This window comes from Ammospiza caudacuta, chromosome 27 (assembly GCF_027887145.1).
Source record: "Ammospiza caudacuta isolate bAmmCau1 chromosome 27, bAmmCau1.pri, whole genome shotgun sequence".
Lineage (NCBI taxonomy): Eukaryota > Metazoa > Chordata > Aves > Passeriformes > Passerellidae > Ammospiza > Ammospiza caudacuta.
The window spans coordinates 5,091,562-5,152,495 of NC_080619.1; the positions used below are offsets into that span (position 1 = coordinate 5,091,562).

At 55.3% G+C, this 60,934-nt stretch overlaps 4 protein-coding genes across 4 annotated transcripts; 3 read left to right on the forward strand and 1 right to left on the reverse strand.

Annotated features, from left to right (window-relative positions):
- Positions 1-4,539: 4,539 nt before the first annotated feature.
- On the forward strand, positions 4,540-21,754 carry TNS4 (tensin 4). Its single transcript, XM_058820648.1, has 13 exons — positions 4,540-4,602; positions 11,094-11,704; positions 14,971-15,397; positions 15,539-15,948; positions 16,765-16,851; positions 17,261-17,380; positions 17,618-17,710; positions 17,963-18,040; positions 18,390-18,461; positions 19,402-19,570; positions 19,874-19,942; positions 20,163-20,189; positions 20,705-21,754. Exons 2-13 carry the CDS (start codon positions 11,212-11,214, stop codon positions 20,832-20,834), a joined length of 2,175 nt encoding a protein of 724 aa, XP_058676631.1. The 5' UTR covers positions 4,540-4,602; positions 11,094-11,211; the 3' UTR covers positions 20,835-21,754.
- Positions 21,755-23,189: 1,435 nt separating this feature from the next.
- IGFBP4 (insulin like growth factor binding protein 4) lies at positions 23,190-31,681 on the reverse strand. The gene is made up of 4 exons (XM_058820828.1): positions 31,321-31,681; positions 25,639-25,793; positions 25,400-25,534; positions 23,190-25,118 (listed from the first exon to the last, which is right to left on the reverse strand). Exons 1-4 carry the CDS (start codon positions 31,679-31,681, stop codon positions 24,990-24,992), a joined length of 780 nt encoding a protein of 259 aa, XP_058676811.1. The 3' UTR covers positions 23,190-24,989.
- A 2,206-nt stretch (positions 31,682-33,887) lies between these two features.
- Positions 33,888-41,233, forward strand: LOC131568589 (collagen alpha-1(XVIII) chain-like). Its single transcript, XM_058820689.1, has 23 exons — positions 33,888-34,087; positions 34,279-34,418; positions 34,691-34,759; positions 35,990-36,052; positions 36,139-36,204; positions 36,417-36,623; positions 36,781-37,143; positions 37,346-37,465; positions 37,541-37,594; positions 37,738-37,764; positions 37,995-38,096; positions 38,253-38,297; positions 38,447-38,527; positions 38,642-38,683; positions 38,770-38,797; positions 39,004-39,053; positions 39,164-39,298; positions 39,419-39,481; positions 39,608-39,667; positions 39,836-39,907; positions 40,036-40,230; positions 40,770-40,873; positions 40,996-41,233. The coding sequence occupies exons 1-23, from the start codon at positions 33,931-33,933 to the stop codon at positions 41,204-41,206; spliced, it is 2,454 nt and encodes an 817-aa protein (XP_058676672.1). The 5' UTR covers positions 33,888-33,930; the 3' UTR covers positions 41,207-41,233.
- A 1,033-nt stretch (positions 41,234-42,266) lies between these two features.
- On the forward strand, positions 42,267-60,168 carry TOP2A (DNA topoisomerase II alpha). Its single transcript, XM_058820513.1, has 35 exons — positions 42,267-42,352; positions 42,641-42,784; positions 42,951-43,041; positions 43,459-43,522; positions 43,965-44,110; positions 44,668-44,765; positions 45,046-45,258; positions 45,459-45,632; positions 45,818-45,919; positions 46,389-46,526; positions 46,638-46,776; positions 47,057-47,214; positions 47,613-47,738; positions 48,183-48,293; positions 48,385-48,490; positions 48,866-48,975; positions 49,707-49,799; positions 50,271-50,385; positions 50,684-50,805; positions 51,373-51,521; positions 51,801-52,032; positions 52,150-52,284; positions 52,373-52,573; positions 53,136-53,331; positions 54,574-54,665; positions 54,851-54,997; positions 55,108-55,191; positions 55,295-55,492; positions 56,415-56,520; positions 56,807-56,947; positions 57,377-57,521; positions 57,648-57,709; positions 57,834-57,953; positions 58,910-59,109; positions 59,526-60,168. The coding sequence occupies exons 1-35, from the start codon at positions 42,320-42,322 to the stop codon at positions 59,661-59,663; spliced, it is 4,629 nt and encodes a 1,542-aa protein (XP_058676496.1). The 5' UTR covers positions 42,267-42,319; the 3' UTR covers positions 59,664-60,168.
- Positions 60,169-60,934: the final 766 nt, after the last annotated feature.

Below are 60,934 nucleotides of genomic sequence, written 5' to 3' on the forward strand. Positions count from 1 at the left end.
CGGAGCTTTGCGCTTTCAGACCGTGAAAATCATAACTGTGAGGGTTGGAAAACAAAAGGGCCTTTCTCGCTGAGAGCAGGCTGATTAACACCCCCCTCGGGGCACCCGAAGGGCCTCGTCACCCTTCTGAGTAAATATGTTTTGTTATTCCATGAAAAGGGTGACTCACCTGGCGAGGAAGCCCGAGCTCCCCGCAGCCACACGTGGCGCTCACAGGAGCCCCGGGGGTGTTACAGGGTCTGGGGGCGTGGGAGGGGCTGTCCCTGCCCCAGCACAGCCCCTCAGGGGTCCCCAAACACCGAGGAGCTCAATCCCCCCAATGCTGAGTGCTTCGGGCTCCACGGTGCCCAGCAGCTCCCACACCACAGGAAGGGGCTGGTTTGGCTGGGGGAACCTCTGGGGGTGTTTGGATGAGGAAACAGGACCCAGTTAGAGACCCTTGGGGGTGTTTGGGATCTTCTCTGTGCCACTGGTGGAGTCCAAGGCAGGTCAGGAACCTCTCAGAGGGTTCCTTGGGAGCTGCTCTGTGCCAGCTGTGCCACCAATGCCCAGAATGCCACAGCCCTTGGTGGCTTTTTCAGCCAGGTATTGCAGCACTTAATATGTTTTCTTCCTTTTGGAAGGCTCCAGAGGAAAGGGGGAGGCTGGAGGAGGGTGAAGAGGAGGAGGAAGGAGGAAGATAGGAGCAGTGTGCTTTCTGCACAGATTTACTGCTCCATCTGCTTCCCATGACACTTCTGGGGTGCTGGACATGGTGTCACTTCATTTCACTCCATTTCAACCTTCTGGAAGGTTTTCTGTAGCAGGAGGGAGTTGGTGTCAGTGGCAGCTCAGGACACGGGGCAGAGCAGCTGCTTGGGCCAATTCACGCCTTTTATTTGTTCTTTTTTTAGCTGTCAGGCTCATACTTTGTCCTTTATGAGCACGTCCTGGGTAGGGCCATGCCTGCAGAGATCTGCTCTGCACAGACAGGTCGGGTTTAGCCAAGGAAAGAAGAGGAGGCTCCTTCAGAGGGGTCACAGAGAATTCTGCCACAGCCACTGGAGGACAATCCCTTGTTCCAGCCCTTCTCCATGGCCCCAGAATTTCAGATCCAAGGCTTCCCACCTTGCCCAGCCCATCCTGCAGCCCCTGCAGCTCCATGGATCCCCTCCCCTCACACAGGAGAAATCCAGGAGGAGAAACCCAGGAGGAGAAATCCTGGAGGAGAACACAGGAACCTCACACAGCCCACCCCACCCTGCAGGCCCCGGAGCTCCATGGATCCCCTCCCCTCACACAGGAGAAATTCTGGAGGAGAAATCCAGGAGGAGAAATCTTGGAGGAGAAACTCAGGAGGTGAAATCCTGGAGGAGAAATCTTGGAGGAGAATCCAGGATGGGAAATCCTGGAGGTGAAATCCTGGAGGAGAAATCCAGGAGGAGAACACAGGAACCTCACACAGCCCACCCCACCCTGCAGCCCCTGGAGCTCCATGGATCCCCTCCCCTCACACAGGGACCTCACTCAGTCCCGAGAGGAGGTGACAAAGAGAGGGATGTTTCATCCTTTTCCCCTCCTCGTTTGCACAGGTGCATTCCAGGGAAGCACTCCCAAGTCTTATTCATCACCAATATTTGTTCCTCTGAAAATGTTCTTTCATCTTCTTGTCGGTGTCTGGGCATTTTATTTTGCTCAAATCCCAGAAACAAGGAACCATATTAGCAGCCCTGCAGGAGGGACTCTGAGGCTCTCTGCCTCTCTTGTTCTTCCCCAGCCTGTCCTGTGGCCACCCCAGTTTTCCTTGGCCATTTCCACTGTGAGCAGAGTGTGCTGTCCCCCTGCCAGTCTCTCACTCCTCCCCATTTCCCTCTGCTTCCTCCTGGGAACAGAAAAGTGGCTTCAAATTGCTGCTGACCACCCCATCCCACCCATGCCACCATGGTCTTGCCCATTTTCACACCTATATCACCATTAATAAAGTTTAGGGATGTGTTAATAATGTTTAGGGCCTTCAGGGTGGGAAAACCCAGGATGAGGCAGAGGCGTGTTCCTGGTGGGATTTTCACTGCAGGGTTTTCACTGACTGGCATTGCTGCTTCAACCCAAAACCTCCGCAGTAAATTCAGTGTAACCTGGGTTCTAATTGGGGTAATGAGCCCTGATGTAATATTTTTACACCTGTGTGACACAGATTCAGGGTTAGGGCAGAAAACCCCCTCCCTGAACCCCATTAATTTTTCCCTGCTGATTTTCTGTGGATACAGAGAGCACAAAGAAAATGTAACAGCTTGGCCAAAGAGCCACTGAACTCTTTGGCCTCACTGCAGGACCAGCAATGTCAAAGTCAAGAGGTAAATGATGTTTATTTTCTGAGGGGTCTTGTGATATCTCTGCATTTGCTTCAGCGCTGGGCAGGAGTTTGACAGCCCTGCTGCAAACAAACCATTTTCTACAGCAGCTGCTCCCCCAGGCCATCTCCTCATGCCTTGCACAACACAGACAGAAAAGCAGAGAGAAAAGACAGAAAGGCCACGTTAGGGCAGAACAAGAATTGCAGTTTGGCTTCCTAAGTGCCAATGGCAGCAACATCCCAGTGCCTGACAGAGAATTGCATCACTCCAGGACACAGAGGCCTCCTCAGCCTGGGGCCAGCACTGGCTGTGAACACACAGCAAACAGCTTTACACTGATTTCTGGGCTGCTGAGCTTGTTGATGTCAGCAGAAGGTGACAATGGAAGGTGACAATGGAAGGTGACAGTGGAGGTGTCAGTGGAGGTGTCAGGACTCACCACAGGTGAGTCCCATCCAATCCCCACCTCAGAGAGCCAGGTGCTGGCTGGAGCTGGGCACGGGCATGGGGTGGCACAGCTCAGGGTCACTTGGGGGGGATTTTTGGGGTGATTTTTCCAGAAGGTAGCCAGCCCTGAACACATTTTCTCCTTCTGAGCTTCCCAGGGCTGTGAACAGAGTCAAAGCCAGTGTGTGCTCAGAGCTGGCTGCAAATGGAACCAGAGCATGGAGTCACCTCGTTCTACTGCCAAAACCTTCCTCTTTCCCCAACCTTGGTGCTTTACTGTCCTTTAAAACCACCCAAACACCCCAGGACAGAGAAGATGTTCAGCTTGAGGACCCAACCCAGCATTTCTCCCTTTTGGTCCCCTCCAGCTGGAGTCAGGCTGATGTGTGTGAGACGCTGAACGTCCTGAGGTTAGGAATTCCATCTGCCAAGGATGTCATCCAGGTGAATTTACCAGGCAGGAAAAGGAAAGCTGCCAGGAAATCACTCCCTCTGCAATCCCAGAGCAATCACAGATGGGAAGGGGCTGTGCTGGCCATGTCAAAATGTTTGCCCAGGGATGTAAGGACAGGAAAAAACAATGGCTGGTAATAAATGAAAGGTTGGAAAGATTGTAAAGTGAGATGAAGGAATTTAAGGCAGGGAGTTTATATGGCCTATTTCCTGATAAAATCAGACGTTTCAAAGTGTCCCTTCACAGTGTGGCAACACTGCAGCGAGCCCAAGGCATTTATGGGCAGCAGAATGGGCAGTTTCCTTGAAAGAGGATATTTCAGGGACATGGTTTTAAGGGTTGCTCCACGGCTCTGTGCCCACTGACACTGGAAGAAACCCTTGAGCCAAAATGTCCAGCAATCCAGAAGGATGCTGGGGGGTTATTTATCATCCCCTGCTCCTGGGGGGTTATTTATCATTCCCTGTGTGGGAATGCTGAGTGCAGCACTCAGGCCTGTCTGCTCTGGGCTGGACACTGCAAACACATATTTGAGACATGGTCACCTTTCAGTGTTTTTTTCAGTCTTCTCCCTGTAATTTAGCAGTGATGACGGCGTGGCAGACCCTGGGATGGCGACAGACGCCCTTTAACCAGACTGATAATGGCTTTCCCTTTGAACCAATCTCCCTCCTCGAGGCAGCACCTTTGCCACGAGGCAGTAACCCAGGACAGGCTGTGCCCAGGTCTGCTGCTCCTCCCAGAAATGTCTGTGCTGCCTGGTACCGCTGGAAAGAAGCAGGAGGAGCTCAACCCCAATGCTCCAGCTGGAAAGGAACAAAAACTTGTTGTTCCCTCTGCATTTATTGTCACAGCAGAAATGTGTCTGTGCTGCCTGGTACCCCTGGAAAGAAGCAGGAGGAACTCAACTCCGATGCTGGAAAGGAGCACAAACTTTTTTGTTTCTTCTTCATTTATTGTCACAGCTGAAATTCGGGCAGGCTGAAGCACAGTCCCCACCATGGCTGAGGGCTGTGCTGGGGGATGCAGGGCAGGCACAGCAGCTGCAGCACCGACTCCTCACCTGCCCCAGGGTTACCTTGCTGTGCTCCAGCTGTCAGCAGCTGACCGGCATCTCCCTGTTGCTTTTTGAGCCTCTCCAGCCCCGGCTCCCACCCCGAAGCCGCGTCTGGGGCTTCCCTGTCGCACCACACCTGCGGGGCACGGAGGGGAGGCGAAGCTCGGCCCAGGTGGGAGGGACCGGGCTCCCGTTAAATCGCAGCTCCCGCAGGAGCCGGGCCTTGCACGGACCCACCCTTGTGGTTTATGAGCTCCAGGTGCCGGAGGTGCTGCCGAGGAGCCGCGCAGGAGCGGGGATAACGAGCCCAGGTACCTCCGAGTGCTGATTGCCAGCGCCAGCTCTGCCTCTGCCCTGCCTCTTCCAAGTCCTTTTATTTCCCTTTCAGTTCTCACGCTAATGCTGGTGCAGCTCGTATCAATTCTTCCCTTCCATCGCTCCTCTTACTGCTGCTTTGCGTTTTGCTGGGGGTTATTCTCCTGCCTCGGGAGGAATCTGCTCCTCAGGGATCTCAAATAACACAAGATGTGGTTGTTCAGTGCTGCCAGGGGGCAGAAACTGAGCCCTGGTGATGCAGAGTGGGGAAGGCTGCTGGATAGTGCTGTGGAATTACGCATATTGCTCTAGCTGAGGTTCTGAGGTTTTCTCAGTAGTCCATGGGGTTTATGACACGAGCAATTACCTTTCTGACCCTCTGGAAGCCTATTTAAGATTCCCAGTGGTGTTTGTTGTCTGTGCATGTGTCCCAGTGCATGTTCCCTGCTCTGCCTCGAGTGAGCTCAGCTGAGGTGAAGTGGCAGGGCTTGTGAGCTCCAGTGTCTCCTTCCTCCCCATGGGAGGCTGTGCTGTGGGAATTGTGGAGAGTTCAAGGCAATAAAAGTGCCATGTGGGGCCAGAGGTTTGTGTGGTGCCACTGAACCACAGCCAGGCAGGAAGGTCAAAGCACAGGGAATGGGGTCATTAACCCCGTGCTGTGAAACCAAAAATGCTGCGAAACCAAAACCAGGTTCAGGGCCTCCGTGCTTGTGTCAGAGGAGAGGGGATTATCTGCAGGATGGCATAGAAACTGTGCAGGTGGGAGTGCTTGGATCTGCTGCTGGTGTGGGTGGGTGTATTGGGAGGAAAATGGAGTCTGGGGAGGGGAGGAAATTCATCTAATCCCACCTCTACTGCTTGGAGCCAAGGGAAGAGCCTGAAGCGTGTTCTCCATGAGGTTTCCAGGCCTGGCTGCAGCCCTGTGCACTGCAGGGGCTGTGCCCAGGCCAGCACAGGTGTTCAGAGCCCTTCTGGAACCTGCAGTGTGCAGAGCCCCCCGTGCAGCAGCTGCCACCCTCTCCCCCCCTTTGTCACCCCCTAAATGCAGGGAAGGAGCCTCTCTCACTGCAGATTGCTCTGATGCTGCCCCCGAGTCCCACAAGGGCTGCGGGGAGATGTTCCCATGGTCTCAGAGAAGAAACATCCTGGCTTGTGCTCCGAGGAGCTCGTTAGCGTCTGTTGCTGTAACTCATCTCCAACATTCTTAGGATTTGCTAATTTAGCCTATTTTTAGACAGACACCCTGCTCTAAAGGCCCTGCTGTCCCTGAGCCCCCCATGTCAACTGCTCACCCACAAAGAGGGGAGGGGAAACTTCTGCTGCTGTGCTGGGACCTCTCTTGGAAAGGAGGACCGGGCTCTGCGCTGCTCCTGTGCCCGGAGAAGCTCTTGCCAGAGGGGAAGGAGCTGTCCCGGGAGAGGAAAAGGCTGTAAGGCAGTGGGAGGGGGAGCTGCTGGAGCAGCGATTTCAACATTCCTGACAACCCGCCGCCTCCAAAAGCCCGGAGACCCTTCCAGAAGTCTGAAGTGTTGCTAAACAAGCAGCACTTTGGGAGGGGGGGGGTCCCCGGGGGTGGGTGGCTCCTGCTGGGGATGCTCTCGGCTTGCACTGGAGGGTTTCTCACTGCCCCACATCCTGCTCTGGCGCTGCTCGTGTGGATGCTGCCCTATGGTGCAGCTCCAGGAGCTGGGCAGACACCAAGATGCTGTCTGGGATTTCATAAACGCTCCTTTTTCTGGCTGCTGAGGCTCCTAAATGCTTGTATCTGAGAGAGGGAGGAGGCTCTGACAAAATCCCCCTTGGTCAGCCCCTCCTCGGGGCACCAGGTGCTGGAACCCCTCGGAGCTGGGCTATATCAATATCTGCCATGTGATACCGTGGCTCTCCCTGCTCTGCAGGCAAAACACAGCACAACCATGGGAACTTTCTTCCTCGGCCCCCTCAGCACGCCCCTCTAATCCAGGCAAGCCGCCCGCAGCGATTAAACCGCGTGTAATGAGCTCTGGAAATCCTGGGGGTCCCAGCAGTTCCCTCTGCCCTGCCTGGCCGGGGGATGTGTGACAGCCTTGTCATCGGGAGGGCTCCCAGGGCTCACGTTGCGAGGGAAAACCAACCAGCCTTGGCAGCTGCCGGAGCTGTTTTGGGGTCTGCGCAGGCAGGGAGCGAGGCCGTGTCCCGGCTCGGGTGTCTGAGCCCCAAATAACCGCGCTGGGACAGCGGGCCCGCAGCTGCCGGTGATGCTGAGGGGCAGCCCAGAGAGGGGCTGGGGGGTTCCTGCAGAGGAAACAGGAGGGACTTTGCTCTGTGAGCATCCCCGGGCTCGCTCTGCGGCGGGGCTGAGCCGTGCCCGGCGGCTTTGGGAAGGGCGGGCGGGGATCGGGGTGTGCCCGCAGCGCCCTGGCCCCGGGGCACCCGAGCCTGGAGCCGCGCCCTGAGCCCTCCAAACACAGCCCCCTGTGCCCTCCAAACACAGCACCCTGTGCCCTACACCACCCCTCCAAACGCAGCACCCTGTGCCCTGCAGAGCCCTGAGTCCTCCAAATACAGCACCCTGTGCCCTACAGCACCCCTCCAAACGCAGCACCCTGTGCCCAGCAGCCCCCCAAACACAGCACCCTGTGCCCTGCAGCCCCCCCCCAAACACAGCACCCCACCTCTGCACCCCTCCAAACCCAACAGCCCTCCAAACATGGCACCCCACCCTCTGCAGCCCGCCAGACTCAGCACCCTACCTCCTACAGCCCTCCAAATGCAGCACCCCACCTCCTATAGCACCCCAACCCCTGCAGCCCCCCAGACACAGCACCCCACCCCCTGCCCCACCCGGGTGCTCCAGTCCCAGTCTGACACCCCCAGCCCAGCTCATTTCCCTACCTCTGCCATGAACTGGGGTTACTGGGCTGAGCTGCAGCTCCAGGTCCTTCACTGAGGACATTTCTAAGAGTGTCCAACTGCCTGTGAAATCTGTGACTTGTCCCCTTCAGCTTAGACAGAGTTCTGTTCCATGGTCTGCTTCCAGTAGGAGAAACTCTGCCATTTCCAGTCTGGTTGTGTTTGTGCCCATTTCCAGTCTGGCTGTGTTTGTGCCAGTTTATTTCCATCCCTTTCTGTGCTAGCCTTGAGACAACAGAGCTCCTTCCCTGGAATTTCCATGCAGGAATCTCCAGGCCTGGCTGAACCAGCCTGCCTGGGCATGGCTGCAGTGCTGGGGTTCCTCTGATTCTGCCCCAGAATCAGGGCACAGAGCCCAGGGCATGGCTCATGGCACGGTGTGGTACCTGTGCCCATGCCTGGCCTCTCTTCCCTGCCCAGGGGCACAGCCAGACCCTGCCCAGCCCATTCCCTGTGGCTCTGGGGAGTTCCTGATCTCTGTGGGCAGCATTTGCCTGTGCCACACTGGTGGCCAGCAGCCACCCTGTGATTCCTCCTTCACCTCAGCCCTTCCCCTTTGCTCCTCAAGCACGAGAGCCAAGGCTCCAAATTCCTCTGAGGAGCTTGGGAGAGCTCTCACTTCAACCCAGAGAAGGGAAGGGAGGAGAAATGAGGTTTGGAGGCTAATTCTGGCAGCATCACACTTGAGAAAGATCAAAAACTCAGGGCAGGAGTACAAGAAAGGAGGGAAGCTGTTGCATGCATGCTCCTGGAGGCCCCGGCAGCCCCGGTTCATGCATCCTGCACGTTATTTCTGTACCTACTTAAATTAAAACCAGCCTTGTCTTGTGGATGCTGACTGGAGCCAGGCAGTTCTTCTCCCCAGGGGAGAATCCAATTTTCACTCCATCTCGCTTGTGTTTTTGACCTGGAATGACTCTGCTTTTTATATTTAACAAACGCTCCCTCCGCGCCTGGGACCACGCTGCGCTTCTCACGCAGAGCTGGCACCGCTGTGGCACACGGTGCCCCGTGCCAGGAGACCTTGGGTGGTTCCCCAAGGTGGGCATCTGCTTACCTGGGCTCTGACTTGCACCCCCTGGTGCAGTCCTGTCACTCCTGAGGCGGCAAAAACTTTGTGGGCAGAGCCCTGGCATGGAAAGGGGGATTGGTGCCAGGCTGTTCATGCATTCACTGTGCCCTGGGGCTGGCTCTGGGAATGCCAAGGAAGGGCCAGGGCTGGTGCTGGGCTCTGGGAATGCCAAGGAAGGGCCAGGGGTTGGTGATGGGCTCTGGGGATGCCAAGGAAGAGCCAGGGGCTGGTGCTGGGCTCTGGGAATGCCAAGGAAGAGCCAGGGGCTGGTGCTGGGCTCTGGGAATGCCAAGGAAGAGCCAGGGGCTGGTGCTGGGCTCTGGGAATGCCAAGGAAGAGCCAGGGGCTGGTGCTGGCCGTGGCACAGCCAGCAGAGAGGGCACCATGGGCTGTGGCACTGCTGCAGTCAGAGGAGGGACCCCACCACCTGCAGCCCCATACCCATCACCAATTTCTGGCAGATCCCTTCCACAGGGATAACCAGCTCCAGCCTCAATCCATCCCCTCTGGGAACTGTGGCACACCTGGCTGCAACAGCACAGCCCCAAATTCCCAGGGGTTACCACCTCTAGGAATAATTAGCAACAATTCAGAGCTGGCTAATTCAGGCTCCAGAGGCGCTTCCCTTGCTGCAGCACAGCCCCGCTCCCACTCCCGGGACTGAAACCCTTCAGAGGCTCGGGAGACACGGCGGGGGCCGGGCTGGCAGCGAGGTGAATGGGGTTCAGGTATTTATTCACGCCTGCAGCTCTCGGAAGCCCTGGAGAGGCTTTGCCTGCCCTGACTCGCCCGGGGCTGGGTGCTGACAGCAGCAGCGATGTTCTGCTTCGAATTCCCGACATTTGATGAGCCCGGGTGTCTCTCTAGCAAGATCTGGGGCTTCTCCGGGGTTATATAACTGAGGCAGGGCAGAGCTGCCCTGTTCGGAGGCACCCCCCGCTCCTGCTCTGACACCTGGCAGGGTAATTAGTCACTGATTACGGGCGGTGACGCAGGGCACCAGCCCAGCTCCTGCCCGCGCCCACGGGGCTCAGGGACTGCCTGCGAGCAACGTGTCTGCTTCCTAATCCTGTGACTCCATCGTTAATCAGCCCGGGATAAGAGAGTAAATAAGTCTGTCACTGGAGGCTGGTGCAGGGCAGGACAAATATTTTATTAAGTGTACTGTGAGAGTGTTCACAGGGGCCTTAGGATGAGGGAAGGGATGAGGATCTGGCTCCGTGTTTCAGAAGGCTTGATTTATTATTTTATGATATATATTATATTAAAACTATACTGAAAGAATAGAAGAAAGGATTTCATCAGAAGGCTGGCTAAGAATGGAATAAGAATGAATGATAACAAAGGTTTGTGGCTCAGACTCTGTCCAAGCCAGCACACTTTGATTGGCCGTTAATTAAAACAGCTAACATGGGCTAATCAAAGATCTACCTGTTGCATTCCACAGCAGCAGATAATCAATGTTTACATTTTGTTCCTGAGGCCTCTCAGCTTCTCAGGAGGACAAATCCTAAGGAAAGGATTTTTCATAAAAGGTGTCTGTGACAGTGTACCCCTCTGTTTGTGGGTGTCACACGCCAGATCCGCACAGGATGTGGAGAGGGAGCATTAACTCCTGCCAGCAAAGCTTTGGCTCTGGATCTCTGCATCCCCCGTGTCCCCACCAATTCTGCCCTCCCCAGGGACCAGAGAGGATGGTGTGGTGCTGGCACAGGGACTGTGCTGGGCCTGGGTGTCCCCAACACGGAGATCTGGGCTGGCACAGAGGGTACAGAGGGGTGCAGGGTTGTTGTCCTCATCCTAAGGCAAAAGGGTGAAGGTGGCAGCGTGTGGCAGAGGGACAGCTCCTGCCCAGCAGCAGCTGAGGGAACCCCATTTGATTGCTGATGCAGCAGGACAACTTCCCCACCTCCAAACAGCATCCCAAGACCCTTTTCCCAAGACCTCTGAGGCAAGCCAACCTCATTCCATAGGGGTTTATAATGGGGAATAAATAAACACTTTCTGCCTAAAGCAAAGTATTCAAAGCCTATCTGCAGTCAGATTCCTCAAGCAGCACCACCACTGAGGCAGCAGCCACGTCCACAGGCCTGCAGACTTGTGTTGTACCAGGAAAATGAAATCCTGGATTAGCTGTACACCCCCTTGCAGGACGCTGCCCTGGCAGGCAGCTCCAGCTCTCTGCCCCACAGGGCCCCCGGGGGCCAGGGTCCCCTGGGAAGGCTGCTAGAGCCTTCATTTCATTCTTAATCCAGAAAAATAAGCAAATAAAGGCAGGATTCCATTTTAGGCCTCTGTATCCTGAAAAGCTGCTGCCAATCAGCCTCTCATGTGCTGGCCTGGCTGTGCTGTGGCACCGGGAGCAGAGGCTGGAGGGGCTGGAAAAGCAGCACAGGGGGACTTGATTTCATATGAGCTGAATTCCAGCTTTCACTCCAGTGGAAAAGTCCATAAAAACGGGGATTTGGAGCCTGCTCCTGCCCGGGGCATGCCTGTGTAACCACTCCTCTCTGCATTCCTCAGATTCCTGTTCCGCTGGAGACTGGATTGAAGACGGGGTCTGAGGTCCCTGCTGGAGGAAGAGGAGAAGGAGGAGGAGGTTTCCCTTGGCCTCTGAGCTGTGAAAGCAGAAAACCAAAGCATGTCCCAGGTCATAGAATCCCACGTGCTGCGTGTTGGGCAGACTGTGTGCATTTCCTCACCCGAGGAAAGCAAGAGCCTGCACCCAGCCGGGTACCCCAGGCTGCCGGGCAAGTACGTCTACTACTCCACAGAAACCTGGACTGAGCCCCCCTCCATGGTGCACCCCAAGGCTCACCTGCTCCCCAGGTATGGAGCCCAGCCCCTGCCAGAGCATCTGGCTGCTCACACGCAGGGGAAGGACCTGCAGAATTCCTCCTTGGAGAGACCCCCTGTGCTGAGCCAGCCAAAGGAGGAGGAGAACGGCAGCACGGACCCTGAGGACCAGCCAATGTCTCCCTCCCTGGATATAACCATAGAGACTCTCAACAAGATGATCCTGGAGATTGATCCCACCTTCCAGCCACTGCCATGCAGGCCAGTGAGGGCTGCAGGCCAGCCTGCTGCTCAGGGGGACACTGTGGCCACCAAGAAGCAGGAGCAGGAGGCAATAGGTGAGGCAAAGGAAGGGCTTGGGCTGTGGAGCCACCAAAGCTCCCATCTGGTGACAATCAGAGCCTGGTTGGGCACACGTCTGTCCCCCGGAGCCACAGAAGGTCCTGTGCTCCTGAGAAGGCTGGAAATGGGCACCAGGGACATTCCCTGCTGTCCCCAGGGGGATCGGTGTCCTGACGTCAGGGCTCCATAATAAGAATCCAGAATTGGGTATCCAAGCTCTGTCTGACCCCAGTGCTTCCACAGCCCTGCCCTGATCACTGTTGACATTTCTCATGTCCAAGCAGCTCAAAGGGGTCCAGAAAGGAACAGGGAAAACAGCTTTTAGTTCTACCTGCTGTTCATTTCCCTGTGTTTGAAGAAAACAATTCTCATCACAAATGGGACTTGCAGCTGTTGGAAAACTTCTAATCCCAGCTGTCACCACCAGTGACAGGCTCTGGGTGCCCAGTGAGGACCCTGCTCCCCTCAAGGGCAGCAGAGCCTTTGCCAGGGTCACACTTGACCTGAGGGAGCACATGGGTTTGCAGCCAGATTTCCAGAGCCCTGGGCTAAGGTATCGAGTGTTGCACAACCATCCCATTTAAGTGTTCCCAACCCTTGTGCCAGGGAAATTCTTTTTCCAGGGCTTGTGCACTCCCTGGGCAGCATACCTGGCATAGGCAAGGCACCAGCAGCACATACCAGCCCTGCCTCTGCTCACAGTGCCTTGTGTGACCCCTTGTGCAGCTCTTCCCTGCCATCCCTGCAGCCCAAACTCGGATTTGTGGTCCAGCTATTCCTGCCTGGGCTCTCCTGCTCATTTTGGGTGTTCAACACTCTGTATATGGGGAGCTGACACTGCTGACAGGACAGTTCAGGGTGGTTCAGGTGCCTCAAGCTTCCCAAAAGCTTTACTGCACATCCTTGTCTTTACACATGGAAATGCCTCAACAATCAGTCCCCCACAGCAAGGTCAAATGTGGAGGTGTTAAAGACAACAAAAACCAAATTCAATTCTCCCTGAGCCCTCATGCAGACATAGGGAGAAGGATGAGGCGGGCGTGAGGGTGTGCAAGGCAGCAGCCCTGCAGGAGCCAGGCAATTCCAGAGCAGACAGTGTCTGCTTCCTGCTGGGATGGACAGGGTGGCCTTGCAGATAAAACACTGTGCCAAAGTGCAGATCCAGCTCTGGCTGCTCCCTGCCTGACCCATTGCACTGCTCAGGGGCTGGAGCCCCAAGCAGCTCCTCAGGTAACGTGCTGATGGTCTGGAGAACCTGGCTGCAAGCGTGGAACTGAACATCTGGAGAGCTGGCCATGAATTCAGTGGGGAAAGCCTCACTCCAGCTTTCATTTTCTTTTAACAGCTCTTGGTTTTTTACACAAACTTCCTCCCGTAGTGCAGTGTTCACTCACCTGCTCCTGCTCCAGCCCTGCAGCCTGTGCCCTGGTGTGAGGGTGTCAGGGACTGATGGTGCCCAAGAGAGGTGAGAGGGGCCTGTTCTTGTCTTTTTTAGTGGAGAACATGAGGGAGCTTTAAACTCAATCTGGATGGGCCCCTTCCAGCTCAGCACAATCTATGAAATGCTGCAGCAACAGGAGGCACTTTCATGAGAGGCTCTATTCCCTCTGGATCCTTCTAGATCCTAGAGGAGAAAGGAGATCTCAGAGCTTGGCTTGCGTGACATCTGGGCTCCGTGTTTGTGGCACTTTTGCCACTCCTTGATGCTGGAAAACTTGCCAAGGTCTTGAGCAAATATTTGAGGTTTAACCACAGGTGATAAGAGGAGCAAAGGCAGAGAAGTAGGAGGTAAAAGGCCTCAGGAGCCTGGTGCACAGACTCTTGTCAGTTCTTTAAAGAACAATTAAAATCCACATTTCTTTCTCATTTTGGGGAGATGTTGACAAAAGGGTTTGAGCACTGGTGCCAGGGCACATGGACACAGAGATGCCCCCAGGTTGGGCATTGGAGGAGCTGGCTTTGGCTCTGTCCTGCCATGAGCCAGCTGTGTCCCCACTGGGGACCAGCCCTCCTGGCACACCCAGCGCCTCCTTGGCTGTGTTTATCCAATTTTCTGCTGGGATTGGCACAAAGGGGCTCAGGGAATCACTTCAGTACAGCCCTGTGCTTTTCCTGCTCACCCAGCTCCGTGCCCCAGAGCTCAGGTTGCTGCTTGGGCCAGCAGGTCCATCAGGACCTGTCACACCACGGGCAGGGAGCTCAGGGCTGTCAGAGCAGTTTGTCTTTGCCGCAGCAAACAGGATTTTCCCTCTCTGAGAAACACCCTTGAGAAGGGGAACTTTGCTGAACTCCACGGCAGGGCAAGGAGCAGGAGCTGAAAGAAAAGCTGGGCACGTCCAGGCTGGAAGGGAGGTGCACACCTCTGGCTCTGGGGTGATTAAGTGATTAACCACAGCAGCAGCTCCCCTGGGATGTGATGAATCTGCCTGCTCTCAAATCAAGTCTGAGTTGCTAAAAGGGCTCTTCCAGCTCAGCCAGAAATGCTGGCTTTGTCCAAGGAAGCCTGGATTTGATGTGTACCAGGTTCTCCAGGTGCTGGCTGTGAGGCTCCACTGGGGGTGTTGGACAGGAGATGCTGTCAGGTGTGTTCTCATGTCACTAAGGGCAAGTGGAAGGGCTGGCTCTGAGCAGAAAGAAGCCCAGAGCAGGACAGAGGCGCAGAGACTGCTCCAGGGAAATCTGTGCAGGGAGGGAGAAAGGAGGAGAGAGCAGCCACCCCCTGACAGGTGTGTGCTTGCCGGTCCTGTACACCAGGAATGTTGTACCTGCCCCTGTCCCACGTGCATTTGTCACTGCCCCAGCTGTACCTGGGCCCAGGTGACATCCCCTCTGCCCAGGGTGTGCAGGGCCACCCTCCGAAGCTGACGTCACCCCGGGGGGAGCAGCCAGGTGTTTTTCTCTTGAGTCAGGTACAAACAGAGCAGCTGCTGGAGGGAACACCCTGCTCTGGCTGCAGGTCCCGGCAGGTCCTGGCTGGGTAATGCTGGCGAGGGGGGTCTGAGCAGGCAGACGTGGCCGCACGTAACCCCCTGCCTTCCCTGGGAGCCTGCCAGCACTGGGGGGGGGGGTCACCTCACCTTGGGCTCTGTGAGCAATCAGCCCTCACAGGGTCTCAACACGCTGCTGCACCCCCAGCCCTGCAGAGAGGGAGCCAAAATTCCCAGCCGGAACAACAGACACGTGTTCCTCACAGAGCTTTGCTGAGGAGCCCAGCTTGCACACCAGATCATTCATGATCTCCTCTCTCTTTCTCTCTCTGCAGACATCAAGTACATAGAGCTGACACCAGGCAGAGCCACGGGGCCTGAGCTGCCACAGGGCTCCCCCAGCCCTTCAGGCACCCCCTTCTCCAGGTCCCCTCAGACCAGCAGCTTCCTGCCCCAAAAAGGAGCCCTGGGAGGCAAATACAGCTCCGGTGACAGCGTGGTTTTCTCCAGCCCACCCGGACCCCCGAGTCCCCAGCCGGCCGCGCTGAGCAGCAGCAAAGCAGCCGAGAGCAGCAGCGCTCCCTGGCAGTGCCTGGCAGGACACACAGACACAGCCTCCTGCAGCCCCGGGGCCCTCAGCACCTCCCCAGGTGTGGAGAACCTGCTGAAGCCCGTGCAGGTGCTGAGGGCCCAGCAGAGGGGCAGCTGGGTGTCCCAGCTCTCCACCAGCCCTGGCTCGGACACCAGCTACATCCTGGGCAGGTAAATGCCACCTGCGCCCGCTGGAAGGGGCACAGGGCAGTCCCTCACTCCCTGGTGGTGCCCTGCAGGGTCGGTGCAGTGGCTGGCATGGTTTCTGTGTGTGAACACCCCCCCGATATGTGCTCTGTCTCCCTCCTGCAGCAGCACCCACTCGCTCCACAACGACGACTCCGACGCTTCGGCCGCTGCCTCCCTGTCCCCCTCCAGCTCCCTGGGCAGCCCCTGCTCCCCTTCCTCGGGCATCGTGGCTCACCCCAGGGAGGCTTTGGGCCAGAGCTCCCCCCAGCCGCGGGCAGGCAGCTCCCCCAGCGCCTCCCCGGCCCAGAAGGGCCAGGCCAGCAGCTGCCCCCCCTCCATCCTCACCTCTGCTGCCGACATCCCGGTGCTGCTGGTGAACGGGTGCCTGGAACAAGGGGATGGACCCCCCCAGCTGGCCAGAGCCCCCCCAAGCTCTGCCAAACAGCCCCCCCTGGCCGGCTGCAGCCCGGCCTCGAGGCTGGGGGGCCTGAACAACGCTCAGTCAGCGCCCACCCTCAGCTGCCTCTCAGACAGTGAGTCATGGGCAGGGTGGGGGGCAGTGCACAGCCCTAAACTGCTGGGAAATGGGGGGGCAAAGCCCATTTTCCCTCTGCTTTAGCTGGTTCTATTCCCTCTGCTTATAGACACAAAGGATGGGAGGTGCTGGCTGTGTTTCCCCATGGTCCAGGTGGTCTCCAGGTTGAGGGTAGTGACCCAGGGTTGGGCTCAGCTTTCTGCCCACCGGTGTCCTGGGACGTGGGCTCAGCAGCCAGGAATGCTCTGCTCCCTCCAGGAGATGCAGATGCACCTATTTATAGCACCTGAGAATGAGGAACATCATTCTGTGCTGTGCTGGGCTGTTTGCAGACCCAGAGCGGGCTGGGAGGAGGGGTTGGGGCTCCCGTTGGCTCTGAGGACACCAAAAGGCACCAGGGTTCACAAGGTCCCTCATTCAAGGGCAGACACTGGGGCTATTGTTCTCTGGAGGAGATGAGCAGAGGCAGCTCTCAGGGCAGAGGGTTTTAATTGGAATCTTTGTGGGAATAGCAAGAGGGTGTGTGGGTCAGATCCTGGTGTAAATCCCATGGTCCAGTGGGTTGTGCAGGGCTGGGCAGGCTGGCACTGCCAGGGAATTCCATGTGACCCTCTCTGCTCTACATCACAGCCTGCCAAGAGAGATAATTGCATGGAGAATGAGCTGTTCTGAGGAGTGGGGAGGAAAGGACTCAAAAAGATTGAAAGACCTTCAGCCCTGGCCACCCTGAGGGAGAAATGTCTTTGCTGGGCTCTGCCATCTGTGCGGGTCCTTCAGGCTCCTGCTGGCCTTGACACCCCGTGCTCTCTTGCAGGTCCCCTGAAGGCTGGGCAGCCCACCATGAAGTTTGTGATGGACACCTCCAAATTCTGGTTCAAGCCAAGCATCAGCAGGGACCGAGGTGAGGCAGGGTGTGACCCCACTCGGTCTCTGGCCTGTCCCCAGAGCTCCCCAGTGTCCCTGTGGGGACTCAGTGGGGGCAAATCAAATCCTGCTGGGCGCTGATGGGTGTGGAGGGACCTTCTCAAGGGTTGTGTCACGGCCCCTCTGTGTCCTCCACGCCCAGCAAAGCTTCTCCTGCCCATCACACAGCATGGCCTGGGCAGGGGCTGAGTGTCCTGAGGGCTGCAGGGACCATGGGACCAAGGCAGGGCCCTGCAGTTGGTGCCACACCAGGGACGTGTGCATGTCCTTGGCACACACTCCAGAGCTACTGCAGCCAAGGAGGGGCTCCCTGCAGAGCAGCAGGGCACAGGGCAGGCAGCTCCCACCTGTTGTGCTTGGCTGAGCCCCTGCCTATGCCCTGACAGCAATCCAGCTGCTGAAGGACAAGGAGCCGGGCACGTTCCTGGTGAGGGACAGCACCTCCTTCCGGGGCTCCTTCGGGCTGGCCATGAAGGTTCCTGGCTCCCCCTCGGGCAGCCAGACAGGTAAGGGGGTGCACGGGGGGCTGCTTCAAGGGTTTAACTGAAATTACTCAAAATAAAGCCACAGAGAAGCCACAGCACTGTGGTGTGTGGCATAGAGTCTCTGTGTGCCCTCTTCTCACAGGGGCTGGCACCATGGTGGTGGCACAAAGCAGCTCCAGTGATGCCCTGGGACAGGACTCTGGGGTGGCACGGTGGCATTGGGGCCGCTGCTGGTGCTGATCGTGGTTCCTCTTGCAGGTGAGGAGAGCAGTGACCTCGTCAGGCACTTCCTCATCGAGTCCTCCACCAAAGGGGTTCACCTGAAGGGCGCCAGCGAGGAGCTGTACTTTGGTAAGGATGGTGCTGTGCCCACAGCAGCCCTGGCAGCGCCAGGAGCTGCTCCCAAAGCCCTGGAAGCACCAGGTGAACGTGGTGCACACCTGCCAGCACAGGAACCCCCCAGCCCCAGGTCCTGCCTGCATTTCCCTGGCAGCTCCAAAGCAGGAACACGAGCTTCCTGTTGGGACGCTGCTGCAGGTGTGTGAGTGGGGGGTTCCAGGCAGCAGCCCCCCCTCCCCCCTAAACTCACAATTCTGATTGCAGGGAGCCTCTCTGCCTTCGTCTACCAGCACTCCATCACCCCTCTGGCGCTGCCCTGCAAGCTCAGCATCCCCACCCGAGGTAGGAGATGCGGCAGGAGGGAGGCTCCTCCCGCTGCCCCGGGGAGCTGGGCGAGGTCCTGGCCTGGGGAGGGGTCTGAGCCCCCCTCCGGGTGCCTGCGAGGGGCTTCTCCCCTGGCTGCAGGTGGAGCCGACCTGGGGACAGGAGGGTGGTGACTCCTTTCCGCTGCGGGCGAGGGAAGTGGGAGTGGGAGATCAGAGGTGAATGGAGAGGGAAATGAAGCACAATTGAGTTAATTACTGCTCTAAACCCCTGCAATTAGTGTCTTTTGTGAGATAAGGAAAAGCCAAAGAGGTGACCAGCTCAGCCTGGCCTGTGGCATCACTGCTCCTGCTTGTCCTTTGTGCAGATCTCGCTGATGGATTGGACAGCCCTGACTGCGCCCCTGAACCTGCCCCGGCCCTGGCCAGGAAAGCTGCAGGTGAGGACAGGAGCCAGCTGCTGGCCCTGGGGACAGCCTTGGGCACACTGTGACAGCAGCAGGTCACCCCCGTGCAGGGCTGGGCACTGACATCCCCCTCCAGCTTCCCCATGGGGCTGGAGATAGCTGCAGGATTCCTGCAGATTTTTCCGTGAGTTGCAAGGAAACCTGATATTTTTAAGGAAAGGAAACTTTGAGTCCTCAAGCTGCTTGAAAGCACAGCTCTTGAGGTCGTGAGGCTGATGAAAGACCCCCGGGTTCCACAGTTTTAAAGAGTTCCTGATTTTTAAGCCCCTCTCTCCTGATGGGCTTCAATAGGGGTGGAACAGCTGGAGCTTTAGGAGAGGGGTGGGCAGTCAGGGGCTGGTGAAATTCCCTTGTAGGGCACATGTCGGAATGGTCTGTGGATGGGGAAGGGTCTGTGCACCTCAGCCTGGGTGGGCTCCAGGTGAGAGCAAAGAATGAAGGGCAGGAGACCACACGGACGGGTCACAACGCAGGCTGGGGAGTTGGGGACTGCTTTGTTTTGCTGGAAATTCTGAAAAATCAGTTGGCAGGCTGGAAAGTTTAGTTTGACCCAGAGCAGCCCTTTAAACAGCTCAATCAGCCTGAAATGTCATGTTTTAGGTTGGCCGTCAGCCCTTGGTTAGCTTCGGGTATTTCTGCTTTTCATTAAAGGAAATATGTAATAAACAGACAAGAAAAAACCCAGAAATGTGACATTTAGAAACGGGAAATTAAATACTTTGACTTTTACAACAATTAGCGCGAAGAATTAAAGCAAACCAAACTAAATCAGCGAAGAATTTCTGAGTCACCAAATCTTTTTTAATTTTCGTCAAAACAAACCTGACCCGGGTCCATGAGAGGGATCTGCAGGATGACCCCTGGGACCCCTTGGCCCGGGTCACATCCGTGCTGAGCCGTGCTGTCCTTGCAGTGTGCAACGTCCTGTACCTCAACTCGGTGAACGTGGAGACGCTGACAGGAGCCCCAGCCATCCTGAAGGGCATCTGCTGCACCTTGGAGCTGGAGACGCTGCCCACCCCAGCCCTGGTGCACTTCAGGGTGACGGAGCAGGGCGTCACGCTGACCGACGTCCAGAGGAAGTAAGAGCTTGGGCGGGCCAAGGGATGGGGGGGGGGGGTTCATGGAGAGGCAGCTCCCTCCTCACCTCCCAGCCTCAGGAAAACATGTCCTGGTTGGACAAATCCGCGTCACCATGCAGGGATGGATGTGGCGCCTTAGCAAGGGGTGCTGGGTTTGGTGGCGTGGCAGGGAACCAGCTGCACTCAGGGTTGGGGTTTTGGGATGCCTTGAGACCCTCAGTCTCGCACAACAGGGGTAGATTTGCAAATTCATGTCCTTTCCCAGGCCCTTCCCTTCCCTAACGATTCCCTCTCCTCTTCCAGGGTGTTTTTCAGGCGACACTACCCCTTGGCTGCCATCAGGTTCTGTGGGATGGACCCTGAGAACAGAAAGTGAGTTTTGGGCAGCCGTGCCTGTCAGAACCACCCACCACTGCTGTGCTCCCTTCCCTGTGCTTCCCAGTGCCTCTGCACCACTTCAGATCCCAAATCCCATAAAACTGCCCTGGGCACGCCCTGCTGGGGTGGATCTAAACATAACCCTTGGCTTTGCAGCTGATGGAATGAGTTAAACATCAGCCTCTGAGCAACTCCAATTCTGTTCTTCCCCCAGGTGGCAGAAATACTGCAAGTCCTCCAGGTAAGAGCAGGGACCTCCTGCATGGGGTGGGGGGCTGGAATCTGGAGGAATGCTGCTGCTTTGGGAAGTGCCTGCATTGCAGAGCAGCAAAGAATGAGCTCAAAAAATGAGGAGGGGATGTGATAGAAGTTACCATGGTGGCAGGATGAGGCGTGGGACTGATGGGTGAAGCTTTTTGGGGGGGTTTGGATGAGAGGTTTGGCTGAGGCCAGTTTTCCACATCCCCTCATGCAGAACCCCTCGTCCAAATCCCACAACCTTCCCAGGGACTTGTGCTGGGTTCAGGAAGTGAGTTTATATCTGGCTCTACCTTGTGCTCAAGAATCTTTTCACAGCTGGGGAAGCCTTGCCAAAAATGCTCCTCCCGGCTGCTTGGCTTCCAAGGAAACGTGATTGGGGAGCGGGCCAAGGTGGAATTGCTGGAACTGGGATTTGGCTTTGTGGCTGGGCTGGTTTCAGCCTATTCCTTCAGATTCCTGGATGCAAACTGAATAAGCCTCTTTTCTTCCCCAAAGAATCTTTGGGTTCGTGGCCAAAAGCCAGACAGACTCGGAGAACCTCTGTCACCTGTTTGCAGAGTACGACACCGTGCAGCCCGTGTCCCTTGTCATCGACCTGCTCCGCCAGCTCCTGCCCAGCCCATAGGGACACACACAGCCCTGGGACACTCGGGGCCAGCAGCTGCCCACACACTGCTGAGCTTCTCCTGCTCCCCTTCTCCTGCTTCTGGGTTGCATTTTGGCAACAGCACGTAATTCGAATTTTTTTGTTATGCACCGTCACATCAGGAGCCTCAGCTAAGGACTTTCAGCTCTGGTGGGATGAGATGCTCCTCCAAGCCTCTCCATGGGGCACTGGCTGCCCTGGGGAAGGGATGGGAGCTGTGCTCTCTATGGAACCACTGTCCCTCAGCTGGACTCTCTGCTTTGAAGGACCACAATGCTCTGGCTGGGGTTTCCACCAGCCGTGAGGTGACCTGGGCTGGGGGAGCTCATGGAGCTGAACTGAACTGGGGACTCAGCCCTGACCCCCCAGTGCTGCAGGAGGGAAAATCTGGGGGAGGAATCGCCCCCCTGAGCAGCACAAAGAGGCAGCTTTGCAAATCAAAGTGTATAAAATGACTAAGTCCTGCTGGAAACCTGCTTGCCTCGAGGAGCAAGCAGCATCCACAGGCAGGAATTGACAGAGCAGCGCATTTTTCCTGGTGCTGGGAAATTCTCCTGCCCTTTTTACGCAGTGCGGGGTTGCGGGCGGGGCTCGACCTCCGAGCATTGCAGAGAGCTGGGAAATAAATGGTGACATTTCCATGACAGTGAAACATCCTCGGGTTTTTGGAAATGACTTGCCTGAATTTGGGCCGGATTCTCAGATGACGTAAATTGGCAGGGCCTCGAGGAAGACTCATGGTGCTGCCATGATCTGCAGCAGCTGAAGGGTCAGCTCGTGCTGTAGCTCAGAGCAGAAAGCAGCTCTGAGGCCACCACACTCTTCTCTACCTTATTTCTCATTTGGTGCCTCTGTTTTGGTTTAATTTTGACCCCCATGTTAACAAACCCTCGCAGGGGTATTTTCAATAAAGCAGTAGAATATTTTTCAATAACATCATGAGGATGGCAGCAATGGAGACACTTGCTCTGCTCCAGAGCAGCTGAACAGATGCACCCAGGGCACCCAGGGCTCCAGCCAGGCTGTGAAGCAGGTCCAGCTGTGGCCACTCTTGGCAATGACCAGAACAGATATTGGGGTCACTGTGGGGGGAGCACATGGGGCACCAAGAGGAGACAGCAGCAGCTTTGTCCCCCCAATCCCTCTGCCCTGAGCTCTGCTCAGCCACAGCCCAGCACTGCAGGGAGGGCTCAGGAGCTGGTGCCCAAGGGATCCAGGTGCCGATGCTGTCCCCATGGTGCTGCAGGGACCAGGGGGCTGCAGCTCCCCAAGGTCACAGGCAGCTTGGGCTGTGGGTCATGAACCCTGAGACCCTGGGGCAGCCCTGGGACCCCCAGAGCTGGCAACAACTCTGTTGTTATCATTTTCCTGGTCAGGACCAGCAGCTGGGAATGGGGACGGGCACAGGCTTTGGCTCCCCACAGTGCTTTGGGTGGTCCTGCTGCCCCCCGAGCCCAGCCAGCCCTGGTGGCCATCAGCACAGGGCCAGGGCACAGGGCTGGGCTCCAGGAGGCCCATCTGCCATGCCAGCACATTTCTGGGCTGTCTGTATTGGCAGCAGCCCATCCCGGTGCTGTTTGTACAATGCCAGCACCGCCCGCAGCCCCGCTCCAGTAACCGGGGCACCTGGCTGGCACCAGCCCCGGTGGCACTGCCAGCCCCGGGAGCCACCAAACACGGGCTCAGCGACCTCCTGAGCCATGACCCCGGGCAGAACTGGCTGCAGACACTGGGACAGAGCCAAGCCATGACCAGGAAGTGCACAGCTGTCGCAGTTCCTGTGCCTGGGCATCTCCTGCCTGCATCCTGACCCCCTCCCGAAACACCGAGCTGGAGGTGCCCGGTGCGCCCTGGCACCAGCAGGCACCCACACATGTGCCTCGGGCTGCAGCACTGCCTGGCCTGGAGCCCGTGTCCCTGGAGCAGCCGGTGCCTGTCCCGGTGTGCCCCTGAACTTTGAAGCCGGTCCAGGGTCCCCTCCCCGGGCTGGCGCCGCCGCCGCTGCTCGGTGGCGCTGTGCAGGGCGACAGGGACAATCCTCCCGGTGGCACCGTGGAGACACTGAGCCGGGAGTCATGAGGAAGCAAGGAATTAATTGTTTCCCACCCCATCCCTGCCCAGGGAAGTTCTTCCAGAGGCTCCTGGGCTCCTGGGTTTCCAGGGCTACTGAACCCCAAATTCAGAGCAGGTCCTTGACCAGAGCTGTGCCCACACCAGTGGGATACCCTTCATTCCTGCTCTGCCTCCCTCCCTCCCCTCCCGTAATTTAAAGCCATAAAAGATAAAACACACTAGACAGAAACACATCAAATAATGGGAAATTAAATACAGTAATTACCTTTTTTTGAGGATACAAAGGTTCAAGTGTACTGTAAAAGGTCGGTGCTACACGGGAATCTGATGGGACGGGCTTGGCCCGGGAGGGACGGGCAGGGACCCCTTGGGCTCCAGGGGACACGCTGGGGGTGGGGGACACTGGTACATGGTGGTGTGTAAATACAGCCCTAAACTACAGGAGAGACGCTACGAGACGCTGGAGCCCCCTCGGAGAGGGACACAGAATGTGCCCTGGGGCATTGCCAGGAGCCCCCAGCCCAGGAAAGGCTCTGCTGGACCCGCCCTGGTGCAGACCGGGAGTGGCCAAGGCCACCAGGCTGGCGCTGTCACTGCTCTGTGTCCTGCTGTGGTGCTGCCATGGGGGACTGGCACTGGGGCTGGCACTGGGGCTGGCCCCAGGAATCCCTTTCTTGGTGCGGGGGCTCAGAGGGGTGGCAGGGACAGGGACCCCGCTCCCCACCGAGGACCATCCTGGTGAATGGACTCAGTTTAGAAGCTGTGTGTGAGCAGGGCCACGGGCAGGCAGGGGCAGGGATCTGGCAGGGCACGGGGCAGGCAGGGATCAGGAGGGCAGAGGGTGTTTCACTAAAACTGAAACGCTTTGTTCCCATCGGGGGGGCCTCGGACAGGACAAATCCACATGGAAAACCAAAACCAACCACTAGGGCCATGATGGAGCCAGAGGGTGGGTCAGGAGGGGACTGGGGAAGTCCCCACTGTCTTTGGCACATTTCCATGGTGTTTTTATGTGAAAAATTTCCATCCCAGAAGATAAACCAGGTACAAAACCAGTGACAATTTCTCAGCTGAGAACATTGTGCTGGTGAAATCTGCAGATCCCATCATGGAGACATTCCAGAATCCATCCCAGTTTTGTCACATTGGCCAAGAAGAGAGAACAGGAGCCATTACTGCAGTGCCCCGGCCCCTGGGGATGGAGAATTCCAGCCTTGGGGCCACACAGTCACTTATTAGATCCCACCAACAACATGTTTTAAATATTAAATTTTGGGGAAGAAAGAAAAAACTCAAACCAAAAGAAGCTCTTCCCCCTGGGATGTGTTTCCCGGGCATCCCTCATCCCTCCACCTTCCCCTCAATGCTGCTTGCCTGGGGATCCCGACCCCCTTACCCCAGGAGGGAGGAGGGGGACACAGGATGGATGGGAGGCTTTGTCCCTGCACAGGGAGTGGGATGGGGCTGGGCCATGGGGAGGAGGTCCTGGGCTGTGGGGCTGGGGGCTGCAGCAGGGTCGGGGAAGGTCTCTTATGGCTCTGAGTGGCCACACCGCCCTTCACACACACACACCAGGGTGGGATGCAGGCAGGGGGGTCTCTCCAGGCCCCCCAGTCCTTGCCTGGGCAGCCTCTCGCCACCAGGGAGGGCAGAATGAGGCACTTCTGCTGCTGCCCCTGCAGAGGTGTGGCATGGAGGGCACTGAGCCGCAAATGCGGCGCTGCCACTGCGCCCCCCGAGCTGCCAGGTGTCCGAGGGTGCTGGCTGAACACCGGGGGCACCACGGGACAGCAGCAGCAGCATCAGGGGTGCCCCCCACCCACTCCACCCAGGCAGCCCGGGGCAGCATCGTCCAAGGCGTGTCCGGGCGGGGTGGAGGCGCTCGCCGGGCTGGTCCCTGGCGGAGGCTGGTAGTGGTCATGGCGGTGCCGCGGGTGCCATCCCAGGCGCACCCCGGGCTCCCCCGGCGCTGCTCAGCGGTCACGTCCCCTCTCCTCCTCTCCTGGGCAGCCCCGGCTGGGGGTCCTGGCCCTGCACGGCGCGGGGCCGCCGCGGTGACGCTCACATGCTGTCGGCCAGCTGGTGACAGTCCAAGTCCCCCTTCAGCTCCAGGAAGCCCGGCAGCTTCACGCCCGTCTTGCGGTCCACGCACCAGCACTTGCCCCGCTGCCCGTCCAGAGCCGGGTGACACTGTGGGGATGGCTCTGGTCAAGGACACCCAGCCTGGACCCCACGGGCTGCCTGGCAACCCAACCAGGAGCTCTCTTTGGGGCTTTACCACCCCCATCCCACCTGGGGTTTTTGGAAAGGGCCCCCAGCACCCAAAGGGTGATCCCCACCAAAGCCAGGAGCCAGGCCGGCTCTGCCGTGCCTTGTCACTGTTCCCTCCATCCACGTCCCCCTCCCAGTCTCACCTTGGCTCTACAAAGTGCCCCTCCCAGTGCCCTGTGCTAGGTCAGAGCCCATCCTACCTGCTTGGGGTGGAAGTTGCCGTTGCGGTCGCAGTTGGGGATGGGGATGACGTAGAGGTCCTCGTGCGTGCGGGTCTGCGAGGCCGCCAGCCGCTCCAGCGCCCGGTGCAGCTCGCTCTGGCACGAGCCCTGTGCCTGGCGAAAGGCAGGGCTGAGCTGGCACATCCTCCTGGCCCTGAGCCACAGGAGCCTGACCCTGGAGCACCCTCCCTGCCCTCCCCAGCCCTCCTGGGGCTCACCATGACCCGCGTGTCCTCGCGGTGGTGAGGGCTCCCGCTGCTGCGCATCTTGTTGCCGTTGTTGACCCTCTTGGCCTGCTGCTTCTGCAGGCACTTGCGGTCGTGGATGCTGCAGGGGCTGAAGCTGTTGTTGGGGTGGTCAATCTCCTCTTTCTCTGCAGAGACACAGACCAAGGGGGCTCAGTGCCACAGTGTCCACAGTGACATTTCCACTCCGAGGCAAGTGGTTTCTGGCAGGTGCCACATCACCATCTCTGGTCCCCACAGGTGTCACTCACAGCCCTGGGTCCATCCTGCCACCGCCACTGCATTGGGCTGAGCTCCTTGCAGCACTGGGAAAGACTCCTGGGAGTTTTTCCTACTCATTAGCCACAACAAACAACTTGTTCTGCCATGTGTCTGTTATTGTAGGGTCACAAATGCCACCTGCGAGTGCTGGGCAGTGGCTCCAGTGTGCTGGGTCTGGCTGTGCCCTTGCCAGCCACGTCACCAGGTGCTCACCCACAGCACTGGAGCTACAGGCCTGGAAGCTGACACACTGACAACGAGCTCCAGGACGCCTCAGTGCCTCCCAAAATCCGCCTGTAGGAGCTGCAGTGGCAGTGGAGGCACCGGGGCGGAGCTGAGCCCCCGCCAGGCCCGGGGCGGCACCGGGCGCCACGGCCGGGAGTGGAGCCGTGCTCTGCTGCAGGGAACGGCCCTCGCCAAGACATGAAAAAAGAAATTCCTGGAATAAGAAAGTTAATCTCCCGCGGGGCCGATCCCAAAAGGCGGCACTTGGCACCCCCGCCTGCGCCAGGAGCGCAGCCAAGCTGCCGGCCCAGATGTTGGCAGCTGGACAGAGCGTCATGAGATGAGTGCTCGGCGTGACTTTAGCTTTTTAAAAAGCTGCCGGTTCCTCCGGTTTGGGGCCCGTGAAGACTCCGTGGAAGGAGGACAACCCAGGATCCAGGGCTCCTCCTGTGCTCAGAGCTGTGTCAGGCACAGCCTGAGCAGTGTTTTGCCCCCCAGCCCACCTGGGCTGTGCAGGGAAGTGGCTGAGGTTATCATGGGGTTGGGCTTAAACAAATCAATATTGCAGCTGGCAGCAGGGAAAACCTTCCCAAACCAGGCAGGAGTGGTCACTGTCGAGGGTCACACCCATGGGCTCACAGCGCCAACACAGGGGCCGTTGGGTGACACCTGGCACTGGCCCTTCCCACAGGCAGGCAGAGGGGTCAGAGCCACAGCTTCCTGCCCACAGCATCCCGGTCCTGATCTCCCACCGGCATCTCTTGCCTCGGTCCCTGCAGTGGAGGGCTCCTGGCCCAGCTCCTGGGGGCCCGGGTAAAGTCCAGAGCGAAGCCCCAATCAAAGCCCCCTCCCTCGTGGGTGTTATTTGCTTTTTGCTTAATCTGTCCATTTTTTTTTTTTTTTCCAGGAAATAGCTCATGCCCTTGAAATTTGAAACACGAGCCCAAAGCCTCCAGGACCCTGCACAGAGCGGTGCCAGAGCCAGCCCCCGGCGGCACCAACCACGAGGCTGTGGCGCAATGGGGGCGCTGGTGGCAGAGCCCCGCCGGGAGCTCGGGGGCTCGGGCAAGGATGCTCCTCCCCTGTATCCCTGTGGGGAGACACACAGGAGGAGCTGGGCAGATTTGGGGACCACCGTGCCGAAGTTCCCGCACCTCCATGCGCTGCTCCCACGCCGTGGAAAGGCAGCACCCGGAGGCAGCGCAGGGAAAGCCCTCACCGGTGGCCGCCACAGCCAAACCTCCCTCCTCCCCCCGCCAGCCGCCTCCAGAGCATCAAATCTCCCGGCTTAAATAAAACCAGATGCCAATAACATTTTCATAAGGTCACATGAAACGCCGGTGCCTCCGGGCAGCGAGGCGGCTCCTGCTCCTGACAGCGCTCGGGACCCGCGGTCCCCGGCTCTCACGGCAGCTCCAGCATCCCTCCCTCCCTGCCCTCGGGGTCACTGTCCCCCTGCTGAGTGACACACAGCAGCTCAGGGAGCCTCTCGCCTCCCTGGAAATCCGACTGGACCAAAAAACTCGGGATCTTCAGCACAAAGATTTGGGAAAAGAAACGCGTGTGGAGCCCAGAGCTGCCACTCCCTACACTGTCCTGATGCCACCCAGTGTGCCACTTCTGCATGGGCACCACCACCCCGGAGGGATGGAGGGTAGGGGGGTCCCGATTTGGCCGAGGAAAGCCTCTCTGGTCACTTCGGTGCCAAGGGGATGGGAGCAAGGGACACATGAACCAGCCGCCTGTCCCGGGACGAGGAGGAGGAGGATTCCTGCCGGCCTGTGGACAGGGCACACAAACGAGCCATTCAGCATCGCCTTCAATTAACGGGAGCTGCAAATGAGGTTGGTCACGTGCCGAGGCTGTGATTCACAGCGCTGAGCCCGAGGGAGCGGGAAGGGCTCCGGCTCCACCGCGCGGATCCCGTGGGAGCGGAGCCTGGGGCAGCCGGCAAAGCCCTGCGACCTCGTGCTTGCGTCCTTGGGGACAGACAAGTGTCACTGACCCCCGCAGCTCCAGCCCCGCTCCCCCCTGTGCCACCAGCCCCAGCACCAAGGACCTCACATGCCTCAAAGGGCACAAGGGACATCCACGTGTGTGTGGCCAGCATGGCACAAGCCACAGTGAGCCCCAGCACCCTCCATGTCCCTTTCCAGCGCCCCCAGTGTCACCTGTGGGTGGTCCTGGCAGGACCGTGGCAGTGCTGGCTCTTGGTTTCCTGGGCTCTGGACTTGGCAAGCACCAGCACTGGGAGGGCCGTGCTCTTTGTGCCAAGTGCTGGCTCTGGCAGGACGTGGGGAGCCAGGGATGGGGGTGGCAGGGGTGCAGACCCAGGCACCTACTGCCCCTTGGCCTGGGATGCCAGCTGGGAGCTTGGCCCGTCCCCATGGCGTGCTCTGAGCACCTCCCACCTCAGTGCCCAATGTGGGACCGAGGGAGGGGAGGTCAGGATGCAGCACAGGGAGTGAGGAATGCAGGTGCAGGTGATTGCCCAGAGGGACCAGAACCTTGCCAGGAGCAGCACCCAGCCTGGAGAAACCCAGGTGCTGGTGAGTCCCCACCCCAGGGGACAGATGGGACATGGCTGAGCCTTGCCTGGCAGAGCCCAGCCTGTCCTCCCTGCCTGGCACTGCCCAGCCATGGCTCAGCCACCACCATTCCTCCCAGTGACTGCACACAGAAAGGAAACAGGATCTGTCCCAGCTTACAGAGACCACACGGGATGAAGGCAGCTCCCATGGGTCAGGTTTTCCCAGACATAATCATTTACCCAACACTAAATCACTCATCATGTGTGCTGGGGAATGTGTCCTCACCTCCTCCTGGCTGCCACACTTGGGCTCAGCCACCACCACCCGCTGGCTGTGACAGAAAAATGGGGCTGGGACCTTCTGGAGCTGGCCCCGCACAGGGTTCTGGCCGAGGAGTGGGATCCCAAAGCCAGCCGTGAGCTGGCAGGGCCAGGGTCCAGCACAGGGTGCCCAGACCCGCTCGAGTAAGGTGAGCAGGCACTGCTCCTCACCTCCTGAGGGTCACATCCCGTGGGTGCCACCGGTCCCGGGTGAGCAGAGAGGCTCCTCCTGGCTGTGGAGCCGGGGCCGTGTCTGACTGCTCACAAAGCCCGGCCCCCTGATCCCAGCCTCTTCCCTGGAATGCGGAGCCCCCCGGCCAGAGCCCCCAGACAAAATGTTTACTGTACGAGGCGCGTTAACCGCTTCCCAGCCGCCGGCACCGCTCGGGGCCGCGGGCACAGCCGGGGGCACCTGCTCTGAACACCCCTGCCCCTGCACGGGCACCTAATTCCCTTCTGCTGGTCCCCAGGGGACATCAGGGGTGCTACCCGTGCCAGGGTGCCCTGGCTGTGCCAGGCAAGGCTGTGTGGGAGCCCCCAGCCCCACACTGCCACCGTCCCTGGGATGGTACCACTGGGATGGCATTGATTGTTGTGGGTGTCCTGCCCACATCCTGTCCAGGGCACAAGGCTCCTGCTGCCCTCTGGCCCATCCTGCTGCCTGTGAGGTGCCCGGCGGGCGACCCGGCTGCCATAGCCACCCACCCATCCTCAGCCAAGCCAAAACACCGCGGGAAGGAAGGGAAAAAATGCAAGTCTGTTTCCTAAAGGCTCTGGGAAAAAATGTTGCATTACACGGGGCACGGCCAAAACCAACAGGGCTTGGCAGCGCGGCGCAGCCCCGGGCCAGGGAGCCCAGACAGCTCCTGCAGGATGTGGGATGAGGACAGACAGGCAGGACAGGGGGGCTCTGAGCACTCCCAGCCAGCTCCTGTCCCAGCAGAGGTGGCCAGAGGGGCCTATCCACGAGTGGCACTCATCACAGCAGGGACACCAGAGGAGCTGCCATGGATCAGACATGCAAGGAGGGAGTGGAAGTGGGATCCAGCCCTCCAGATGGGCAGGGACAAACATTGCTCCTGTCCCTTCTGCCCCTCAGGGAGCTCCAAGTGACCCCCCCAGGATCAGGCCAGACGTAGATTGTTCAGGGGACACGGTCCTGGTCACAGCCTGCAGGATGGGAAAGGGGGACCACCAATGGACCAGGTCCCCACACTCATTCCCTGGGAGCAGCTTCACTGCCATGGTGTGACCTGCACAGCTCTGGGGCGGCTTCCCACTGCTGGCTCCTCTCTCAGACCCCAAATCCTGCCCGAGCACCAGGGATGTGGCAGAGGGGCACCACCACCACCTGCAAGGCAGACAGAGCACAGGGGCAGCAGCTCCTCCAGCCTGGCAGGGCACACACAGCTCCCACACAGCTCCCAGCTGGCCCTGCCTGGAGGGAAGCAGGTGCCTCGTGCCCTCTTTCCTGTTTCCCCCTGGAAAACAGGGGGGAAACAGATCTGGTGCAGCCAGACCTGCCAGCAGCATCCCAGGGGTCACCATGCACCAGGAGCTCCCCTGGCAGCTGGGATGTGTCCCCAAGGGCTGCAGGTGCTCGCAGGACACTGTCCCACTGTCCCATGGTCCAGGGTCACGCTGCAGCCAGGGCACAGCAGGTGAAGGTTCACCCCTCCAGCACATGCGGTGCCAGTGGCTGTGACACCGCTGTGCCTGTGGTGGGTAAGGATGGCACAAATGTGAGCCCCTTGTGCCAGCTCTCCTGCAGCCTGCCTCTGCTCCCTCCCTGGAACATGTTCCCTGCCTTCCCATCCTGTGCTGTCCCATCCCATCCTGCCTCTCAGAGTCAAGGAATTGTTTGGGCTGGAAGGGACCTTAAAGACCACCCAGTTCTGCCCTCCTGCCATGGGACACCTTCCACCAGATGAGGTTGATCCAAACCTCATCCCACCTGGCCTTGAATTCTTCCAGGGATGGGGCATCCAGAAATATTCTGGGCAACCTGTGCCAGAGCCTCACCACCCTCACAGGGACAAATCTCCTCCTAACATCTAATCTAAATCTTCCCTTTTGAGTTTAAAATCCTTCCCCTTGCCCTGTCACAATCTATCCGTGTAGAAGTCACTCCTCATCATTTTTATCAGCTCACTCCAAGTATGGGAAGAGTCCACAGCTCTTGCCGAGTGAGCAGGGAGCGGGTTGGTGCCAACAGGAGTCATGCCACTGCCCCTGCGAGGGACAAGGACCCCCAGGCACCCACCCAGGGCACCCACCCTGGGGGGCACCCACCCTCTGCCGCCCCTCCGCCGCCTCACCTGGGGGCTGGAGGCTCTCCTGGATGGCCTCGACGTCGGCCAGGTCTGTGCAGATGCCCTGGCCGTGCATGAGGGTGCGGAGGGGCCGGGGCTCGCCGCGGGGCGGGTAGCAGCGCAGCCCCGCTCCGCAGCGCGCGGTGTAGACGCCGCAGGCGGTGCCGCGGGGCAGCGCGCAGGTCGCGCAGCAGCCGCAGCCCGGCTCCCGCACCAGCTCCGCGCAGCCCTGCGGAGCCTTGCACCGCGCCAGCCGCTCCTCCGAGCACGGCGGGCACTGGATCGCCTCCTCGCCGCTGCCGGGCCGCGCCGCCGCCGCCAGCAGCGCCAGCACCACCGGCAGCCCCAGCGGCAGCCGCGGGCGCATGGCGGCCCCGCTCCGGCCCCGCTCCGCGGCGCTCGGCTGGCGGCGGGCGCGGGGCGGCGGCGGCGGCTTTATGCGGCTTTATGCGGCCCCTGGCCACACCTCCCGCCGCCGCCACCGGGGCCACCGGTGGGGCCGCCCCCGTCGCCACCGGGAACCCACCGGGCAGCGACGCGCCCCCCCCCCCCCCCCCTCACGGCGGCGGCCACACCGGCACCGGCACCGCCGGTGGTTTCAACGGCGGGGCCACCGGCGGGGCAGCCCCGGCGCTGGGCAGCGCGGAGAGCCGGCCCGGAGCCCCCGGCCCCGCGGCGCCCACCCGAACCCCCGCCTCCTCCAGCCCTGCTCAGTCCCGGGAGCAACCGGGATGAACGGGGGTCACACCGAGCGGGGCTGCAGCGCGGGGAACGCGGCCAAGACCCCCGGGTGGGCTCCGGGCTCCGGGCGTGGGGGGTCCCGGCGGGAGGAGAAGCGCTGCTGATAACGGAGCATCCCGCACGGCTCGGCCCCGGTGTGTCCGGGACGGCCCAGGGCGGCCCCGCCGGCCCCCCGAGCCCCCCTGGCCCCGGTCCCGCAGCCCCCCGCGCCCCCCGCCCCGCACAGCCCGGGATAGGTTGAGGGCTGCCGGCACCTAGCGGCTACTCGGGAAAAGCGGGAGCGGGCGGGAGCCCCGGCTGCCTCCTGGGACCCCGGCCCCGCCAGTCTCCGCTGCACCGGGAGAGGACGGGAGCCTGGAGAGGGCGGGGAGCAGCCCCTGTGCCCGCGGGACAGTCCCCGAGCATCACCCGGGGCTAGGGACCCCCGAGCTGCGCCCTGGGGCATCGCAGTCAACACCGGGTTTGGGACAACTGGAGGGGCCTGTCTGGATGTGGGGAGGGGGGCGTGGGCACAGCACGGGGGTCTTGGATGTGGCAGGGGGGCCCTGGTGTCGGGGTCAGTGCGGTGGGTGGGACAAGAGGAGCAGAGCTGCCTATCATGCAGGCTGAGAAGCCCAAACTCATCTCATGGGTGAGTACATCCAGGGCTCACAGTGGCATTTTGAGGCTTGAGTGACAGCACTGGTGGCATTGCCACCAGGGCTCTCCAGACCATCTTCCCTCTCCCGTGCAGGTGAACTGGGCATCAACAAGGGCAGGCAAGGACAGGGGCAAGCAGGGTCTGTGTCCCCCACATCCCCAGCCCCCACAAGCTCTCCTCACACAGCTCTGAGCCCCTGCCCTGCCTGGCACTGCTGCACAGTGGCCCTGACTCGTGGCAGAGGCACCAGCCTTGACTCAGTGTCCCAGCAGAGACCAAACCCAAACAGGTGCCCAGTGCTGCACAGGCTGTGGCACCTTATCAGGCGCTGGCAGCACTGAGTGCCCGCCAGGGAGATTGTTGTGTCTGCAGGCAGTGGGGGCGCACAGGGGAGGACAGTTCCCTCACCTCTGCCCAGACACTGCTCCTGCAGCTCCCTGTCCCAGCACCATCCCAGCACCATCCTGTAACACTGACTGGGGCTGGGCTGGTGCCCCCCACAGTTGTGCTGCCCCCACCCCAACACAGCTCTGAGGCCATGTAGGGGCTCAGTGTTGCTGTTTGGTGCTCAGGCCCTTGCCTGGCACAGCCCCCTGCCCCCAGTCCTTGGTGGGGGCTCTTTGGGATTCCTGAGGCTGTGGGGGCCCAAACTGGCTGCAGCTCCTCAGCCACACACCCAGCAGGGTCTGGAGCTGCCACAGCCCTGGGGAGAGGTTGCAGGATGGCAAAAGGCAGGAGCAGGAGGGGGCTGGGGGTCAGAGAGGGCTGTAACCCCCACCTGAGGGTGGCTCTGATGAAACCAGTGAGACCCCAGGCTCTTTGAATGTACTCTGGGACATGATGCCTGCACAGCTGCTGCAGGACTCCAATACCAGCAGCAGGACAGACCTCAGGGAGGACCCACAGCCAGTGCCCTCTGTCCTCAGCCAGTGCCCCCTCCTCCACTGCATTTACTCCCCATTTCCAGGCAGCCTCTCCTCCCCAGCCCTCCCTCGCATCCATCCTGGCATCTCCTCCCTTCCTGCGGCTCCCAGTGCCCCCTGTCCCCGGGCTGGCAGCACAGACGGTGTCCGGGCCCCGTGGGCGCTCAGCACCCTCCGGATACGGTCCGTGGGTGCGGGGCGGGCCGGGGGCGTGGCGGGGCCGCCGATAACAGCGGGCGCCGAGCGGGGCCGCGGGACCAGATGGCACAAGGAGTGGGACGAGCCAAGGACCCCCCCATCCTGGGCAGCGGAATGGGGTCCAGCAGCCTCCTGAGACTCCTCTGCATGGTCTCAGTGCTGGCCAGCTGCCTGCACCCCGCCACGGCCCAGTGGTTTTCCCTGGGCTCGGAGGACACCACCCCGGACCCGGGCACCAGCCCCGTGCCCCCCAGCCTGGATGGGGAGGAAGGTAGGCATGGTGGGATGGGGACATGGCTCTCCCAGCACCCCAAATTCCTGCTCCTCAGCACGGAGGGGGCATGTGGAGGGTGATGTGTGGGGTGCCAGGGTCTAGAGGTGCTGGTGGCATGGGAGTGCTGTGGCACCCTGGTCCCCGTCCAGCCCTTCCACCTCCATCCCAGCGCTCCTTTGCTCCTGCAGACACAGACGCCAGCGTGGAGCCCGCGGGGAAGGTGCTGCTGAGCAAACCTCCTCTGGCAACAGCCCCTAAACGCCGGGACCAACTCTCAAAGGGGGCAGCAAAGGGGTCAGGCCGTGCTCCACCACGCACACGAGGCCAGGTGGGTGCTTTTTCCTGGGCAGCAGCGCCCCTCCGGCTCCTCCTGCCCTCCCGAAATTCCCCAGCTGCTGCCAGGCTATGTCCTACCCCTTATCCATGCCCTGCTTGCACCACGTCCTGCTCCAACCCCAACTCAGCTCTCTGTCCCCCCTTGGAAAGCAGTGACGGCAGCTCCCAGTGTCCCCTCACTGCAGCTCTGGGGTTGCAGAGGGCAGCCCCGGCTGGGGGAGGGTCCCAGAGCCCTGCCCTGATAGTCCCTGTCTGTCCCAGCAGCACCGACCCACGGCCGCCCCGGAGATCCTGGAGGGGAGCGCGGTGGAGGAGGAGTTCCTGCAGATCCAGGTGGTGGAGGGGTCCTGAACACCAGAGAGGTCCCCTGGGATGGACAGCGGGACAAAGGGCTCTGGAAAACACGGGCGGGACGGGATGGGGACGGTGGGAGTGGGGAATGGGGGTGGTGGGAATGGGGACAGTGGGAATGGAGAACGGGGACGGTGGGAGTGGGGAGTGGGGAATGGGGATGGTGGGAGTGGGGAATGGGGACGGTGGGAGTGGGGAATGGGGATGGTGGGAGTTGGGAATGGGGAATGGGGATGGTAGGAGTGGGGAATGGGGATGGTGGGAGTTGGGAATGGGGAATGGGGATGGTGGGAGTGGGGAATGGGGACGGTGGAGTGGGGAATGGGGATGGTGGGAGTTGGGAATGGGGAATGGGGACGGTGGGAGTGGGGAATGGGGATGGTGGAGTGGGGAATGGGGACGGTGGGAGTGGGGAATGGGGATGGTGGAGTGGGGAATGGGGACGGTGGGAGTGGGGAATGGGGATGGTGGAGTGGGGAATGGGGACGGTGGGAGTGGGGAATGGGGATGGTGGAGTGGGGAATGGGGATGGTGGAGTGGGGAATGGGTACGGTGGGAGTGGGGATGGTGGGAGTGGGGAGTGGGGATGGTGGGAGTGGGGAGTGGGGATGGTGGGAGTGGGGAATGGGGATGGTGGGAGTGGGGAATGGGGATGGTGGGAGTTGGGAATGGGGAATGGGGATGGTGGGAGTGGGGAATGGGGACGGTGGAGTGGGGAATGGGGACGGTGGGAGCGGGGAATGGGGATGGTGGGAGTGGGGAATGGGGATGGTGGAGTGGGGAATGGGGATGGTGGGAGTGGGGAATGGGGATGGTGGAGTGGGGAATGGGTACGGTGGGAGTGGGGATGGTGGGAGTGGGGAGTGGGGATGGTGGGAGTGGGGAGTGGGGATGGTGGGAGTGGGGAATGGGGATGGTGGGAGTGGGGAATGGGGATGGTGGGAGTGGGGAATGGGGATGGTGGAGTGGGGAATGGGTACGGTGGGAGTGGGGATGGTGGGAGTGGGGAGTGGGGATGGTGGGAGTGGGGAATGGGGATGGTGGGAGTGGGGAATGGGGATGGTGGGAGTTGGGAATGGGGAATGGGGATGGTGGGAGTGGGGAATGGGGACGGTGGAGTGGGGAATGGGGACGGTGGGAGTGGGGATGGTGGGAGTGGGGAATGGGGATGGTGCTCAGGGGTGTCGCTCTCAGCCCCTCTCTCCCGCACAGACCACGGCCAAGGGGCTGCCCCGGCGGCTCCCGTCGGTCCCGGACACGGACCCTGCCCTCCAGGTGAGAGGTGGGCGCGGGGCACCAGTGTCGGACCTGTCCATTGGGGCTCCGGCCCCGCTGCTCACGGCTGTTCCCTCCCTCTCCAGGTGCACAACACCTCCGGCTGTGTCTGCCCCGTGCGCCCCGGCCCTCCCGGCCCTCCCGGCCCAAAGGTGCGCTGCTCCTCCCGCAGGGACCCAGAGACACCCACCGTGATGGTCTTTGTCTGAGCTAAACCCTTTTTGCTCAGGATTTGGACTCTAATTTGGGGTTTGGGTGGAGAACTGACTCGGTGGCCCTGGGGGGGAGTCAGCAGGTGCCCGTGGGGGGCTCCAGTGGAGAAAAGTGCCAGAAGGTGGAGCCAGGCTCTGAATTTCCCCTGCAGGGAGAGAAGGGTGACCGAGGGTTCCCCGGAGAGAGAGGCCAGCCCGGATTCTTAGGGGAGAGGGGGAAGCCCGGCAGCCCAGGACAGCCGGGTCACCAGGGTCCCCGGGGCCCTCCGGGACCACCGGGACCCCCGGGACCCCCAGGTGCTGGGGGAGCCCGGGGCTCACCCGCGCCTGCTGCGCTCCCTGAGAGATCAGAGAACGAGGTGAGCACAGAACAGGGGCCGGTGATGCCGGTGCTGGCCGCAGGGTGGGGAGGGCTTCGACCTGTGGCTGTGCGGGTGGCCAGGGGGACCAGGGGATGCGACACGGCAGCTCATTGACTCTGCTCCCTCTCCTCTCTCCCTCCAACCTGAAAAGCAGCTGGGAGTCTCCAGCCCTGCAGGAAACCCGGGACCCCCAGGTCCCCCCGGGCTGCCCGGCATGCCCGGACCCCCCGGCTACCCAGGGCACGATGGCCCCCAGGGGGCCCCGGGGCGGGAGGGAAAGCCAGGACCCCCAGGCCCCCCAGGAGCCGCGGGGCCACCCGGTTTCCCTGGGGCTGAAGGACTCCCAGGGTCTCCAGGCTCCGCTGGGCCAGATGGACCCCCAGGGGCACCCGGACTCCCAGGGCCTCAGGGTCCCCCCGGGGTGCCTGGGCACGAAGGACCCCCTGGTCCCCCAGGATCTGCATCACACCCTGGCAAACCAGGGCTCCGAGGGGAGCCAGGATTCCCAGGACCAAAGGTAAGGGGGTCCCAGCCCTGTCCATGGCCCTGGGGTGGGATGGGGTACCTGGGCTCACCAGCCCCCCACCCTGCCCTGGGGGAGCAGCCCCATTACCAAGCCTTCAGAGCACTGCAGGGCTGCCCCAATCCTGCCACAGCAGGGCCTGGGGGAGCCCAGAGGCTCAGCTCCACACTCACCAGCCTGTGCAATCTGCCCTCAGGGTGAGAAGGGCGAGTATGGGCTGCCAGGCATGCCAGGGAGCCCTGGCCGAACTGGAGAACCAGGGTCCCCAGGCATGCCCGGTCCCATGGGGCCACCAGGACCACCAGGGGACTACAGGGTGAGTAGGGGGTCCCAAGCTGTGGGTCCTGGTGGGGGGAACCCCAGTGTCACCTCACACATTCTCTCTTTGCAGTGTGACTCACGCCACGCTGGACACCACGGGCTGGCCGGGCTGCCGGGCACCAAGGTGAGCTGGGCACCATGGGCAGGGCTCCTGGCACCCTGACCAACCATCTACCCTGGCTGTGAGGCACAGCACTGCCTGGGGGATTGGGAGGCCTGGGGACCCCCAGAGCTGGGCACTGACAGCATCTCTCACTTCCCTTCCAGGGAGAAAAGGGCGACCCTGGAGAGCCGGTTTGTAGTGTGGGGGGAGAGCAGCGGGCTGGGGGGGTGCCATCCCCACCCCTGAGCCCTCTGTGCTGCCTTTGCTCCCCAAAACCCTTCACCTCCCATCAGGGCACATGGTGGGGGAGGAGGGACACCATGGCACACGCGTGCTCACCTGTGCCACCCCTAAACATGCCCAGAGCCACCCCCAGCCTCAGCACAGGCTCTAACCCTGCCTCTCTCTGTGGCTCACCCAGGGGTGCTGCTATGGGGAGCACGGGTGCAAACCAGGGCACCTCCCCTTCCCCAGCACCGGCAGCCAGCCCGGCTCGTGGGGCTCCATCAGCGGGTACCAGACGGTGAGTGGCATGGGGAAGGGGTGCCCAGGGACCCCAGCCCAGCCTTGGGGACATGCTTCACCCCACAGGACCCAGATGGGGTGGAGGATGGAGAGGGGGAGATGAAAAATGGAGAGAGGGAGGATGGACATCAGTCTCAGTCTTCTTCTTTTGCAGGATGGCAAAGAGGAACCGGAGATTTATGGAGCCATCATCCCCCATGTGAGAGTCCCTGCCTGGCCTGTGTCTGTGCTGCCCCAGCCAGGGACACTCAGCCCTGGGAGGGGACAGGAATGGGAACATGGGGGGCATCAATTGGGTGTCACAGCCCCAAACCAGCCCAGTCCAACCTCCTCACTGCTTCTCTGCAGGCTCTTCGAGGTCCCCCCGGGAACCCCGGCCCCCCTGGGCCCCCCGGCCCCCCTGGCCCTCCAGGCCTCCTCTACCTCAATGTAAGGCCCAGCCCTGGTGTGCACACACCTGTGCCAGAGCACACACACACCTGTGTGAGCGTGCACAGCACCAGGGCCCCCCCAAACCCCAAACCTGCCTGTCTTTGGTTGCAGAGGGTGCACCCCGTGCATGCCCAGCCGCCCTGCAAGCAGCCGGTAAGCCACAGCCTCGCTGTCCCCAAGAGTGTCCCTGTCCCCTCCCTGTGCCCAGCAGCAGCTACAGGCTCTGTTTGCCCTCACAGGCATCCACAGACCGCAGCTGGCCATCAGGTGAGGGCATTTCCCAGGTGGAGACACCTTTCCTGAAGTCTTCTTCCCTTCCTTGGGTGCTGGGGCTGTGCCAGCCCGGCTCCCTGGCACCACTGCTGCCTCTGCCACCCACTCCCACCACATCCCTGCGGGGCCAGCTCCCATGGGAGCATCCAGGCCCTATTCTGGGACGCCTTGTGACCCCTCACCATCTCTGGGCTCTCCAGATGCTGGTGTCCCTCAGGCAGAGCCGTCGGACTCCCGTGCTGATCTCCGGGTGCGTCCAGGCTGCAGCCCCTGGCAAACCCCCCCAGCTGCCCCAGCAAACCCCCCCAGCTGCCCCAGCAAACCCCCGCAGCAGGACCCTCACCCTCTGCCTCCCCCCAGCGCCACACGTGGGTGTTCAAGTCCAAGGAGCTGATGGTGAAGGCGAGCAGTGCTGTGCCCGAGGGGAGCCTGGTCTATGTGAGGGAAGGGAGCAGCGCCTTCCTGCGGACCCCTGCCGGCTGGAGCCGCCTCCTGGTACCGTGTGGGGTCCCTGGCAGGGCTGGGGGGCAGGATCCAGGGCTGGGTTTGGGCAGCAGATCCTTAGGAAGGTGAGGATTCCTCCTAACCTGTCCCTTTGTTTGTGTCATTGAGCAGCTGGAGGATCCCAAGTCGTTCCTGGCTGGTGACGACCCCTCTGCCTCCACCCCACAGTACCAGGTGAGGGGTGCAGGAGCTGCAGGGCCCACTCAAGTCCCTGTATGGAGACAGAACCCTCCTCTGCATGATGGAGTGGACAGACCTCACATGACTATTCTCTCCTTCTTCTTCCACCTCTCCATCCAGGAGGTGAAGAGGGTGCAGCCAAAAGGTCCCAACACCATGCAATCTCCAACAGACTCACTGGTGAGCCCTGCTGAGGGTCTGGCCATGCTGGGAGGGATGTGCCCTAGCAATGGGCTGGATGTCAGCCGGGCAGTGCCAGCTTGGCACGAGTAGAGCCTGGGGTTGTGTTGGTCTGGTGAGGGCACACAGATGGGTGTCCCCAGATTGACCTGAGCTGTGTTTTTGCAGATCCAGAAGAAGGAGGAGGAACAAGGGCTGCTCCAGACTCTGCCCACCACCACAGCCCCACGGATCCCATCTGTAAGGAATGCCTGGCCCCAGGGTGGGGATGGGATAGGGGGACCCCCAATCCTGACCAGCGCTGCCAGGGGCTCACACCCTCTGGGATAGGGGTAGCAGAGACCTCAACTCCTCCCTGCCACCCCCAGCTCCGCCTGGCTGCCCTCAATGTGCCCCTGTGGGGCGACATGAGCGGGATCCGGGGCGCTGACCTGCAGTGCTACCGGCAGTCCCAGGAGGCCGGGCTCTACGGAACCTTCCGGGCCTTCCTGTCAGCCCCCAGCCAGCAGCTGCTGTCCATCGTCAAGAGGACAGACAGGACCCTCCCCATCATCAACCTCAAGGCAGGTACCCCGTCCCCAGGGCCTGGGGGAGGCAAAACCTCACAGCCCCCATGAGATGCAGTGGGTGAGGGATCCTCACCCAGCCCTGGGGCTGTGCTCAGGGATTTGGGGAGCACCCAGAACCCACAGAATGGGGATTGGGGCTGGGGATGACAAACCTCACAGCCCCCATGAGCTGCAGTAGGTGGGGGATCCCCACTCAGCCCTGGGGCTGTGCTCAGGGATTTGGGGAGCACCCAGAACCCAGAGGATTGGGGCTGGGGGTGGCAAAACCTCACAGCCCCCATGAGCTGCAGTGGGTGAGGGACCCCCACTCAGCCCTGGGGCTGTGCTCAGGGATTTGGGGAGCACCCAGAACCCACAGAATGGGGATTGGGGCTGGGGATGACAAACCTCACAGCCCCCATGAGCTGCAGTAGGTGGGGGATCCCCACTCAGCCCCGGGGCTGTGCTCAGGGATTTGGGGACCACCCAGAACCCAGATTAGGGCTGGGGATTAGGGCATTGCCCTGGCTTAGCAGAGTGGCTCGTGCCCACAGGGGCAGCTGCTGGCCAAGTCCTGGAACTCCCTCTTTGGGGGTGCTGTCCTGCGGGGTCCCATCTACTCCTTCAACGGGCGCAACGTCCTGGCAGATCCCCTCTGGTGAGTGTGGACAAGGTCCTGGAAGGGTGGCCCTGTGTTGGGGGGTCTGCGCTGGCTCTCTCCCTGCAGAAATGCAGGAGCAAAGAGCAGGGGTGCCCCTCTCACCCCATCCCCACCCACAGGCCCCACCGGCTAGCCTGGCACGGCTCCACGCCACGGGGTGGCCATGCCCGCCGCTGGGACTGCCAGGGCTGGCGCAGCTCTGGCACAGCCCAGGGCATGGCCAGCGCCCTGGGGGAGGGCAGGCTGCTGGCTGGGCAGAGGCACAACTGCTCCACGCCGCTGGCCGTGCTCTGCATCGAGGTGGCTTTCCCTTACCGGCACATGTGGTGACAAGGGTGACACCCGAGCAGGAGCTCCAGGTGCTCCTCTAGACCTGGGGAATGTCCCTGGGAGCACTGAGGGGACACCAGGTCCACGGCCAGGCTGTGCCAACCCACAGATCCCTGTGCCATGGGGCAATGCTGGGCTGTGTCTGCAGCCTCCTACCTCCACTGGAGCCATCACCACTCAGAAATAAAGATATAAAAGTGTTGTTTTTTATGACGCTATGCTTTGTGCTTGGGGGACATGGTCAGCTGCAGCAAGGGGCTGAGGGGACACACCCGGGAATGGGAACAGGGACTGGAAATGGGTTCCAGTCCCCTTGGGGTTGGTGGTAACTGGGAGGGGACACCCTGGCACAGGTCTCCGTGTCAGTGAGGTCTGTGTTTTCGTCCCAGGACACAGTGGGGCCAGTATATCCCAGTGCCAGGTCTTGCTCAGTGTATTCCTGTGGGTTCCTGACATATATTCCCAGTGTATCCCAGTGCATGTCCAGGCTCTGTCCAGTATATCCCAGTGATCCCCAGTGCATCCCAGTGGGTGTCCAAGATCTGTCCAGTGTATCCCAGTGAGTCCCAGTGGATCCCAGCGGGTCCAATGTCGGCCCAGTGTATCCCACTGATTCCCAATGTATCCCAGTGTGTGTCCAAGCTCCAGTGTCCCAGTCCAGCGGGTCCCAGTGAATCCCTGTGGCTCGCACAGTGTATAGCAGTACTTCAGTGGGTTCACAGGGTCTGTCCAGTGTATTTCAGTGTGTGTCGGGGTTTCCCAGTATATCCCAGTATATCCCAGTGCGTCCCACTGTGTCCCATCGCCAACGGCAAACGGGCAGCCTCCGCGCCCTCCCTCTGGCTTCTCTATTGGTCAATCCCGCTGCCAATCTCACCGCTCCCCCTCCCGACTGGCCGGTTTGAACGCGCGGTGCGGCCTCTGATTGGTCAGAAGGCGGGCAGAGCGCTAGCCGTGTGCCCGCCCCCTGCGCTGCGATTGGCAGAGCGCAGGGAGCCGCGGGCGCGGATTGGCCGCGCGTTTCGGCGGGACGAGCGGAGGTTTGAAGGGGACGTTGGCGCCGCCATCACCGCCTCAGCCGCTCTCGCCTCTGCCACCACCGCCACCACCGCCATGGAGCTCTCGCAGCCCCAGTCGCCCCTCCGGGTACGTCCTGCGACCGCTGCGGGAATTCGTGATCCCCCGCCACACCGTCCCCTCAGGGTCTCGGGCACCCGCAAGTTCTCCCCGGTCCCCCTCAGCATCTCCCCGGGTCCTTCACAGCCCCCCTTGGGTCTCCTCAGGGTCTCCCCGGGCTCCTCTCTCTGCCTTTCCCCAGCCCTCACTCCCCTCAGATTCTCCGCTCCTCTGCGATTGTTTTTCTCTTCCATTCCCCGGCCTGGCCCCCTCGTGTTCCCCCTGTGCTCCCCTCACCGCCGCCTGTTCCCCTCACAGCCCGCCAACGAGAACATCGTGGTGGGCAAGCCCGATGGCCCCAAGAAGCTCTCGGTGGAGCACATCTACCAGAAGAAGACGCAGCTGGAGCACATCCTGCTCCGGCCAGACACCTACATCGGCTCCGTGGAGCTCGTCACCCAGGTAGGAGCAGGGCTGAACCCCCCGAGCACCTCGGTGCAGGCGGGGATTCTTTAGCAACTGTTTACAAAGCACAAAACATCTGCTGATCTATCACAAATGGCACAAAAGAGGGGCTGGACCTGGGCACTTACAAATTCCTTCTTCTTTTTTACTTTTTTTTTTTCAGCAAATGTGGGTTTATGATGAAGGCATTGGCCTCAACTGCAGAGATGTGACCTTTGTGCCTGGCTTGTACAAAATCTTTGATGAGATTCTGGGTAAGCTGACAGATGCATTGAGACAGTGAGTGACGGGTTATTAACGGGGGTTGAATGGAAGAAACTGGAGCTAAACATAAATTATCAAGAGCTTATTAGCACTGCTTAATAGCAAGCTATTAATGGGAAACAAACTAAAAGAAAAATTTTAAAACTCCAATTACAAACCTGATTTCGTTCTGCCCAAAATTCTCCCTTTTATGTTGATGGTTGCACTGGAGGAATTCAGAGGTCATTTCCAACCTTCCATGATAACTTGTACTCCTCTTTGTAAATTGCAAAATATTTTCATGCTGAGGTGATTATTAGTAACATTGTAGTGAGTTTTCGTGTTCATTCCACTGGAACACTTCATAGTTCATAGTTTTCCCTTGACTGAGAATGCAATAAAAAACCAATATTCTCTTTCCTTTCTAGTCAATGCTGCAGACAACAAGCAGAGGGATAAAAACATGTCATGCATTAAAGTCACAATTGATGTGTAAGTTTGGTTTCATTGTTTTTGGTTGCCTCCAGCTGTTCTGCAAAGCTGAGGTGGCACTGCAGGGCTGTGGGGCTGATCTGAGATAGCCCAAATTTAATTCACCAGTTGTGAAAGCCTTTCTCACTGCTTAGTGCCCTGGTGTCTCACAGAGGGCTGATTGGGGAAACAGCTCTTTTGTTGCTGTGGTTTTCCTCTTCCTCTCCCTGTTTATCTTGATTGAGCACAGACGGGGTTTGGTGTGTGGGTCCATTTCAGAGGCAGCATGTGCAGATCTGGGCATTTCTGTGTTGCCTGTCCCCCCTCTGCTGGCAGCTGCTGCACTTGCTCTGCACAGATTTGTTCCTGGTGAAATGGTGCCTTTCCCCAGAGCCTTTAGGTGACTTCTTTCTTATCTCAGCCATTTGCAGCCTTAAAAACAGATTTTTCTTTCCCTCCCCAGAGAGAATAACACAATCAGTGTGTGGAACAATGGGAAGGGTATCCCAGTTGTTGAACACAAAGTGGAGAAGGTCTATGTGCCTGCTCTGATCTTTGGACAGCTGCTGACATCCAGCAACTACGACGACAATGAGAAGAAAGTCACAGGTGAGGAAGGCTCAGATGTGCACTAATATCTCTGAGCAGCTCCAAGTCTGTGACCTGAACTAGAAAGGGCAGGAAGGGGGTCCTTGATGCAGTGTGAAAACTGAAAAAGGGGAAATTTAGGTGAGATATATGGAAGAAATTCCTCTCTGTGAGTGTGGTGAGGCACAGGTTGCCCAGAGAAGCTGTGGCTGCCCCATCCCTGGAAGTGTCCAAAGCCAGGGTGGACAGGGCTTGAAGCAATCTGGGCTTTAAGGTCCCTTCCAACCCAAACCATTCTGTGATTCTATGAAAATCACATTCTGAATCCATCAGAGAAGTCTCTGTGCTCTGTTTAATCATAACAACAGTGCAAACATGGGAAACTTATCTTTGAATATTCTCTTAAACCCTCATTAAATCAAAGTTTGTAGTTGCATACTGAGCTTGTTGAATATTGTTGCTTGTTGACAGTTGTCTTTGGATTGGGTGGACATTGACAAACTCCAGTTAGCCTTGGATTCTTTTAGATGGTTTTGGACAAAGAGAATAACACAAGTCTGTGTTCCTTCTAATTCCAGGGGGGAGAAATGGTTATGGAGCCAAACTGTGCAACATATTCAGCACAAAATTTACTGTGGAAACTGGGTGTCGTGAATACAAGAAGTTATTCAAGCAGGTAGGAGCAGTTTTCTTTCCAAGGAGTTTATACCTGAGGTTTTCAAATGAGACCCTCAGGTTTTGTTTCAAAACTAGTTCAGTGTGATTAGAGGAAATTTGACCCACAAAATGTAATTCAAAGGAATAATGAAATTAGCAGACAACATGAGAATCTGATTTTTAACCAGATTTTTTGTTTAATTAAAGATATCTAAAACACATAAACCATCTCACTGCTTTTAAAAACTAAGGTAGTTATGTGTGTGTGACTTGCAACTCACCAAAGCTCCTCTCCTCAGACCTGGACAGACAACATGGGAAAGGCTGGAGAAATGAAGCTGAAACACTTTGATGGAGAGGATTACACCTGTGTCACTTTCCAACCTGATCTGTCCAAATTCAAAATGACTGTTCTGGATAAGGACATTGTAGCACTGATGTCTCGAAGAGCTTATGATATTGCTGGATCCACAAAGGATGTCAAAGTTTTCCTGAATGGACAGAGGCTTCCTGTAAGTGAGCATTGAAAAGAAACACAAATATTTGGGGTTTTTTCCATGCCATTTAACCAGTGAGATTCTTTTGAGGCCATTCCTGTCATCACACAGAGCAAAGGAACACATGCAGGAGGGATTTTTTGCAGGAGGAGGATGTGAATTAAGTATTTATAGGAGCTATTATCAACCAGTTGTCTGCTCTCATCTGCGTGCAGGTGAAAGGATTCCGCAGCTATGTGGATCTTTATCTGAAGGATAAGGTTGATGAAACTGGGAATGCACTTAAAGTTATCCATGAGGAAGTCAATTCCAGATGGGAAGTGTGCTTGACTTTGAGTGAAAAAGGCTTCCAGCAAGTCAGCTTTGTTAACAGCATTGCCACCACAAAGGTAACCCATTAGTGTGTTTAATCAAACTTGTGCCATGTTCTTCAACATGAATATTCTTGGTTATTTGTAAGTGTGCATATGTTAGTGAAAAGTAATGTTGCAAAGAATGTGCTTCAAGTTTTAAATATTTATAGTTTAGTGGGTTTAGTGGCCTCAGTCTCAGGTCCTTGTCCCATTCTCCTCAGGGTGGCAGGCACGTTGATTATGTGGCTGACCAGCTCGTGACAAAGATCATTGATGTTGTGAAAAAGAAGAACAAAAATGGAGTTGGAGTGAAGCCTTTCCAGGTACAGTGTCAGAATTTTCCAGGTGGGAAGCACAACTTGAGCATTACTGCAAATTGTAACTTTGGCTTAATGCATAGCTGCATTAATTAATAACACATTTTAATTGTGCAGACATTTCATTGTGCACATTGTAACTTCAGCTTAATGCATAGGTGTATTAATTAATAACACATTTTCATTGTGCAGACAATATATAGAAGATTGCTAATTATAGAAGTCTCATATTGTCCAGTTTAAGCCAATTAACTTCCCTTTGCAAGTCAGTGTAGATGCACTAAACCTCACTATCTGTTAGATAACACCTCTTGAGGTGGCAGTGCCAATTCCTTGACATCCCAAATCATCTAACACTTCATGAATGTTCATTAGCTGTTCAAAATTAACAAAATATCTATGAAAATTCCAAACCCTACAGTGCTGAGTGTTCCCTCACTGTACGGTGCATGATCCTTGTTGTATTTAACTACAGGTGAAGAACCACATGTGGATTTTTGTGAATGCCTTAATTGAAAATCCAACCTTTGACTCTCAGACTAAGGAGAACATGACTCTGCAAGCAAAGAACTTCGGCTCTACCTGTAAACTGAGTGAAAAATTCATTAAGGGTGTAAGTCCTGATGTGCATGAGCAGTCAAGATGTCTGTAAAAAATACATAACAAAAGTTTCTGTCACTGCTGAGGCTTTTCCCACAACTTTGGATTGGGTTTTGTGTTGCAGGCAGTTGGCTGTGGCATTGTTGAAAGTATCCTGAATTGGGTAAAATTTAAAGCTCAGAACCAGCTGAATAAGAAATGTTCAGCTGTGAAACACTCCAAGATTAAGGGTGTTCCTAAACTGGATGATGCCAACGATGCTGGTAAGTGTTTGACATCCTTTGTAACCAGTTCATTGAAAAACAGTTAAAACTTGTTCCTTGAACAAAAGATTTGTCTCCTAAGGAGAAGTGAGAAGAGAAAACCTGTCATTATAGTTTTACTCCCATTTTGCAGTCCCATTTACTATGATTATCCCCACTTACTGTGTGCAGTGCCAAAAAAACTGCCTTAAAAGATTATTTATACTTGTTCAGTCGTGAATGTGCAGCCTTGGATTTCATTTCTTAAGCAGAAAACTGACTCAATTTTCTTCTTTTTTAGGCAGCAAGAATTCTTTAGATTGTACACTGATCCTGACTGAGGGAGACTCAGCCAAAACTCTGGCTGTCTCTGGTCTGGGAGTGGTTGGTAGAGACAAATATGGAGTATTTCCTCTTCGTGGGAAAATCCTCAATGTCAGGGAAGCTTCTCACAAGCAGGTGGGTTGGAAAATGGTTACAGTTACGTGGTGGAAGGTGTGGTGTGATTTGTGATTTGTACAAAGAGTAGGTGCAGCTGCACCTGGAGCACTGGAACTCCAAGGAGCAGTGTCTTAAACACTTCCCTCAGCTTGAGCCTGCCTCACTGGTTAAGTAGGAATATTGATTAAGTCCTGTTCAGTGATTTGCCTGAGGGGATAATATTCATGTTGTGCATTGGGAAATGGTTTGAATTATCTAGAGTAATTTAACCATTAGAAATTACACATTTCTAAACAGCAATAAAACCCCAGCAGGACACAACTCAGCCCATAATTCACTTATGGATAATTTCATGCTTTCTTGAGCTACATTTTGAGTCTGAAAGACAAGTTTTCATTCTGTGTGATCTCTTTCAGATTATGGAAAATGCTGAAATCAACAACATCATCAAGATTGTGGGTTTGCAGTATAAAAAGAACTATGAAGATCAAGAATCTTTGAAAAGTCTTCGCTATGGAAAGATTATGATCATGACAGATCAGGTTAGGTTCATTAAAATTGAAAGTTGGGAGAGGATAACAATTAGCATTTAAGTAAAGAGATAGGAAGAAAATATTTGTCTAAGTGCTGCTATTGTTGTATCTAATTCTCTGTGTTTCTTTTTCCCATTTTACATTTTTGTGAGTGAAAATGTCTTTTCAGCCACAAAAAAAGTAAAATGGTGAATTTCATCAAACAGCTAAACATTGTCTCTCCATTCTGCTGATTCAAAGTCTTTGACCAGTCCTTGACACCTTTCTTCACCAAGAACACCTTTTCAGTTTCTCTTAATTTTGAGCAATTAACACGTGGTCACCTTTTCATAGGTGAAAGTTAATAGGGTCAGTTAGCTGGAATTCCAGAGTCATTTACTATTAAGGCAACAATTGTCATTTCCCTCATTCCATGATAAAATATGGTTTGTTTTTTTTTATTTTAAAATTCAGGATCAGGATGGATCACACATCAAAGGTTTGCTGATTAACTTCATCCATCACAATTGGCCATCTCTTCTGAGACACAATTTTCTGGAGGAATTCATTACTCCCATCATAAAGGTGAGGGCTGAGGGAGGATGAGGTGGATGACTGAGGATCCATTGCCCAAAAATGCCTTTCATTTCACAGTTAAAATGTTTATCCATTGTAGGCCTTTAAAAACAAAGAAGAAATTGCATTCTACAGCATTCCTGAGTTTGAAGAATGGAAAGCCAATACACAGAACTACAACTCATGGAAAATCAAGTACTACAAAGGTTTGTAAAACTTAATATGGGGAAACTGATCCAAGAATTGATACTTTGATGCAGGCAATCCAGCTTTGCAGAAAGGATTTGGTCTGGGTGTCCTCCCAAGTCTCTTCCCTCCTATGATATTCCAACTAGATTTCAGATATTTACAGGAATTACAGACAAAATCCAAAACTATTACATGCTACTGCTCATTTAGTTGTAATTTTTGTGACTTCTGTGATACATCTTATTTTGAAGTAACTTAAATTTTCAGCAAGTCGTCTTCACACTCTATGTTCATATGGTGCATCACAAAAACTGGGCATAGCAAAATATTTCTTTGAATTGGAACTTAATTTAGGCAAAAAGTCATTAGAATTAACTCTCCTGTCCCTGCAGGTCTGGGTACCAGCACATCAAAGGAGGCCAAAGAATACTTTGCAGATATGGCAAAACACCGAATTGGCTTCAAATATTCTGGGCCTGAAGATGATGCTGCGATCACCCTGGTAACTAACACTTGATTTAATTGCTGGCTTGCTACCTTTGGTATTTCACCTTGTAGAGTGCTCTGTATTTTCTCTTAAAATGCTCTTGGAGGCCTCTGGGCTGGAGACAATCTCTGTGTTACCAAGGCTACAGCTTTAGTTGAACCAGGAGCGGTGAATCTGCCCCTCAACCTGAGGGCAAGAGTACCCTTTTAGTGATGGGCTTTAAATATAGCTTGGAACAAACTGATCACTACAAACCAATTGACATTTTCAGACACAATAGTAAATATTCCTTCAACATTTTTCTGTGTACTCTGCTGCAGTTTTCTCCAAGTTAGATCTCCCTCCCCCAGTGCAAAGCAGTGGATTAAAATAGTTCTTGTTTCTGTGAACTTCACCTTAGCTGGTCTTTGATTCTTAAATATTCAGAGTTGTTAGGCAAAGCCAAAAAATCAAAATTTTCCCCAAAAATATTAATTTCCCCTCAAATCTGCTTTAGTCATCTGTTATTATATTAAAAATCTATAAATTTAAACCTAACTACTCTGTCTTCTACAGAGTGGTGGAAATTATGCTCTTAATATGTTTAGCTACAGAACCCTTTTACTGCATTTCTCAGGCTATGAAATCAGCCTGTTTATTAGCATGTTGTTCTCCTGGGTAAGCTCTTCCTTTTTCTCAAGTGATCCAATAGTGCACAACCACAGAATGTTCTGGAACTGAGTTATTTTTCATTTTGTAACATGCAGGCCTTTAGCAAGAAGAAGATAGAAGAGCGAAAGGAGTGGCTGACTAATTTCATGGAGGATAGAAGACAACGGAAGCTGCACGGTCTACCAGAGGTAAAAGGTTTATGTTTATAAGGAAACTGGTTTCCAGTCCCTGCCTGGGGCTGTTCTCAGCTTCATCCCAGCACACCAGAGCTGCACACAGCTCACTCAGTGAGTCAGGTCCGGATTAGAGGACGTTGAAAATGTGTCAGGATTTTGCAGAGCAGCTTCTTCTCTCATCTTATCAGTGTAGCCTCATTGTCAATTATCCAACTGTCAACTTCATTTTTAACTCTCATCTTTCAAGTTGCTGTATTAAAAGGAAAATGATAACACAAGCAGAGGCAAATGAAGTCTTTATTTCCATCAAAATGGTGGAAATAATGCATCCTGGGAAGTGTTTCCCTTTGCCATGCTAAGAGTGTCATCACTTGAACTGTATTTAGCTGGTCTTACAAGGAGTTCCCATTTCAGTGAAACTAACCAAGAAAATTATTAGGCCCTGTTAAAATTAAGGCAATCTCCTCTGGTTTTTTTTGTTAGGAATACCTGTATGGGAAAAACACTGATTACCTGACATACAATGACTTCATCAACAAGGAGTTAGTGCTGTTCTCAAATTCAGATAATGAGAGATCAATCCCATCACTGGTTGATGGTAAGTGATTTTTAAGTCATGATTCTGCATGGTGTATCCCCAGAACTGAGGAAATGGGTGTTTGATGTCCCATCAGAGCCAGAGAACCTGCTGAGGTGTCAGAGTCAGCATCCTGAAGTCTGTTTTCTGCTAAGAGTTTTTTCATCAGTGGATGAAATATCCTGTCCATTTTGTAGTATATTATTGCCAGTGCCTTACTCAGCTGGTACAGAATCTTTAAGTAGTTCTTGCATCGCTGGAGAGCCAAGTGCATCACATCACATGTTCTAACCATGAGGTCTTTTCTATTTTCACACAGGTTTGAAGCCAGGCCAGAGGAAGGTTTTGTTCACCTGTTTCAAACGGAACGATAAGCGGGAGGTGAAGGTTGCTCAGCTGGCTGGTTCTGTAGCTGAGATGTCCTCATACCATCATGGTGAGGTAAGAACCTGCCTGGGTGTGCAAAACACTTTAAAAGGCAAAAAGCCCTTCTGTTGGTGTGAGTTACAATGCCTCTAAAGCAGAATTAGATGTTTGAGTGTGTACAAAGGGAAGTTGCTGTTCAGCTGTTTCCACAATTAATTCTTCAGTATTAATTTAATCTGATGTTGGTCACTCTGCCTCTCCTGCCTGGACTTCATGGGATCATAATTCATTCAAAAACTGGAACAAGAAAACCCAAAACTTATTTTGTGATGGACTTAGGCAAATGTTAATAACATTTCTGCTTGGGTCAGGAAATTTAAGCACTACTACAAGGTTCTCTGTGGAAACTGACAGAATCTTTCACTGGAGGTTTCAGAGCAGGTAGACAGCAATAGATACAGACATGGGTCACTAGAACATTTCAGATGGTCTTGGGATGCATTTCCCTTGAGCTTACCTCTAGTATTTCATCAATTGAGTTTATCATCTGTATCAGTCAAGTTCTTGGTGTGAATATTGCCTTACTTTGTCCATCCCCTGAACCATTCTGCATTGCACAGCATTGCACCTCCTTTATTGCAGGCTGCACTGATGATGACCATCATTAACTTGGCTCAAAACTTCGTGGGCAGCAACAACCTCAACTTGCTCCAGCCCATTGGTCAGTTTGGCACAAGGCTGCACGGGGGCAAAGACTCTGCCAGCCCTCGATACATCTTCACCATGCTCAGGTCAGCATTTCTAAAGTTCTTACTGTACTAAAGGACTCAATTTTACAGCAATTAGAATGAAAAACAAATTGGATTTTTCCCTTTAAAACTTTGGGCTATACTTGCATGCTCAGAGTGGCAACAATTTAAATGAGATTCAGGTGCTAGATTCCAATATGGAAACGTGGTTATCAGCAAAGAGAATGTGTAAATGAATATAAAACTTAAGGAGGTTTCTTTTTGCATGGCAGTCATATTCTGTAACAAGAATTTGGGCTTAAATTCCCTTCTCTGTTCCAGTCCCCTGGCACGCTTGGTGTTCCCACCAATGGATGACAACATCCTGAGGTTCCTCTATGATGACAACCAGCGTGTGGAGCCAGAGTGGTACATGCCCATCATTCCAATGGTGCTGGTCAATGGGGCTGAAGGGATTGGCACTGGCTGGGCCTGTAAAATCCCCAACTTTGATATCAGAGAAGTTGTTAACAATATCCGTCGGCTGATGGATGGAGAGGAGCCACTGCCAATGGTAAATAATATAATTAAAAAACAAATATCTTGCTTGTTAGTTTACTGAGCATTTTATGGGCATGCTTAAAAAAAGAGGCATCCACACAAAGCTGATTCTAGTGTTTTTGCTCCTCAGCTTCCCAGTTACAAAAATTTCAAAGGCACCATAGATGAGCTGGGGCCTAATCAGTATGTGATAAGTGGTGAAGTGTCCATCCTTGATTCTACAACCATCGAGATCACTGAGCTGCCGGTCAGAACATGGACACAGGTAATAAACAGGGAATCTGCTCTGGGAATGTACAGTTTGCTCTTTAAAGAGTAGTGGGTTTTGGATCTGACTTTGTTTCTTTCCTCAGACATATAAAGAGCAGGTTCTGGAGCCGATGTTGAATGGGACCGAGAAGACCCCTCCTCTAATCACAGACTACAAAGAATATCACACAGACACCACTGTGAGGTTTGTGGTGAAGATGACTGAAGATAAACTAGCAGAAGCCGAAGCTGTGGGGCTGCATAAAGTCTTCAAACTCCAAACAAGTTTAACATGCAACTCCATGGTACGTGACAGATTTTGCTGAAGGAATTTCTTGGTTTAACTCAGACTCTGTGGACAGCTGCAGTCGTTGCGTGAAACAAAAATCCTCTTTGGCAGTAACCTATTCCCTTTGATTTTTCTGCTGTTACTGGTTTTAAATCAGCTTTCAAAGGTCAAGAGCCTGGCTTAGGAGTGGGTCCAGAGTGGATGGTTTGCCTGAAGGAGGCAAAATGATCTGAAATCACAGTTTGCAGAGCTCTGTGAGCCAGCAGCAGGGGCACTGAACATCTGGTTCCTGACAATGTGTGAAGCTTTGATGCGAGATGTTTGTCCTGCACAGAGCTCTAAGATTCAAGTAACCTTAACTCTACTGCTTGTTTTCAAGAACACTGAAATTCTAAAACTGTCTCTGCTGCTGTGCTCACAAACTGAAGTAGTTTCTTGAGCAACACTGAAATTTGACAATTTGTTGATTAATAATTAATAATTCAGTGGTACCATCACGCCTGTGTTACAGGTAACTTTCAGTGGGTTTGGAATCAGTTTTATCATCATAACACCTGTGTTCTTTCATTTCCTTCCAGGTTCTTTTTGACCATGTCGGCTTTCTCAAGAAATACGACTCTCCCCAGGATATTCTTAAGGAGTTCTTTGAACTCCGGCTCCGATATTACAATCTGAGGAAGGAATGGCTCATTGGGATGCTGGGTGCTGAGTCTGCAAAGCTGAGCAACCAGGCTCGCTTCATCCTGGAGAAAATAGATGGCAAAATTGTCATTGGTATGTTGTTCTTGGTGACTGGCATTGGAACTGGGAGAACTGGGTGATCTCTTGAACTCTGTCAGCACCCCCTCAGCCCCAGGCTGGTTTTTACAAACCACACCAGGGCTTATCTCTGTTCTTGTGACATCTAAGAGGAAAATGCTTCACAGAGTATCCTTGGTCTGTGTATTATACACATAATAATGACAATGGGATACTTATGCAGCTTTCCTGCTCTGTGTTTGAGAATTTTTGAGAGAATTTTTTAATAGTTTAGCAATAGTTCCCATTTATTTCTGACTTGGTAGGAGTAAGTGTTAATTATTTGTGGGTTTAGAAAGTGGCAATGTTTGCTGTTAAAAGCATTTTTAAGAATCTGTATCTCTCTCCATTATCTTTGTAAACCTCTGCAAAAATTCTCCAAATCATGTTCTCAGCGGACTGGGGGTTTCAAACTTAGATGATACTCAAGCAGCAGCATCTGAGAATCATGAGCTAGAAAAAGAAGCAGATCTTTGTTCCCAACATTCACATTTTTCAATCAAGTTTTCCCCCTCGGTGTAAAAGCCGCGCTGTGTTCCGCTGCCTTCACGGCCAGACAACGTGTCATAAGATGCTTTGTGGTTTGTGTCTGAAGGCAGCCCAGTAATCCCAGCAGCTCGAGTCTGTCTGACTGAACTCAGGAAGAGAAATAATTCCCCTGAAATTCATTTTCTTGGGTTTTTTTGTAATAAGTAGTTCCAAGGCTGCCAGAGCTGGTTTCATTTGTATTTGTGTCTCATGGTTGATGGTTTCTGATACCTTAAAAAGGAGCAAATTCCAGCTGAAGCATTTCCAGTGGTTGAGCACTTAGAGCATAAATTTCCTGGGTGATGTCTAATGAGGTGCAAGCTATACCAAGCTATCAAGGGTTTCTTTCTCCACATGATATTTATACCATCATACCTTTTTTTCTCCAAGTTCAAAAACTACTTAAAACAGGGGAAATGCATGTATGGAAACAAAGAAAAATATTAACACTGTTTTGGCTGGTACAGGAGCAATGCTTCCCTGACAAATCTCCTGCTAAATAGGAGTTTTTCAGGTGTTGTTCAGGCTCTTCCACATGGCCCAGCTGTGATGTGGAAAGGTTGGTTTGGAGCTCTGTAGGATGGTGAGCAGCTACAACCACAGGATGCAAACTGTAAAGATCATCTGTCACTCCTATAGCTGCCATTGGTTGTGGGCATTGAGTGACAATCCTGAAATGTCTGTTTGCAGAAAACAAACCCAAGAAAGAGCTGATCCAAGTTCTCATCCAGAGAGGGTATGAGTCTGATCCAGTGAAGGCTTGGAAGGAGGCTCAGAACAAGGTAATGCCTCAGTCATCCTCTGAATATGCCCAAACTGGCCCAAGCTCTGAGGCTTTGTAATCCTTAGAGAGGCCCAAGTTACTTTTCAATGAGCAGGATTCCAAGAGCTTCCGTGTTTGATCAGTAGCCCTACCCATGTGTGTCAGGGTTTTTGTTGACTGAGTTTCTTTCAAATCCACATTTAGGATGAAGAGGAGGGGGAGGAAGAAGAAGAGAGGGACAACGAATCAGCTGCAGCCTCTGGCCCAGACTTCAACTACCTGCTGAACATGCCCCTGTGGTATCTGACCAAGGAGAAGAAAGATGAGCTCTGCAAACAGAGGGATAACAAAGTATGTGCCTTCCTTTCCTTGTAAAAGCATTATATTTACAATATATTATGTGTTATTTTTGACTGGTGGATTGAAATATGTTATTAATGATTATCTGTGATTCCCTTTAGGAAAAGGAGTTAGAAAACCTTAAGAGGAAGAGTCCCTCTGACCTGTGGAAGGAAGACCTTGCTGCCTTCATTGAAGAACTCGATGTATGTCAATGCTCAGTGCAGAAAATCAACTCCCTCATCTTATCCACCAGCCCTTTATTGACTTTTGTATATTTTTTGTGTTATTTTATGCTCCCCTCTGCAGGTAGTGGAGGCCAAGCAAGCACAGGATGAGAGTGCAGGGATTGTTGGCAAACCTCTGAAGGTGAAAGGAGGGAAAGCAAAGGTGAAGAAGGCCCAGCTGGCAGAAGTAATGCCATCCCCTCATGGCATCAGGGTTGTTCCTCGCATCACTGCTGAGATGAAGGCAGAGGCAGAGAAGAAAACTAAGAAGAAAGTAAAGGTAAAAAGGAACATTGCAAATGCTCCATCTTCCTTTACACCCTCTTCAATACAGTCCTAAAAATGTGAATCCTTGTTAGCTGGACTTGTCCTGTTGAAGCAGTTGTTCAAGGAGAGGGACAGGACCCAATCCTGAGGATTTGGGGAACACTGGGAGTAGGGGTATCTCAGTCTGAAGGAGAACAGACTCACATATCAGGAGGTGGCTTAGAGGGGAATTTTTGGCAACATTGCACTGCCAGGGATGGGCTGGTAGCTCAGAAAGGGGGGTGGATGCAAGTAAGGTTGTTCCAGGTGTCTTGGGAATTTGATAAACCCTCTAGCAGACAGGAAGCACAGCCAGTACATTTCCTTCTCCAGAACAGCCTTTATATATCCTGCAATGCTTTCACCCACTTAATGCCATCTTTGTTCTCTGTATCAAGGAGATAAAAAAGATTGAACTGTTTTTATAGGACTAGTTGAAATTGTGTCATTCAGCCATATCCAACAGAGAGATATAACCCATCCCTTCACCTGTTTGACCCTGGAAGCCACACAGGTCACTCTTTTCCTCCACATGATTCCACCCAACAGTTTTTCCAAATAATTCTTGCTTTTGTTTTTATCCCACCCTGTCCTATCCTGCATCCCCATCCCCCAGAGCCAGCACACAGCAGCAGGACCAGAGTGCTCAAGAGTGGGGCCAGAGTTCCTGTTTTTGTTCATGTTGGATTTTGCCTTTTAAGTCACCTGATTTTGGGGCAGATCCTGTCCAATCTATAGATCCTGTCTGTAATCAATTCTACACACAGTTTATTTCACAGACTTAGGTTTCTTGTACTAGTTTTACATGGCTAAAATAAGCAGCTCCTTCCTCCATTACCCCATGTGCCTCTTCTCTGTGAGCTGACTCACTGTTTGGTATCTGCTTGCATCTGCAGAGTGAAAAAACTGAATTTGATGAGAATCAGGATGAAAACACATCCGGAGAGAAGGAGACTGCAGACCTGAAGAAGAGATTAGCACAGAAGCTGAAGAATGAGCAAGGTAAATGCTTTGATGTTATTCCCTCCAAGGAAAAGAGGGAAAGGGTTGTCAGTTTGGTTATCTGACCTCTTCCTGAGGGTGGTGAGCAACTCCTAGGATCAGTAATTTTGGAAAAACTGGGTGAGAAAGTGATCCTGGATAACAGTCAAGCAGGATAGATTCCTATTTCTCTTTGTTCAAGCCAGAATCCTCTGACTCCAGTGTATTTCTAAGCTGAACTTGAACTACTGACCCTGAACTACACATGGAAGTTTGCTGGTTCATCCTGCCTCCCAATATTTTTCAGGAGCTAAGAGACAGGCCACTCTGCCTTTCAAGCCATTAAAGAAAACCAAGAAACGAAACCCTTGGTCTGACTCAGGGTCTGATTCAGAGTCTGACTTTGAAGCACCTCCTCAAAGAGAGCGAGTGGTTCGCCAGGCAGCAGGTGAGTGAGGACATGGATGCAGAAGGATGGTCCTCCTTGTGGAGACTAGATAGGGACCTCCCAGAGCCTCAGATCACATTTAGAAATCATCTTTAAAAGCCTTCTTTATTTTTCTGTCTGAAATTACTAAATGTTTCTACCGTTTGTGCACATTTTCAAGGAAAAGCAGAAATGGGCAACTAGAGAAATATGGCCATTTGGTTTAATTACACAACTGTCTTGGCACATGAAATGTGTTGTGGGTGAGGTTGGAAGACTCCAAATGACAGAACACACTTGTCATTTGGAGTCCTCTCCCTGGCAGACTCAGCATCTGCTTGTTTTTATTCAACTCTTTATTTTTTAATAACTGTAGCTAAAATATTGAAAAATAAACAGAACTGCATATTGCCAAATGTGTAAAATAGCACATCTGTGTTCTTCCTTCAGCCAAAGTCAAGCCCATGGTCATTTCAGACTCAAATAACTCCAGCTCAGATGAGGACCCTGAATTCCAGGGTGACAGTGAAGGCAACTCAGAATCAGACACAAACTCTAAGAAAAAGGCTCCTCCCAAGCCCAAACCTGCTCCCAAGTGAGTATTTTTCCATATCACTGGAAATTGTGCTTAACGCTACACAGAAGTTAAAAGCTATTTTTTTTTATTCCCCTATTTAGTGCCTCATAAACTGAATTAAAAACTTGGGGTTTTGTTTTCCAGGGAAACCACTGAAAAAGCAGCAAAAGCTCCCAAGCAAAAGGCAGTGCCAAGTGCTGTTCCTGGTGAGTGTGAGACCTCTTAAACCACGTGGATTGCTCTATAATCCCTCAGCAGTGCACAGGGAAGAGCAGAGGGGATAATTTGATTGTTTCAGGCTGACTTTCTGCTTTCCTTATCCCATTCCAGCCCAAGATGTCCCTGAGAACAAGGTGAGCCAGGCTCCTGAAGCTCCATCCGTCCCAGCTCCGAGCACCAAGGCTGTGCCCAAAAAAACTGTAGCAGCCAAGAAGGCTGGAGCCACCAAGGGTAAGGGCAGCTCAGAAACATCAGTTTTAGAGAACAATTATAATTCCTGTGGGAAACAGTCCCAGTGATTTCGCTTGGTGTTCCAGGGCCTGGGCAAATGGAGTTTGCATTTCAGCAAAGATCTGAGGTTTGTGGCAGAGGTTCTCTGGTTGTCATGTTTGAGGTCTGTTTCCAAACATATCGTGTTCTAGTTCATGTTGGACATGCTAGGAGGGAGGGAATTTTAGTTTGGGAACAGGAAAAGTGAATGCTTCCTACAGTGCTATGTAATACTTGGCAGGGATAATCCGAGTGGAATTTGTGTCTTGCAGTCAATGTCCTACTTCGTGTCTTTTTGGGAAGAAAGCAGGGAAGATTTTGGGGGTAGTTTGATCTATTCAGTGCTGGATCCAGCTCATCCATCTCCAGATTTGACTCAGGGATTTTTAAACCCCAGACTTTGACACTGTTTTGTATATTCCAAATGGAATCAACTCGGTGTTGATCCCAGCAGGAAAATAGTGTTACTTCCACTCCTAAATTGAGAACGCGTGTTATCACTCAGAAAGAGCCTGAAATGAGCTGTGCTTCAAGATGCTCTTTTAAAAAGTGAAAATATAGGTAAGAAGGAATGAGTTGAGTGTTTGGGAAATTCCTTCCTTGCCGTGCAGGATTTTGAAGGTCTGAGATGGGTTATGGAGCCTTGAGAGATCAGGACTTTTCAATCTGAAATAGTCTGTAAATTGCTTTGGGGACGCTTTCATTTGATCCTCTAAATGTAGCGGAACTGAGCAGATAAACAACCTCATTCCTCACCATCTGTGGAGGAAAGATCTTTCTAGAAAACCCAGCTTCAAACGGAGCCGACCTGTGCGCTGACCCCGCGGCAGCACGGAGCCTGTTTCTGTTGGAAGTAATTCCCAAACTGGGAAGGAGAGAGGAGTGAAACACGGGTTTAACACCGTGCTCTGTTCCAGACAACCAGCCCTCCATCATGGATATCCTGGCCAAAAAAAAGGCTGCACCCAAAGCCAAGCCAGCAGCCAAGGAGGGACCTCTGCGTGGCGAGGGTGACAATGCCAAGGGGAGGAAGGCTGTGAAGAGGCAGCAAAGCTCTTTGGATTCAGATTCTGATTCAGATTTTGGCTCCAAGCCTGCCAAATCTGTTGTATCAAAGGTTTGTGCAATGAGGGAACCCGAGAGTGTGGGGTGGGTTCTTCTGTCAGGAAAAGCTGGAGGTTGAACCTCTACCTGGGTGTGGGGAATGGGGAAGAGGAGGGTCGTAGAATCATGGAATATTCAGAGCTGGAAGTGACCCACAAGGATCATAGAGTCCAACTCCCAGCCCTGCACCCCAACAATCCCACCCTGTCCCTGAGTGTTGTCCAAACCCTGCTGGAGCTGTGTCAGCCTTGGGGCTGTGACCATGCCCTGAGCACCCTTTGGGCTAAGAACCTTTTCCCCCATAAGGGTCAGCCACCCCAGATCCTTGGTCTGCTCCCACCACCCCAAACACCCACTGTCCCCATGTGGTGCTCATCACATTCCCTGAGGGTGCTCACATCCATGATTCCTTTCCTGCTTTCCCTCCAGAAATCCAAGGTACAGGAAGACACCTTCACCATTGATTCTGGTGATGAAAGCCCTGCACCTCAGCCCCGTGCCAGGCCTGGCCGTGCCAAAAAACCCGTCCAGTACCTGGAGGAATCCTCTGAGGATGATCTATTTTGAGTTTTTAGGAAAATTTTAAACTCCAGATCCACAACAAGCCTTCAGCAGCGCTCCAGAGCTCCCACCAAAGACCATCTCAGACTAGGAAATCTTCACCAAATGTGAGCCACTCCAAAACTGTTCATTACTGGTGAACACAGCTCGTTTTTTCTTTGGTTTTAAATAAGCTAGATTTGTTTAAGCAGGAACATCCCCTTTTTGGTGAACACTGGAGCCACGTGCCCAGCAAATGCTGCCACACTTCCCTCTTCCCCATTATTTGACACTTTGTGGTCATTTTAGTGTTAAAGTTGACTTTAGAACATGCTAAATCCTTTAAAATTTATACATTGCTCTTAAAATATCTTATAGTACTAAAATACAATAATTTTTAATTCTACCACCCAACAGGTGAGCTGGAGTCATTTTTCCAGCACTATTCCTTCACTATGTAAATATTTCTGTGTTTGTTCTTGTCCCGAGTTTGTTTGTTGAAGTATTTGTCTAATAAAAGCGTTTGTACTTATTTTCTTCACTTCACCATGGGTTTTTTGGGAAATAACAACTGCAGAGCTTGTGCTAAGCCCTCCCTGTGTCAGAGCAAAGGGCTTGGCACAAGCTCTGAGGGTGCTGGGCTGCTTGGCCACTTCCCCACTGGCTGTGGCCACTGTGGCTCCCCAGCTGAATTCTTGTGAACACCCCTGTGGTCCCCAGCACGGGGGGAGCTGCTGTGGTTGCCCCAGCACGGGAAGCGTCCAAGGCCAGGCTGGAACAACCTGCTCTAGTGGGAGGTGTCCCTGCCTGTGGAAGGGATGGGACTGGATGAGCTCTAAGCTCCCCTCCCATCCAAACCATTCCATGATTCCATGAAAGCCCAGGGCCCCCCGTGCTATCGGTGCTTTGCTGGAACCCAGTCAAGTGTGGAAAGCTCTGTCAGATTTTCCACTGGCTCTGGAGAGCGTCTCCGGCGCGTCCCCTGCACGGGCCGGGCTATTTACAGCTCCTCTTGCTGCACAACACCCAGGACAGAGCCACGGGTGGGCTGTGGGGCTGCCCTCTGAGCTCTGGCATCACCCTCAGGTGCATGGAGAGCTCTGGGAACACAGAGTGCAGCACGGAGTCAATACCAGGAGTTTCCCATCCCAAAACTGGGGATGTTGGATGGGAGCTGGGCTCTGGGGCATCAGGCACTTACCCACCCTGGGCATTGCATGAGGGGGATCTGAGGATGACCTGTGCTGTCCTGGGTTCTGCTCCCATTACTGGAAAGAGGATTTGAGGGCTCACCAATT

Excerpts from the sequence above, each read along its gene's own strand:
- TNS4 (XM_058820648.1), top strand. The coding sequence starts at position 11,212 with ATGTCCCAGGTCATAGAATCCCACGTGCTGCGTGTTGGGCAGACTGTG. Across the intron at positions 15,398-15,538 it reads ACCAGCTACATCCTGGGCAG|CAGCACCCACTCGCTCCACA; the intron begins GTAAATGCCACC and ends TCCCTCCTGCAG. Across the intron at positions 16,852-17,260 it reads AAGCATCAGCAGGGACCGAG|CAATCCAGCTGCTGAAGGAC; the intron begins GTGAGGCAGGGT and ends ATGCCCTGACAG.
- IGFBP4 (XM_058820828.1), bottom strand. The coding sequence starts at position 31,681 with ATGCGCCCGCGGCTGCCGCTGGGGCTGCCGGTGGTGCTGGCGCTGCTG. Across the intron at positions 25,535-25,638 it reads GCGAGGACACGCGGGTCATG|GCACAGGGCTCGTGCCAGAG; the intron begins GTGAGCCCCAGG and ends GCCTTTCGCCAG. Across the intron at positions 25,119-25,399 it reads GCAACTTCCACCCCAAGCAG|TGTCACCCGGCTCTGGACGG; the intron begins GTAGGATGGGCT and ends CCATCCCCACAG.
- LOC131568589 (XM_058820689.1), top strand. The coding sequence starts at position 33,931 with ATGGGGTCCAGCAGCCTCCTGAGACTCCTCTGCATGGTCTCAGTGCTG. Across the intron at positions 37,144-37,345 it reads CAGGATTCCCAGGACCAAAG|GGTGAGAAGGGCGAGTATGG; the intron begins GTAAGGGGGTCC and ends ATCTGCCCTCAG. Across the intron at positions 39,482-39,607 it reads CCTCCACCCCACAGTACCAG|GAGGTGAAGAGGGTGCAGCC; the intron begins GTGAGGGGTGCA and ends CTCTCCATCCAG.
- TOP2A (XM_058820513.1), top strand. The coding sequence starts at position 42,320 with ATGGAGCTCTCGCAGCCCCAGTCGCCCCTCCGG. Across the intron at positions 46,527-46,637 it reads GTGAAAAATTCATTAAGGGT|GCAGTTGGCTGTGGCATTGT; the intron begins GTAAGTCCTGAT and ends TTTGTGTTGCAG. Across the intron at positions 52,285-52,372 it reads CGGTCAGAACATGGACACAG|ACATATAAAGAGCAGGTTCT; the intron begins GTAATAAACAGG and ends TTCTTTCCTCAG.